The following is a 64,791-nucleotide window of genomic DNA, read 5'->3' as shown; positions in this document are numbered from 1 at the left end:
CCTCGTGGCGGTCTCCTGCGTGACCCTGCTGTTCTGCGTCAAGGTGAGTGTGGCCTTGTGGAGAGCGTGCAGGCAGAAGGGACCGGAGAGCCAGAGGCACCGCAGCACCCCGGGGCAACCCCAGCCACGGCCCAGGGCTTCGGGGCGAGTTGGCCCCTCCCCCACCCTCACCAGCTTCGTTTGAGGGGGGAACCTTTAAGGTCTTCCTGGTTTTGTCCCCACCTCCCCCGCCGTGGCCTGCCCCGCCCGTGTGACCACCGGGACGCCCGCGCAGGTGAAGAAGGATGTGGCTGTGCTCACTCACAGCGACCCCTCACTGGTGCTGGTCTTCCTGCTGTGCTTTGCCACCTCATCCGTCTCTTTCAGCTTCATGGTCAGCACCTTCTTCAGCAAAGGTGAGCCGGCCCGCCCCCAGGACCATGGGTGCCCCAGCCACCCCGGCTCAGGAAACCTGGCAGGTCCCTTCTGGGTGTCCAAGTTGCCCACAAGCTGGAGGGGGCTGTGTTCTGCACCGGCCTTTGGACTCGATCCTCGGGGTGGCGCACGCCTGAGTCGTTCCTCTCCCAGAGTTCCCTTCCCCTGTGTGTGCAGCAGAGCCGTCCTAGTGTCGCTTTCCCACCTGCATAGTATCCCCGCCTCAGGGAAGGCTGCCCGAGGGTGGGTGTGTCCCTGCGGGTGGTGGTGGGGGGGTCCCGTGGGCATGTCCCCGTGGGCGGGCGTGTCTCTGCGAGTGGGCGTGTCCCCGTGGGCGGGCGTGTCTCTGCTGGTGGATGTGTCCCCGCGGTGGGCGTGTCCCTGCAGGCGGGAGTGTCCCTGCAAGTGGGCGTGTCTCTGCGAGTGGGCGTGTTTCTGCGGGTGGGCGTGTCCCGCGGGCGGGTGTGTCCCCCGTGGTGGGCGTGTCCCTCAGAGTGGGCTGGCTTGTCCCCGTCGATGGGTGTGTCTCGTGGGGCGGGGCTTGTCCCCCGCGGTGGGTGTGTCCCTACAGTGGGCGTGTCCCCCTGAGCAGGCGTGTCCCCCTGAGCAGGTGTGTCCCCGCGGGGCTTGGACACTCTAGCCACAGGTGCGTGCAGCCCCCATCAGAGGTGTGGTTTTTCTTTTTTAGCAGCAATGTGGTCTGAGGACTCATGTCTTCTTTCAGTCCTACATGATTTTGCTCTCACGTTCACCAGGTTTGCGTTCCACAATCTCTGGCACTGTCTTCTGCTAGACCTCTGCTGGGGACTCTCGCTTTGTCCTGTGTCTTCTTTTTCCGTTGCGGCAGAGTACACCTGACACTTGGCCATCGTCGCCATTCCTGAGCACAGTCAGGTGTCAGCAAGCCCATGCACACGGTGGTGTGACCGTCCCCACCCCCACTCCAGAACTCTTCCGTCTTCCCACACTGAAGCTCTGCCCCCCTATGCACCAACTGGCCATCCCTCCCCGGCCCTCGTACCCACTGTCCACTGTCTGTCTCTGGGGCTGTGGCCACGCTAAGTAGCCCACATGAGTGGAATCACACAGCGTACATCCCTTTGTGGCTAGCTTATCTCGCTGAGCCCACTGCCCTCGGGGTTCATCCCAATCCTAGTGGGTGTTCTAAGCCTGCGTGATATTCTGCTGTGTGGATGGGGCATATTCTGCTCGTCCACCCACCCGTCCATGCACACATGGGCTGCTTCCACATTTCAGCGCCTGTGAGTCGTGCTGCTGTGAACTTGAGCGTGCAAGCACATCCTTGTACCCAGAAGTGGAATTGCTGGGCCATGCTCTGGTTCTGTGCCTATCATTTGAGGAGCTGCCAGGCTGTTTCCCACAGCAACGCCACCACTTTCCATTCCTGCCCAGAGTGCTCGGGGCTCCACATCCTCACCCACGTTCCTCACGTTCTGGTTTGGGTCAGTGTTTGGGTAGTAGCCATCCTGGTGGGCGTAAGGTGGTGTTCCTTGTGTCTCTCAGCTTCTTTTTCATATTTACGGAAATCTTAGTGCTGAGTCTGTGTGACCTCCTCACGGTTGTCTTCCAGTTCCCTGGTTGTCTTTTTGTGTATGTTCTACAATGTTCTAGAATCTACCAAGACTTCATTTCTCCTACCCTATTTCTCTTTTGTCAAGTATTCAGCTGATTCTTGTACACATCCACTTACTCTTCTTTCCTCATCCATTTTTATGGGAAAACATCCCCCCCCTTTTTTTAGAAGGAAGTACTTCTTCACGTGCTCCTATGTCCACGACTCCCTGATCCTGAAGTCCCGTGTTTCCTATCACACGCCTTCCCTCGGAGGACTCCCTGGACATGTGGCTCATCCCCAGATTTTGAGCTCCAGCTGAGGCTTCTCTCCTGACATTCAGACTCACACACAACTTCCCTGAGATGCTCAGCATGCATCTCCACCCGAGCATGTCCATCACCACCTCCTGACCTTGTCCTCAGAAGCCCGTTCCCTGTCTCTGCTGGGAGCACCCTGTCCTTCCTGCCACTCACCAAAACACCTTGGGAATCATCCCTGACATCCTTCTCTCTCTCAAGTTCTGCACCACATCCGAGCAGAATGGCAGCTCATGTCCCTGTCCCCGCTGCCTCCACTGCCCCACCCATCAGCCGGGTTCACGGAGGTGGCCTTGAGCTGTCTTCCTGCTTCTGCCCTGGCCACCCTTCAGCTCTGGACACGGCCAGTAGTGTGAGCCTCCAGAGCCTGGCACTCTTCCACTCAATCCTTCCTGTGACCGTCAGCCTCACTCAGAGGGAAAGCCAAAGGTTTTGCCAAGGCTGCAAGGCCCTGCCCAGCCCCTTTGCTCTAGGCTGGCCACACCGCCTTCAAACACTCTTGCCTCCGCCAGGTCAGAGGTTTTCAAAGTGCAGTCCACAGACTCCTGGGGACCTGCGAGGTCCTTAGGGGGATTCACAAAGTCAGAACTATTTTTATGAGAATACCCAGATGTCGTTTGCCTTTTCCTACCATGTTGATGTGTGCGCTGACAGGCAAAGAAGCAAAGGAAGGTAAAACCATGGGCTCTGAGTGCCAGTCAGGACAGGCCCCAAGCTGTACTGGGCGCCATCTCCGCACATGCTCCAGTAAGCAAACGACAAACAAAAAGTGTTGATTTCACTCAGAAGTCTCCTTGATGAGGGGCAAAATTTATTAATTTTATTAAACCTTGACTCTTAAGTATACTTTTTAAACATTCCATGGGATGAAATGGGATGTTCGCATAAAGTGCTTGTTGCATACTCAAGGGTGATGACTGTCTTGAGGAAAAGCTTGTGGGCAGTGGCCTGAGTTGTCAACTAAACGAGCCCCTTCCTTCCTTCCTTCCTTCCTGGAACAACATTTTTGCTCAAAAGAACCACCCCCAGACTATAATTACTCAGGTCACCTGGGTGTTTGGCAGGCATTTTTCTCAAATTTGCGGTGTCTTTTAAGAACAACTGACAGCATCTGACAGCTTTCAAGCGAAAAATAGGATTTTATGAACTTGAATCTGACACCCAGAGCTTGACGGTGTCCGGCACTTAGCGTCTTAGGAGACTGGCGATCATTAATCAGCCAATGTGATTTTTCTGTATGTTGTACAATAAAACAATAAAACATGTCCACACTTTGAAGATCTGCATAGCTCAACAAACAGTATGTTCTGCACAACCAACACATCACATTACGAAATCATGCCCGAGGAATAACCCCTCCAAAGTGCAAGGCAGACCAGCAGATTCTCACATAACCGAGCATGAGAGGCTCATCAGTCAGTCTGGGTCCATGTAGCACCCGACCTTTGAGACGAGTGGCTATGGAGTGGTACTTGAGTGACTCTGTATCTAGGAAGAAGAGCCGTGAGTATCTGAGAAGGCTGTCCACATACCCTCCCTTGTCCAGCTGCCAGCCTGTGTGAAGCTGGTTCTCTTCGGGGGCTTCGTCCCCAACAGTGTAGTACGACAGGGTGACCGCAGAACAGCCGTAATCCCTTAAGTTGGACGCTACAGAGGCTTGCAGATATGGAACACAATGCCACTTTCCTCGCTCAATTGTGGGAAATACAGCTGACTTTCATGAAAATACTTATGTTCAGTTATAGTGGGTTTGTTACCGTTCTGAAAAATCTTTAAATTTTCTTAGTACTAATTCGCGATCCCGCAAGAACTGGTAGGTGTATACGTGCGTCCATGACCCACATGAGCACGCGTTCTCTGATGTCCTCAGTCACTTTTAAGACTATAGAGGGGTCTTACAACCAGAGCGTCTGAGGGCTGTCAGCGTGGACTGCAGCCACACTATTCTACCCATGACTCTCCCATCACACTTTTCCCACGCACCACCTTCCCCTCACAGCTGTCCTTGGCCCACTGGCTACCATCGCTGCCCCAGCCCAGGGGACGCCTGGTCCCCATCTGTGCCTTGCTGCTCTGCACGGGGCTGTCCCCACCCAGCACACTCTGCTCTGCTCCGTTACCCTCTGTGTCCCCAGTGGGTTACAAGCTCCAGGAGGGGAGGGGCTTGTGTGTGTGGTTGTGGCAGGCTCCCCGGTGCCCGGCATAGGGCCTGTCTGTAGAACAGATGAGTGAATGACGGGGGACGGACCAGGTGAGAAGCAGGACTGGGCTGGGCTGTGTCCACTGTGCAACGTCAGGGTGAAGTCTGCAGGAGAGGGCTGGGGACATCCATGTGGGGGTCCCCAGGATGGGGAGGGTGTGCGGCCCCAGGTGGGGTCACGGTCCCTGCAGAGCATGCACCGTGACAAGAGGAGAGGCTGTGGGCCAAGCCTGGGGTCCCCCAAGCCTGGTGCCCACGTCCCTGCGCAATGGCCGATGCCGGGCAGGGTGGGTGGCCCGTGCTCTCCCCTGCGTTCGGCACACTTGTCTTCTCTCCGTCCATAGCCAACATGGCAGCCGCCATAGGGGGCTTCCTCTACTTCTTCACCTACATCCCGTACTTCTTTGTTGCTCCCCGATACAACTGGATGACTCTCAGCCAGAAGCTGCTCTCCTGTCTCCTGTCCAATGTTGCCATGGCGATGGGAGCCCAGCTCATAGGAAAATTTGAAGCAAAAGGTGAGTCTCTTCCTTCTGATGAGCGGCCCTTGCTGACTGAGTTACTAAAAGAGTGTGCTCAGGGCCGCCTCCAGCATGAAGCTCCAGCTCCAAGCAGGACAGCTCAGCAAGTGGGGCAGGGGACGGCAGGTGCTCCGCGGTGGGGAGGCTCTCGCCTGGGCAGGAGCCCCGGGGGAGGCGGGCCAGACCCGGAAGCTCAGAGGACAGAGCGCTAACATGCCCAGCGCAGCGATGGCCACCACTCACCTGGAGCTCCTGTCCGGGAGCAGCTGGGGCTGTGAGAGAGCAGACCTCTGAGCCTCTGCCTGCACCTGGGGTGCTGAGAATAGTGAGGCCCTGGCCTCAGAGTCTGTGGGTGGTGACCAGCCTCCAGCTCTTGGTCAGGTGGCGGAACGGGCGCCTCCCTGCGCAGTGAGTGGGGATGAGGGAGAAACAAGTCACAGGCCAGAACTGTTTTTGTGATTTTCCTGTAAACATCACAGGGGTTGAATAAAACACGTCTTTGGGCACAGGAGCTGCCTGCTCGGGTTTCAAGGGTGGGGTCCAGCCTGCTCCTCTGAAAGTGGGAGAGGCCCCCATTTACCCTTAAAGCCCACCTGCTGGGGGGTGTCCTCCTGGGAGGACCTTGGAGGGGCGGAGGGGGCTGTCGCCACCAAGGGGAGGCAGGAGGGTGAGCGTGAGCTTCTGCATGGCTGCGGCATTATGCTGGCCTGTCCCGTCTGGGGACAGAACTGCGCGTCTGCGGGCGCTGGACCCTGTGCTGCCCAGTGTCTCTGTCTCGGGCTTACGTGGTCTTGTGGTCTCGTGTCTCATGGTCCTGGCTGTTGTGGTTTTCTAGCGTGGGTCTGTGGCAGGTGGGAGGCCATGGATCATCCGTGTGGCCTTAGCTTTCATTAGAGTTGTTTTCTTCTGTGGCAGTGTCTTCTCGCACTTCAGCCTTTAAACGTCTGTGTTTCTGTGTTTAACTATGTGTGGTAAATGTAGACTTTTTCAGTGCATTGCCCCTTCCGGGGTTCAAATACTTTCTTAAAAGCCATTAACCAAGAAGAACCTAACTGTAGGGCAACTCTTGGTTTTCAAAGTTCTACGCCGATTTTACTTAAAACAAACTTCTGGTTGCTTGAAAGTGACCAAAAGCAGAGCACAGCCACTTGGAGCCGACAGAAGGTAGCTGGCCATGCGGAGGCTGCAGGCACCGTTTGTGCTGCAATGTTTCAAACCAGATGGAAGGCAAGACCTGTGGGCACCACAGTCGAGCTTTATACATGTCTCGAGTGCTTCTATTTTTTGAAAAGACTTGTACTAAACATACACTATTCATGTGGGCCTTCCCTGAATCATACACATGTGTCTGTGTATTTGCGCGTGTGCACCTGCGGATGGTGCGTGTGCATACACGTACCATGTACGTGGACACACATGGATGAGCATGGAGGTCATGCTCTGTCTTCCAGGTGTGGGTGTCCAGTGGCGAGACCTCCTGAGTCCTGTCAATGTGGATGATGACTTCTCCTTCGGGCAAGTGCTAGGCATGCTGCTGCTGGACTCTGTCCTGTACGGCCTGGTGACCTGGTACGTGGAGGCCGTGCTCCCAGGGCAGTTCGGCGTGCCCCAGCCCTGGTACTTCTTCGTCATGGTGAGTTCTGCATGCTGGCCGCCTGCGTGGGGGTAGAGGTGCCCTCCACACACACCCCGGGCCCCTCCAGTCCCTGGCACGCAACCCTGCCCCGTGTGCGGTCAGTGAGGCGTGTGTCCCCAAGGCCCTGAGACCCTCCACTGGCCGAGATGAGCCCTGCACTCCAGGGTCTGCAGGATCCCACCCCCAGAGATGAACCAGGCTGACCCCGTGCTGTGTAGCCCTTTGGACTGTTTTTCTATGCACATGCATATCACGTACACATGCTTGTGTTTATAGAAAGGGGATCATGCTGGAAAAATGCCTGAAACTTGTTTTTTTTTTAACCTGATTTAGCTATCTTAAATATAAACGTGTGGATCTGTTTATAAATATACTTTTAGGTTTTTACATGTACACATTTGTAAGTTTTGTTTTACTTCTCTGGACTATGTTGTGTGCACTCTGGGTAAGCCTGCCAGGGACCAAGTGCCCAGACGGCAGGCCAGGAAGGGGCTCTGAGCCTCCCCAGGATAGAGGAGGGAGGAGACACGTTCCCCCGGGCGGAGGGCTGTGTGCTGTGTGTATTCAGCGTGTCGGTAAACATGTTGCCGTTCATCACACACAAAATGAACCGACGCGGGTCAGTTATTTGAGACCCGTCTGATTTCCATCCTAGCCCTCGTACTGGTGTGGGCACCCACGGACGGTTTTGGGAAAAGAAGAGGAAGATGATGACCCAGAGAAAGCGCTCAGAACGGAGTACTTTGAGGCTGAGCCGGAGGACCTGGTGGCCGGGATCAAGATCAAGCATGTGACCAAGGTGCCACACCCCATGGGCTGGGCGGGTGTGGGGACCTTGTGAGCCACAGGGCGTGACACCTGCCACCTTCCCCAGGGCTCTCTCCAAGCCAGTAACCGTCCCCCAGACCGGGACCCCCATGGCTGCCTTCTGACCAGCTCTCTGTGCCCCAACCACTCCCCAGGCTCCTCCCCAGGCTTGAGTCAGCACCACCTGGACTTAACCTACCATCAGCTTTGCAGCAAACACTTGCTGTGCTCACTGCACGGGGACAGATATCGGGGACCTGCCCGGTGAGGGTGGGGGGAGCGGTGGGGAGCATCATGGCCTCCAGTCAGCCTCTGCCCGAAACTTCCCACCTTTGCACTGACTGGTGGTGCTGGGCATGGGCTCCCAAGACCCTCTGGGTGGGCATTCCGGAGGGCATGCTGGAAGCAGTCGGGGGTGGGGCCTGCAGTTCAGGGCGCCCTCTGCCTTTGCTGCAGGTGTTCAGAGTGGGGAACAAGGGCAAGGCGGCAGTCAGAGATTTGAACCTGAACTTGTATGAGGGGCAGATCACGGTGCTACTGGGCCACAACGGCGCAGGGAAGACTACCACCCTCTCCATGCTCACAGGTAAGGGACCGTGGCCTGTGCTCTGGCAGCCCTGCCACAGGCCCGCTCACCCACTGAGGCGGGAGCAGGCTTGCCCGCAAACTCACGGCCTGGGTGCTCGTTAGAATGAAGCAAAGCCACGTGAACAGGACCCGGGCCACCCTCATGCCGAGCAGAGGGTGTCAGTGCTGAACTCACACCTCTGGGTCCTCTGCTTGGCCCTAGGTCTCTTTCCCCCAACGAGCGGACGGGCGTATATCAACGGGTATGAGATTTCACAAGACATGGTTCAGATCCGCAAGAGCCTGGGCCTCTGCCCACAGCACGATGTGCTGTTTGACAACCTGACCGTTGCAGAACACCTGTATTTCTATGCACAGGTGAGCCGGCGTCTCAGTGGACTCAGGTCGCGTGCTGGTTCCATGGCCTGTGTGCTTGCGCCCCAGGGCGTGAGCCCTCAGCCCCCCAGCAAACAGAACGCACTCTGAGCAGCCTTTGCAGATCTGCAGTGGGAGGCAGGGAGGGACATCAGGGCACCAGGTGTGGCTCACAGAGAGAAGGGGATGACACCGAGGCCAGGCTCCTCGAGGACTGGACGGGCCAGCCTCCCAGCGGGAGCCCCTGCCGGACCTCTCCGTCCCCCGCTGTTGCAGCTGAAGGGCTTGTCCCGTCAGAAGTGCCCTGAAGAAGTCCAGCGGATGCTGCACGTCCTCGGTCTGGAGGACAAGCAGGACTCCCTGAGCCGGTTCCTGAGTGGGGGCATGAAGCGCAAGCTCTCCATCGGCATCGCCCTCATAGCGGGCTCCAAGGTAGGCGGGCGGGAGGCCCCGGGGCAGGGCCCCGTGCACGCAGACGGCCGCTCGGGATGGCGGCACGGAGGCGTCGGGCTCCAGGCCCCACGCGGCACGGGGTGGCTGCGGCCCCTGGACGCCTGCAGAGCAGCCTGGCCAGGGCGGGACAGCCATGTCTTCACAAACTGGAGCCTCACGGGGCCTCCCGACAGCCAGCCCGGGCCCGCCACGCAGCTCTGCCACCACCTCCAGCAGCCACTGCTCTGCCTGCAGGTGCTGATGCTGGACGAGCCCACCTCGGGCATGGACGCCATCTCCAGGAGGGCCATCTGGGACCTCCTGCAGCAGCACAAGAGTGACCGCACCGTGCTGCTGACCACGCACTTCATGGACGAGGCTGACCTGCTGGGGGACCGCGTGGCCATCATGGCCAAGGGGGAGCTGCAGTGCTGCGGGTCCTCGCTCTTCCTCAAGCAGAAGTATGGTGAGTGGCGCGGGCGGGTGGGTGGGCGGGCGGCGGGGCAGGCCTGCCTCCCTTCCCTACGGGCCCCGTCCCTGGCCTGGAGGGTCCCTGAGGCTAGGAGAGGGGCGGTGATAGGAGCAGGGAGCTAAGGAGCAGACAGTCTTGAGTTGGTTAGGATGGAGTCCAGCTGTGACCAGGGAAGAGAAGAGCAGCCAGCACCAGCCCAGGCCACAGAGGCCAACAGTGCCCTTGGAGAGGCCACGCTCGGTAGCATAGAGGCTCTCAAGCTGGCAGCCCATGGCACGGTCCAGGACCGGTGGTGGTGCGTGGTTTGCCACGTGAGCGTGGCTTCCTTTCTCGAGGGCAGCTCATGGTCCGACACAGTCTAGTGTGGCGGGTCCACCCAGGTCCTGCCCACGGGGGAAGCAAAGACAGAAGCCGAGCTCCCCTCCTCAGACGCTCTGGGAGGTGCACCCCTCTTTCCCGCAGCTACCCCCTCAGGCTGGAGGGAGGCTGGAGAGAGGCTGGAGAGGGCGGCTGCCGTCCCCAGGGCTCCCTTGTGGAGAAAGCAGGTAGCACAGATCTTGGGGACAGTTCCTGCTGCAGCCTCTGAGACTTGGAGTCTGGAGTCTGGAGTCCTACTTGGGCCTCGTGTCCTTACCATGCAGCAGATCACCCCCCACCACCGAGTCCTCTGGCATCTCTGCCCAGCAGTGGGCAGGGAGACCAGGCCCTCAGGACGGCGGGCGCCCAGGGGCTCCGAGGTGCATTCCCGCGGCTCTCTGGCCCCTTCCCCATGAGCCTGCCCTCATTGGGAGCCCAGGGCCAGGAGAGACAGCCTCCACGGGAAACAGCGTCACGTGGGGCTCCTTGCTGTTCAGGTGCAGGCTACCACATGACGCTGGTGAAGGAGCCTCACTGCGACCCTGAGGCCATCTCCCGGCTGGTGCAGCACCACGTTCCCAGTGCCACGCTGGAGAGCAGAGCTGGCTCAGAGCTGTCCTTCATCCTCCCCAAGGAGAGCACGCACAGGTGTGTATCCCAGGGCTGCATAGGCACACGCCGGAGGAGGGGGCTCCATGGTCCTCAGGGTCTCCCAGCTTAGAGGACCTACCTTGTCCCTGTTGGGCTCAGCCAGCGGGCCTGTGACGGCACAGGGTGAACCAGCTTGCTAGATCTGGCAGGCAGGCCTCCCAGGGCCTCAGAGCTGGCAAACCTTCCCATACCTGGAGGCAGAGTGTCTGTGACCCCAACCCCGGGTCAGGCCTGCACAGCAGCTGCTCTGAGTTCCTGTGGGATCCTGCATTTGTGTATCTTCTTGGTGTCAGGCTTGGAGTCTTGGAGACCCCTGGTGTGGGGGGGCAAGAACCAAACCCTCGATTCACATTCAGAAACTGCGGGTATAAATCTGGAAAGTACATTTAATCTTTTGAAGAGCCCAATTGACGTGTGGTTTTACTAAATTCGTACGGTTCCCTGACCTGGTCACGCCGTGACTTCATCAACATCTGCGCTGTGACCACACGCTCATGGCGTTCCCCCCAAAATATGCTAGTGAACCTTCTAGAAAACTCTTTGTCTGAACCTCCAGTGACACCCCCCCCTTTAGGATAGAGTCCCGATAGCAGGGTAAATGGTACCAAGTTCCCTCCTAGAAAGGAGGTGTGTTGACTTCCCCATCAGCAGGATGGGAGAGACTCCATTTTACCCCATGGCTGCCAGCCTCCAGTAAGGTTTTCTTAACATCTGTGTATCCAGTGGGTGAAGTGGCATTTTGTGTTTTTCCGTTCCTGCCGGCAGGAGGTGGAGCCTGGCCCACTGTGCGTGCTCTGGACAGTGTGCGTTCCTGTCCCTTGCTTGGTTGTCCGTCAGTGTTTTATATCTTAGTATCAGCCATTTTTTGCTGCGTTTTTTTTTCCAGTTGGTCATTGACTAATTTTGTGGGATTTGTTTCCCACGAGGATACTTTACGTGTAATGGGTCATACCGTTTCCCTTGTGATTTTTTTCCTGTGAAGCGCTACCCCAGAGTCAGATGAATATTCACCAGTTTCTTTGGGTTTGTTCTGTGATTTCATGTGGACGAATACTACGGAACGCCCCACGGGCCCAAGTACTCAGGGCAGAAGCTCCCGTCGGGACAGAAAAGGGGGAAACCAAGCCCGACCTCGGGGTTTCTTTGCAGTGGCTTTTCAAGGACGGAGGTCCCTTTGCTCCCCCAGACTGCCCAGAGAAACAGGCTGCCTCGAAAGTCACTGAGACGCAGCTCTTCACTTGGGGTCTTGTTTCCAGGTTCGAAAGTCTATTTGCTAAGTTGGAGAAGCAGCAGAAGGAGCTGGGGATCGCCAGCTTCGGGGCCTCGGTCACCACCATGGAGGAGGTCTTCCTCCGGTCAGTAGACACATGTTTCCAACAGTCTGGGCGCACATGCCTGTTTAACGCAAGACAGTGAGGCAGCCCCTCACCCCACACCCCCTGAGGGCAGCCGGACAGCCAGCTGTGGGCAGGGCCCCACGAGCCCCATGGCATTCACCACGCAGAGGGCCACTGAGCTCAGGTCTCTGGAAACTTCCACCCCTCCCTCATGGGGAGTGTGCAGGCGTCCCGGGGGCCCCTTCCCAGAGCAGGTGTCTGTCCATGATGAAGGTGGGGACTGGACAGGCAGACCCCCAGACCTGCGGGCATGCGGCGGGGCGGGGACAACAAACATATTTACCGGACTTGTCTTGAGTGCTTATTTGACAGACAGAGTGCCAAGAACTAGAAGTACAAAGCTAGTGCAAGGTAAAGGTCAGTGCTTGAGGATCCCGGGTCCTAGGGGAGGCAACAGAGTAGCAAGTGCACGGCTCAGGTCACTCCCTGGCATCGGGGCGGCCCAGCACCTGGGGGCCTGCTGGCCTCCCTGCCTACGCTCTCCACAAACGCCCAGCCCATCTCCCAGGGAGGTCCTCATGGGCAGGGCCGTTGTCTGGATGTCTCTGCCAGACTCTGCTTGGCTGCGGTGCCTGGAGTCTGGGGCATCCATTGATGAGCGAGTGAGGAAATGAACCGCCAGCAGGCAAAGCCAATGGTGTGCTCCTCCTCCCAGTGGGATGGCGTCCGTGAGGAGCCGAGCGCTGACCAGCCTCTCGTTTCTTGGCGCAGGGTCGGCAAGCTGGTGGACACAAGCATGGACATCCAAGCCATCCAGCTCCCTGCCCTGCAGTACCAGCACGAGAGGCGGGCAAGCGACTGGGCCGTGGACAGCCACCTGTGCGGGGCCATGGACCCGACCAACGGCGTGGGCTCCCTGATCGAGGACGAGTGCACCACCGCCAAGCTCAACACTGGGGTGAGCACAGAGGGCTGGGGGGCCCCTGAACCCCACGTGTTGGCATCCACGGGGGCCGATGAGGGCTTGCGGAGGCTCAGCTCCCTGGGAAGAGGGTAGATTGCAGGTCACACGGTCATGGCAGGGAGAAGGAAAACCCGGAGCATTTTAATTGACAACTGTCATTTCCTCTTGTCACTGGGCTGCTCACGAATGAGCAAACATTGCACATCATGCTCACGGTGCTCCGTGTACCGAGGGCTAGCCATAGGCCTCCTGCTCACTCAGTGAGGTAGAGGGCAGCATCGGCCCCATTTGGCAGACAGAACACGGGGGGCCTGGGCCCAGGGGCACAGCTGGCGTGTGGCCAAGCAGGCCTTTGACCCCGGCGCCCATGCTGGGAGGACAGCAAAGGGCAGCCCTCTGCTCCCATGTGAGTGCAGGCCGGGTCCTCCCACCAGGATCAGGGGAAGGGCAGAGGTTTGGCTCCCCTATGGGACCGCAGCTGGTCCCCCAGCGCCCAGCGCCCACCTGGCCTCCATGGCGGTGAAACCACCGCCCCCAAGGCCACGTCATGTTACTGAAGGAGCTTTGCGAGCCGCCCTAGGGCCTTGGGGCACGTGGGTCAGCCTAAGGCCCCAGGCTTGCATTTGGACCGGCCTGCTGCTGCTGGGTGGGGGTCCCACGCTGGCCTGCGTGGCAGCCGTGGCAGCCATGGCAGCTCATCCCCTCTGCCACAGCTCGCCCTGCACTGCCAGCAGTTCTGGGCCATGTTCCTGAAGAAGGCCACATACAGCTTGCGCGAGTGGAAGATGGTGGTGGCCCAGGTCCTGGTCCCGCTGACATGCGTCACGCTGGCCCTCCTGGCTGTCAACTACTCCTCAGAGACCTTCGACGACCCCAGGCTGGAGCTGACCCTGGGCGCGTACGGCCGAACTGTTGTGCCCTTCGCCGTTCCAGGGGCCTCCCGGCTGGACCAGCTGCTGGCGGAGCGTCTGAAAGACATGCTGCAGGCTGAGGGCCAGGAGCCGCGGGAGGTGCTGGGTAAGGGGCGGCCATGGGGCTCAGGCCAAGTTGTCCAAGCCTTGCTGCTCAGTCCAGGCGCCATGGGCATCTGGGCCGGTTGGTTCCTTGCGGTCCCACGTACCGTGGCATGTCCAGAAGCACCCCCCTTCCCTGGCTCCGTCATGACATCCAAAAACGCCTCCAGACGTTGCCACTGGGGGAGAAGGCCATCACCCGAGTCAGAGAAAGACATTGGGCAGCGTCTAGGGCTAAGGTTTGCCCGGGTGGCCGTGGACCAAGGTTGTCTGTTTTGGGGCTGTTGTAGGTGAAATGCTAAAGAAACCTCCATGGCCTGTTTGCCGGGCTGGTCACAACATGCACGGAGGAAACTCAGTGCTTTCTTCCATCACATCAAGCCCGAACCATCCACGTCCCTGGTCGTGGCAGCTGGACACTGCCCTGGGCTGAGAGGCCTCGCGCTCGGGTTAAAGGGGTCGTGTGGGAAGGCTGGCTCGGTTCACCACTCCCCTCCCACGTCCCGGTACACTGGGTGGCCAGCAAATCTTGGCAGGAATCGGGTTCTTATTTAGGAAAAGGCTGAATGCCCCTGGCGTAGGCCAGCCCTGCAGTGGGCACTGCTGCTAGGGAGGAATGTGGGCAGCCATGCCCACCACTGTCACCGGGTTAGCCCCGCTGATTCCGCAGTGGGCACTCCTGTCACCTCCATGCCCCCCAGCCTTGTTCGCTGGCTGCCACCCAGCCTGGCCTCAGGAATTTGGGGCTCTCATAGCACACGGTGGCTCTGGGGCATTCAGGACATAGCCTCAGGTGCCCCTGGCCTGAGTCCTCCTGGATGGCCAAAGTGTCCGTTCTGTCATCAAGCGTATGAGCCCACGGTTTTGACCACCTCGCTGTGTGGTCTTGTTACGCTGTATTTAAGGACTTCTGATTCTTTTCCTTGAGTAATGACAGCTGTGCAGGCCGGGGCGGACCGAGCCGTCATAACTCTTGAAGTTAGGGCTCACAGACATGTCCCTGTCCCCTCAGTGACCCTGGGTCCCGTAGGGCAGGTGTCCTTGTTGGACCCATTTACAGCTGAGCGAGAGGCAGGGCCAGGGCAGCGAGGGTGTGAGCGGGTGCATGGGATGCTGGACCATGCAGCCAGCAGCGAGCATAGGCAGACCCCGGCACCACTCGTCAGACCCCCTTCTCCCCAGGCGTCCGCCAGGAAGCCAAGTGAGAGCCAGCAGGACTACCCAGAACCTGAATGCCCGAACGGTCCAAGACCTGAAGTGGGAGTTGGCTGGGGTTCTTCCAGGTGACGAGGGAATGCTCCTCCTTCCTACGCCCTCCTCCCCCAGGCCACTCTTTTTTTTAAAGATTTTATACATTTATTTGAGAGATAGAGCGCGCGCCTGCATAGAAGGAGAGGTAGAGAGAGAAGCAGGCTTCCCACTGAGCAGGGAGCCCAATGCTGGGCTCGATCCCAGGACCCTGGGATCATGCATGACCTGAGCCGAAGGCAGACGCCCAATGACTGAGCCACCCGGGCATCCCAGGCCATTCTTTTGAAAAACCATCTTATTTTTTTCTGAAAAGGTACTTATTCATTCCATAAAAACTGGAACACCAGAAAAACAGGCAGAGGTCCTGTCTAGTTGCACCCCCACCAAGGGCAGCCCCTCCCTGTCCCCTGGCAGCCCCTCCCTGCACCTCTGGCCCGCCCAGCACCTATCGGCTGAGACAGCTCTGCCTTCTCCTGAGTGGCCTCCTCCCTGCCACGCCGGCCCTGGTCCACGGCTGCTCCCTTTAGTGTCCCCTCCACAGGGGGCATTTGTGGGGCAGAAGGAGGAGCTTGCTCTGCCCACATGGCCTCCTGTGGCTACAGTGTGCCTGCTCACCAGAGTCCTGCAGCCTCAGGCCCTGCTGCTCCCATGACGTGGCTCCTCAGCCCGTGTCCTTCCTGCGGTTCCTCCAGAGCCTCAGGCACGCGCCTCAGAGGGCTGTCCTCCGCCGCTCACCCTGCCATTGTCCCCCCAGGTGATCTGGAGGAGTTCCTGATTTTCAGGGCCTCGGTGGAGGGAGGCGGCTTTAACGAGCGGTGCTTGGTGGCGGTGTCCTTCAGAGACGTTGGTGAGCGGACGGTGGTCACTGCCCTGTTCAACAACCAGGCATACCACTCCCCGGCCACTGCGCTGGCCGTCGTGGACAACCTTCTGTTCAAGCAGCTGTGTGGCCCCCGGGCCTCCATCATGGTCTCCAACTACCCCCAGCCCCGGAGCACCCTGCAGGCTGCCAAGGACCAGTTCAATGAGTATGTGCGCCGCCCCTGCCCCCTGCCCCTCTGCCAGAGCCCCACCCCCGACCGTCAGGACCTCTCATCAGGACCGACCCCCCGGGGCAGTACCAGGGACCACCAACGGCCATGCAGGTGGATATGGCACTGTGTCTGCCTTTAGGAAGCTTCTGGGTTCTGGCCAGGGAACCCCTGACCTACATCTTTCTCAGCCTTCCATACTCTTTCCTTGGGTAGCTGGTGAGATCCTGTCCTCCATCCACTGAGGTCTCCGAGGGGGGACTCCTGAGGGTTTGGAGGGCGGCTGTGCCCTCTTCCCAAGTCTGTACCTGGCTCCTGCTGACCGCTGTACCCAGGGGTCCCAGCACACGACCAGGATGCAGAACACAGCGAGGTCAGGGGTCGCTGCCCGAAGCAGCCGCAAGTCAGGAAGCCCCATGGACATCTCTGTTCTCAGGCCTCGTCCTGCCCTGGTGTGTGGGGGACTCTCCCCTACACTGGTTACAGAGCCCCTCAAACCCTGGGACCATACAGAGGAAGCCCGAGAAAATCAGTTAATTTCAGAACCATCACCCCACATAGGGCAATTAATGGGGGGGGCAGTTTCATCTTCACGCCCTGCCCCATACTGGACTGCACTCCAGGCCCTACGCAGACCCTACGAGGTCTTCCCCTCCATGACCTCCACGACCTGAAAGCAGAGACACAGTGGCCGTTGTCTGCCCCTCCAGGAGCAGATGAGCACACTGCAGGGTCGGAACCACATCACTCTGGGACCTCCACTCTGACTGGGCCCCAGGGAGACAGGCCTGCGGGGCCCTCAGACCTGGGCGGGGCGGGGGCCGAACCAGAACAAGGGGCAGCTCCCTCCTGGTGGGCTCAGTGTGGTGGACGGGGCGGTTGGACTCTGTTTTGTTTTTGCAGCGTGAGCAGATAGAACTCTGTACCCGTTTGTAACGTACGGTCAAATTGTCGTTAGCATGTTCGGAGCATGGGGCCCTTGGCACGCTTGCTGTCACTGACACACGAGGTCAGATTAGTTCCAAATGTGTGGTGAACCCTCACCACCTGGATCTGGTCGCATCCCTGGTCACACAAGTTCCAGAGTCTTTTCTCCTGTGATGAGCAGTTTTAAGGTCGTCTCTCTGAGCGACTGCAACACGCGATCTGGGATCGTTAACCTTCACCGTAGTCCCCATGTTGTATGTGACAGCCCCAGGACACATTTATCTTATGACGGGAAAGCCGTACATGTTGACCCCTCACCTGCTGTGCCCACCCCCTGCCCCCCACCTCTGTCAACCACACAATCTGTTCTCTGTCATTCTCTACGACTTCCATTTGGGTTTAGGTTTTTTCAGATTCCATACGTAAGGAAGTCATAGGGTATTTGTCTTTCTTTGTGTGACGTACTTAATTTAGCTCAGTGCCCTCAAGAACCATTCACATTATCACAAATGGCAGGATGTCCTTCTTTGTTGTGGCTGGAAAATGTTCCCTTGTGATCAGACCCTGGTTTCTTGATCCTGCTGACAGGTTGTTTCTGTCTCGGCCGTTGTAAAGCAATGCTGCCATGAACATGTGGCGCCCACATCGCTCAAGTCAGCGATTCATTTTCCGAAAGTGCAATTTCTGGAGCATATAGTGGCTCTGGGTTTAACTTTCTGCTGGCCCTCCACACTGTCCTCCGGTGTGGTGGCCGCCCCCATGTGCATTCCCACCGACAGCACACAAGGGCAGCCCTCTCTCCGCGTCCTTGCCCGCACATACCGGACGTGAGATCTCTGTGAGGTGGTCTCTCCCTGCGGCTTTGACTGGCGTTTCCCTGGTGCTTTGTGGTGCCCAACACGTTCTCATGTGCCTCTTGGACCACAGCGGGATTTTACTGAGCGAGCCGTCACGCCCATGGGAGGCCCCAGGACACAGCAGTCACTGCCCGATCCTCCTTCCCCTTCTCCAGGCGGCCTCCGCGCTGTCCCGTCTGGGGACATACCTGCTCAGGACATCTACTACCGATGGAATCGTTTTGTGACTGGCTTCTTTCACTTCCAAGGCCCATCCATGTTGTAGTGTGTATCCATAATTCTCTGTTTCCAGCCAAATAGCATCCAGGTGTCGAAGTGCCATTTTTGAGACAGACAGGAAGTCTTTAAGCAGCAGAGTAACACCCCCTGTGCTGGTTTCTGACAACCGATTGCAGAATGTGGGATGAGCTGCTGAGGGGGGTAGCCAGCCACAGGGGGTTTCTCAGGAGATGTGGAAAGGCGGATCGGTGGTGGCCCGTCACCTGCGTGTCTGTGGGGGGTGGGGGGCTGGGAGAGTGGTGCCGCCATCACTGGGGACCGGAAGCCCAGAGGAGGAATTCCTGGGATGAGATTTTCCCTGCTCTGAGACCCCCCCCCCCCGACACACACACACAGCTCTGGCATTCTCTCTTAACCCCTGTTAGCAGCTGGGCCACTCCACCGCATGCTTTGGTTGGTGACCAGGGACTTGATGAATGTCCCCTGCTGCCTGGTCCCCGCTCAGTCCCTGACTTGCCCTGTCCCCCTAATACCCCGCAGGGGCCGGAAGGGATTCAACATCGCTCTCAACTTGCTGTTCGCCATGGCGTTCCTGGCTAGCACCTTCTCCATCCTGGCAGTCAGCGAGAGGGCCGTCCAGGCCAAGCATGTCCAGTTTGTGAGTGGGGTCCATGTGGCTACTTTCTGGCTCTCCGCGCTGCTGTGGGACCTCATGTCCTTCCTCGTCCCCAGTCTGCTGCTGCTGGTGAGGGCTGTGAGGTGCTGGGACACCCCCCCGCACGTCACGGGGGGCTTGCTCTGGGGCCCCTGCACTGACTGCAGCCAGCCTGGGGTACATGCCAGCTGCTCAGCCCCATCTGGGAGGGTGGCTGGGAACACCCCTCATCTGTGTCTGCACCCCCAGCCTCCGCCCCACGGTGGCAGGCAGGGCCCCGGAGCGGCATGCCCCGTGACGGCTCCAAGTACAGGGGGGCGGAGGGCAGGTCATCAGGGGGAGTCCCAGGGCTGAAAGCCACCGGGGAGACAGGGCCCCCGAGCCGCCTGCCTCTGTGCCACCACAGGTGGTGTTCAAAGCCTTCGACGTGCACGCCTTCACACGCGACGGCCACATGGCAGATGCCCTGTTGCTGCTCATGCTCTATGGCTGGGCCATCATCCCCCTCATGTACCTGATGAACTTCTTCTTCTCGGGAGCAGCCACTGCCTACACGAGGCTGACCATATTCAACATCCTGTCAGGCATAGCCACCTTCCTCATGGTCACCATCATGCGCATCCCAGGTGGGGGCCTGCGGATCCCCCCCTGCCCCTCACCCCGGGTGCCTGCGGAGCCACTCTGCCCCGAACCTGGGCGGCACCAGCGGGCACTGGACCAGGCCCCTCTGCCGAATGTGGCCCTGCTGGGCCCGCAGCACTTCCGCCTCACGGTTTCAGCCAGGAGGGGGCGCGGGGGGGTTGTCCTGCAGGTGCCGTCCCGGGAGGGCCTGGCTCCCCATGTGGGGGTAACACTCGGCTGGGCGCCTGGCCCCCACACACCGCGCTTGTGTGTCCTCCAGCGTCCACTGGTCTGTGCCCCTCTCCACAGCGGTCAAGTTAGAAGAGCTTTCCAGAACCCTGGACCACGTGTTCCTGGTGCTGCCCAACCACTGTCTGGGGATGGCGGTCAGCAGCTTCCACGAGAACTTCGAGATGCGGAGGTACTGCACCTCCTCGGAGGTCGCGGCCCACTACTGCAGGAAGTACAGTGAGTGTCCCTGCGGCCGCCCCTCTCACCACCCCGCACCCCGCGGCCGTGCTCTCCTGGGGGAGACCCTTGTTCTGCTCTGTGAGGGGGTGCCCCTTCCCCCCAGGCCGCCCCCAGGCTGACCCCCTGGGTCCCTCCGCCACCCAGGCATCTCTGTATCTCCAACCTCCCTCATCTTTCTCCTGCAAGGACATCTGTGGTTGGATTCAGGGCCCATCCCAAATGCGGGATCTCACCTCAAGACCCTTAGCTTTTTACATCTGCAAAGATCCTTTTTTAAGTGGGGTTGCTCATGGGTTCTGGGGGTTAGGACGTGTTGTGTCGTTCTGGGGGCCACCTTTCAGCCCACCACATGCCCTTCCCATGCCTGGACCAGTCTTCAGCTGTGGTCAGCTATCACCTCTGTGACCATGGGGGTGGGGTGGGGGGGTCACATCTTCACGTCTCAGTGAACCCCCTCCGCCGAGCGGGGAAGGAGCCTGGGAGTGAGCAAGCGAGGGCATGACTCGGTCAGTTGTCACAGGCACCCCTTGCAAAGTAAAACTGCTCACAGATGTCGGCAGTTCTTGGGGCTTCTGTGAGGCAGTGACAAGCACAGGGTGCAGCCTTGGAAGACGAGTGGACCCTGTGCCCTCACGGCCTCTGTCGGGGGCCGGTGTGCAGGCACCTGTAGGCCTAGAGAGGGGCTCAGGCTGGGACGCAGGGTGAGAGGGTGCGTAGGGCGGGGGGGCGCACAGGGTGGGGGCACATGGGATGGCGCGGGGCAGGAGGGTGCGGGGCAGGAGGGCGTGGGGCAGGAGGGCGTGGTGCTCACTCCCTTGCCCACACAGACATCCAGTACCAGCAGAACTTCTATGCGTGGAGCGCCCCGGGGGTCGGCAGGTTCGTGACCTCCATGGCAGCTTCTGGATTTGCCTACCTCAGCCTGCTCTTCCTCATCGAGACCGACACGCTGTGGAGGCTGAAGACCTGCCTCTGTGCCTTCCGGAGGAGGCGGGCGCTGGTGAGTGGCCTCCGGCGCTCCCCACACCTCCACCTCCCTCTGGCCTGGGCAGGTGCACGCACGGGAAGGCCACCGTGCTCACCAGCCCCCAGGCTCTCCAGTCCCAGACTCTGGGGTCCCCACAGGCTCTGTCTTGGTAGAGGCTGTTGGGCCGATGGCCCTCGTGTTTGTCACCTACGTCCTGTCCCACAAACGCAGCCTGGGGAGGAGACTGCACTGGACGGACACAGGAACCCAGGGCAGGGGGTCTGCTCTGACCTGTGAAGACCGCTCCGACAAGGAGCTTCTGTCCACATAGTACAGCCTCCATGCCCTCACCCGAGGTTCTTGGCTTTCTCAGTGTGTCCTGCACCATCCTTGCTCCTTGGCAGTCTGCATCTCCTCGGTGCTCATGTCAGCCCTTAAGTCCACCAGCTGTCCTTGTGAAAGCCCCGAGTCAGCACACCAGCGGTGTCAGAGGCCCCCGCCCTTTGTCCCATGGAAGAGGACCCCCTGAGCTGGAGGTCACCTGCGTGGTCTTTTTCTGGAACAATTAGATGGAAGCGTATGCTCGGACGTCAGCACCTCCTGAGGACCAGGACGTGGTGGATGAAAGGAACCGGGTCCTGGCCCCCAGCATGGATTCCCTGCTGGACACACCTCTGGTTATCAAGGAGCTCTCCAAGGTAAGGTGGGCCTCCCCACACCGGCCCTGGGCAACCCCTTTGGCTGCCTGCAGGCCCCAACACCCGGTGTCCCGCAGGTGTATGAGCAGACGATGCCCCTGCTTGCCGTGGACAAGATCTCCCTTGCAGTCCATAAAGGGGAGTGTTTTGGCTTGCTGGGTTTCAACGGAGCCGGGAAAACCACAACTTTCAAAATGCTGACGGGGGAGGAGACCATCACGTCTGGGGATGCCTTTGTCGGGGGCTACAGCATCAGCTCTGAAATTGGGAAGGTGGGTGCAGCCAGAGAGGCGGGAAGAGGGGGCCCCGTGGAGGCAGGGATGGGGCTCGTTCCTGGCTCACAGTGCGTGAACAGGAGGACGAGGTGGTGACTGGGGCCAGAGCGAAGCAATGGGGAGGGCAGAGGGGACGGGAAGATAAGAGCCCCCTAGGCCCGAAGGGCCCAGGCCACAGCCTCTCTCTGGGAAGCCGCTCCTCTGGACCCGGGGCCGTGGTGCTCACAGCACTGTGCAGTCCATGTGCACAGATTGATCATAACGGTGCCCTGAGCCGCTCAGACCAGGCATTCCACCAAGAATCAAAGCTGGGTAAAATGCCAGTGACAAAGCTCATTGTTAAGAGCATTGTAGAGCCTGCTGCACAGTGAGGAGCCCCGGCCAAAATTCTTGTGCCCCGAGAGGCACGGCAGGTTCCACCTCTGCAGAGAGCACATGGTGCTCCTGGCCCCCCGGGCACAGGTTTCAGGGCCTCATTGAGTGAAGGGGAGAAACCGAAGCCCGGGGCCCCCATGGTAGGGTGAGAAATGAGACTTTCTCCACGTGGGGCCAGGTAAGGATGAACCAGGCTGCCCTCCCACTCTCTGTGCCCCTGGGGATTGGGTGGGGGGTCCTCTGTGTGCCGAGGGGAGGAGCAGAGCCTGGGCCAGGGCCTGGGGGCAACCGTGTGTCCCGCCTGGCAGTGGGGACTTCTAGTCTGCCATGCCCGCAGAGTGCCGCCCACATTGTCTGGAGGAAGGCCTTCCTCTGAGGCCCCCAAGAAGCCCCAGACAGTGTTCCAGGGCCTGTGGGCAGTTCATGCACACCGAGAAACAAAGGAAGCATGGCCCCATGTCAAGAACCTGCGGGAGAAAAAAGCCCAGCACTATAGATTTGCCACCGCCAGACCCGGATTCTAAAACACCTGTGTTTACAGTGTTTAGAGAAACAAACAAGTTTAGACACACAGGCAGAAAAGAGAAAACCATAAACACGTCTTAGAAGCTGGAGAGGGAGGGGACTCGTCCATTTGTCTGGTCTGAGCTCCAGCGGATGGGAGAGCACGGGGACCAGTACTGAGTGATGGGGCAGCGGCAGAGAGAGAGTGTTCCCAGGTGGGCCGAAGCCTAGGAGCCCTCAGGAGAGTAAGGAGAGAGAAAACCCTGCCTGGAATCCACAGACCAACCCCAGGCTCACCGGCCCTTTGCCTGCTGCTGCAATAGCCAGGGAGACGGTGCGGCTGCGGGGGGTCCACGTGACCCCCGCCCCAGAGGCGCCGCCTGCAAACCCCTCCTTGATCAGCGGGAGCAGAGGGCAAGGGCTTACACGCCCCGCGCCTGTTTAATATCTGACAGGTACAGGAGCAGTGACGCAAATGTCACAGCGATGGTGGCCTTGTGCTCCTGCCCACCCTGCATGCCGTGGCCACGTTGGCTCCTGCAGTCACTGGCACCTAGGGGTGGGGCGGGATGTGCGCCCGGGCATCCACGAGCTGGCGAGGACCCTCCGGTGTCCCTGACAAAGTGCAGTGTGGGGGCCGCCAGGGCCTGTCCACCGCCAGGCTGCCCCACACGGATCCGCTGGGAGAAACCTGGAGGAGCCCCCCCCCTGACCCGCTGCACCCCCTGCACCCCACCTCCAGGTGCGGCAGCGGATCGGCTACTGCCCCCAGTTTGACGCCCTGCTGGACCACATGACGGGCCGGGAGACGCTGGTCATGTACGCCCGGCTTCGGGGCATCCCCGAGCGCCACATCGGCGCCTGCGTGGAGAACACACTCCGGGGCCTGCTTCTGGAGCCGCACGCCAACAAGCTGGTCAGGACGTACAGGTGCGGCTGCACTCCGGCCCCCTAACCACCCCGTGCCACAGTGACTCCCGCGCCCCTGGGGTGGAGTCTGAGTCTCCCTTACCGTAAAGCTGGTGGCAGCCGAACAGGTCTGGGGCCAGAGCTGCCACCCGTCGTTCCAGGATCAGATGGGGATCTGGCGGCATGACCCAGGCAGTGGAGGGGGGGCCTGCCCTGCCGGTTCCTACCAGTTCCTGCCACTGGGGAGGCACGGCCAGGCCAGGGGGAGGTCAGGCCTGTCAGGCCCCGGTCAGCAGAGACAGACGGTGTTACTGTCCTCTGGGTGTGGACTGACACCCCAGCACAGCTTTCCTTGGGGCCCCCAAAACCACAAGGTGGGCTTTCCAGGCACGCTCCCCTCATTCCTGTTCACCCGGGGCGCTCTGCGATCACTGGGCCCAGTCTGATGCTAGGACACAGGGAGCCTGTGCTAATCATGAGCCTTGCCACCCACACACCCCTGCTCCCAGCGGTGGCAACAAGCGAAAGCTGAGCACAGGGATCGCCCTGCTTGGAGAGCCTTCGGTCATCTTCCTGGATGAGCCATCCACTGGCATGGACCCCGTGGCCCGGCGCCTGCTCTGGGACACTGTGGCACGGGCCCGAGAGTCCGGCAAGGCCATCATCATCACCTCCCACAGGTAGAGCCGGGGTCTCGGGGTCAGTGGAAGAGCCGAGACGAGGGCTGGCCGGGTGGGGCCGGGTGGACAGAAGACCTGTCAGCAGCTGGCTCAGAGTCTGTGAGGAAAGTCGCCAGCTAGCCATGTGGGCCACCCTCTGAACATGGGAATCAGGAACAGTGCGATCCGGCCGTCGACACCGGCCCCTCTGCCTGAGCCTTTGACACGGAAGGCAGGCGTCGGCATCCCCCGGCCCCGTGTCAGGCCTCTGCCCCTCTCCCCAGCATGGAGGAATGCGAGGCCTTGTGCACCCGGCTGGCCATCATGGTGCAGGGTCAGTTCAAGTGCCTGGGCAGCCCACAGCACCTCAAGAGCAAGTTTGGCAGCGGCTACTCCCTGCGGGCCAAGGTCCGGAGCGACGGGCAGCAGGGGGCGCTGGAGGAGTTCAAGGCGTTTGTGAACCTGACCTTCCCAGGTGAGGGCCTCTGCGCAGAGGGCATCTGTGCCTCACCCCTGCCGAGTCCCCCATCCCTGACCCCTGGGAGGAGGGCCATGATTGCATGGTCCCCTGCCCTCCAGCCTGGCCCTCACGGGGACACGGTGTCTTCTTCATGCAGGCAGCGTCCTGGAAGATGAGCACCAAGGGATGGTCCATTACCACCTGCCCGGGGATGACCTCAGCTGGGCCAAGGTGAGTGTGGGCCCTGCCAGCCTAGCTGGGGCTGGGGAAGGCCCTTGCAGCTGTGACTCCTTCTGTGGGGCTTCTAGGCTCCTTCCATAGAGGAGTCTCTTATGGTTTCTGCTCTAGCACTCATCCTAAAATCTGCCAGGTTCAGAGGCTCATTTGAGTCAGAAAAAAATGGGTGCAAAAAAGGGAACTGGCCCAGAGAGCGTGCCCAAGTTTGCACCCCGAGCTGGGAAGATTCGGGGGAAGCCTGGCCCCAGGGCCTGCTTATCCTGCACAGCCCCCCTCCTCTGCCGGGGAGCAGGGGCTCTGGCTGGGTCAGGGTAGGACCTCTGGGAGCCTTAGCCCCCCCACCCCTTGGGGCCAGAGCACTCCCAGACCAGCCAAGGTGCCCCCGCTCCTGGGCTTGTTAACAGCCGCTTTTCTGCTCCCACAAGGTGTTTGGTGTTCTGGAGAAGGCCAAGGAGAAGTACGCCATGGACGACTACTCCGTGAGCCAGATCTCACTGGAGCAGGTCTTCCTGAGCTTCGCCCACCTGCAGCCACCTGCCGAGGACGAGGGGCCATGAGGAGCCCACAGGCGTGGGGCAAGTGGCCGCACAGGCAGGCGTCCTCCCTCTCCGAGCTCATCTTATCCTGCACCTTTATTTCCAATCACCGTTTTCTATAATGGACGCGAGAATCAAGGCACAGTGGGGACCAGGATGTCAGAGCCCTCGCGCTGGGAATCAGCATGCGAACATCCATGTCCAAGGCAGTGGCCAGAGCCCCTCTCTGGAACTCGGGACCCAGCAAAAGCAGCCCCGCAGCCCGTGCGGGTGAGCCTTGGGGTCTCTGGGCAGAGAGCCCCTCGGGAAGGGGCTGCAGCCGACCTGGGGGTTGCATTTCCTCAAGTGCTCACGAGACGAGCACCAGTAACACCCCCACGTCTGCACACAGCATGGAGCCTCCCTGGGGCGACACGGGGAGCCAGCAGGACAGCGGGCAGCAGGGCTCGCCAGGCTGCCCGGAATGGAGAGAATGTCGCCTGTGGCCGTCCACGAGGGAGGTGCTGGCTGTGACCACACTCTGTGATCTTGGCTTCCGGGGGCCTGGGAGTCGCTGCTCCACGGAGCGTGCTCTCGATGCCGGGTAGGGCTGACCCCGCGCCTGGCACCATCACACAAGCGTCTCCCAGGGTCGGCAGGCTCGGGGAGAGAAGGCAGTCCTTAATGCCCAAGGCTGGCTTCTGGAGAAGCCACCAGCGGGAGGCCAGTTGGGGACCACTGCGGGACCAAGGGACCGTCTATGGAGGATGCACCTGACACGCGGTGACTCTATCCAGAAAATAAAGTCCAGGAGGGAACATGACCTCGGTCTGTATGGAGTGACTTCCAGTGCTCACTGCCAGGAGGTGAAGCAGCCAGGCTGGCAGGCGCCAGAGCGGGTTAGACAGACCCCTGGCAGGTCCACCGTCCCCACCGGGAGGCACGAGCGCAGGGTCAGGGTGGGGGGTGCAGACCCCCGTGGGGCGGGAGGCCTTGGACACCAGGCCCACTCGGGGCTTTAGGCAGAAGATTCTTCTTCCGTATCAGCTTCCTTTTAATTTATATGCTCTTATTTCTGACAGTTTTCTTTTTAAGATTTTTAAATTTATTTGAGAGATAGAGTGAGTGTGCGCACAGAGGGAGAAGGAGAAGCAGGCCTCCCACAGAGAAGGGAGACCCATGCGGGGCTCAATCCCAGGACCCTGGGACCATGACATGAGCCGAAGGCAGACACTTAACGACTGAGCCACCCAGGCGCCCCATTTCTTAGTTTCCTAAATTTCCACGGTTTGAATCTCTTTCTGTATTCCTTTAGAATTCATAGTTTTAGAGACTTGTTGCATCACTTTGATCCTTTAGGACAATCTCGTGCATTTTTATCAACCTCCCCACGCTTAGGAACGCTGCAAAGTCTCCAGTAGCTTTCTCTTCCCCTTAGAATTCCTTACACCCTCATCCTTTAGTTCCACGTTATAAAACGTAAACTCGGGTGGTTGTGGCCCTAAATGTGCCCCCACGGGAAGCGGCTTCTGGGAGGCGGGCTTGGGCTGATGCAGGGTTGCTGGGGTTGGCCGGGCGGTTGGAGGAGGGGTAGAGCCAGTGGCCCTACTGCTCCATGGCCTGAGCTCTCTTTTCAGCCTATGTGTTACAGATTTAGAAATCTGGCTTTTTCTTTCCTTTGAGGGCGTGAGGAAAGGCATTCAAGACTGAAGGAACAGCATATGCGAGGCACACCCACCCTGAAATCAGATTGCACTGATCCAGAGAGAGGTGCTTCATGTGACAGGACAAGGAGGAGAGAGGGCTGTGGAGACAGGCAGGATGAAAGTGGCCGTGGTCCTGCTCAGACCCTTCTTCAGAAGACCACCAGTGGCTGGAGAGAGGGCAGGGCAGGGCTGAGCTACTGCAGTGGGGACCAGAGGGGCCGGTGTGCCGCACAGTCCGTGAGAGCCCGCAGGGCCCAGGGTGTCTGTGGGATGAGCGTGGAGCACTGCAGCCAGGCAGGAGGGACCCCAGGAGTCCTGCTGGAAGGGGCATCGCCAGATCATCTGCAAGGCTGCTGGACACCCAGCACAGGAGCTGAGAATCCTTGAGGAGCCAGGAGTGCGGCCTGAACCCTCTTCTCCCCGAGCCTAGCTGGTTTCGTTTGAGCTGAGACAGCTCCGGGCCCCAAGATGGGGAAGGAACCACAGACAGACACCCCAACAGGAGAGCTGACCTGCTTCATCCCCCATCCCCAGCCCATCCCTCTCCTCCAGGCCCTGGGGCCTTGGGGGCAGGGGGATGGTGACGACACTCCCAAGGGGCCTGACACCCACGCGAGGGCTGAGGAGGTCTGTGTAAAATCTGGCCCCATCCAATGGTGTGGCTCAACCGAAACACAGTGGCCTGTCCCTAAGCATGACAGTGCCACTCAGAACGTGGCCTGACAAGAGAGGAAGGGGCAGATCCTGCTGGGCCCAGGCCTGGGCCTCAGGCCGAGCCCCTCCACTGCTCCCCCCTGGGGAAGAATGCCAGGCAGCAGTACACAGGTCCGCTGCCGCGGGTCCAGGGGACCCCACCCCCGGCCACAGAAACAGCTCCTGTGGAGGGAAGGCTCCAGCCGGCTAACCGCACACACCAGAAGGCCCAGCCCCAGCAGTTTACAGACAGGCGTTTATTTCTCTGCCAAGTACAAAGTCCAGAGAAGGAGGGTCTGGGCGTTGTGTCACCATCAAGGCCTCAGGGAGTCAGATTCCATCTGCCTGCTGTGTCCAGGTGGAGGCTCCCTCTCAAGGTCCTTTCCTGGGGTCAAGGTGTCCCTGAGGCTCCGGATGGAATGGCAGGAAGCAGGAACAGCAGGAGGACCCAGCCCCTGGAAGTCGTGTGTGCGTCTCTGCATCACTGCCCAGCACACAGGCAGGGCTGCACCAGGCACAGGGAGCTGGGACACCAGCTAGGTACCCCAGATAAAAGCCAGGCTCCAGGACACAATCCCAGCCTCCACCACAACTGCAGTGTGCAGACTGGCATCCTCGAGGGAGGCCCTACCAGGCATGCTCTTGTTGCCCGTCTGAGCTGCTCAGACCCCACCTCACTTAGGAAGGCCCACAGCCCAGCAGAAGTGGCCCACCTCCCCACCATGGAGTGTCCTGGCCCTTTGGTTGCAATGACACAGAAAGGCAAACTGGAGTTTTTTGCTGGGCAAATGCCAATCCCAGATATTCAGTCCAGGACCCCAGGGGGAGCTGAGGTCAGCTGCGTCTCAGGGACCCTCAGCCCAGTCTCAGGAAGCAGCTGACGGACTAAGGCTGATGGAGGAGTGAGCCAAGGCCAGCACCTGGAAGGAAGGCTGGAAGGCGCTGGTCCAAGGGTGGCCACAAGCTGCCTGGGGATGACCATACCCCCAGGGTGAAGGACAACCTGGCCCAGCCCACCTGGCCTGGACCCACGTGAGCCCAATTCTTTGGCCACATAGAGACAGCAATGTCCCAACCCCAGACATGATACCTGCAGGGCCAGAGCCTGGAGATGAGGGGCGAGGGTTCCCAGAGACCGGGGACCAGACGAGCAGGCAGGCTGACTGATTTGGCTGCTCCATCTACAGGATACCCCAGGCCAGCTGCTGTCCAGCTCCCTTCTGGGGACCAGCAGGATACTGATGGTGTAAGCCAGCCGCGTCCTCTGAGACCCCCACTCCCATGCAGACTCGTCAGTGTGAAGGGCGGGCCACCTGTGCTCAGCCAGACCCTGTGGCCACACCAAAAGGCCGAGCCTTACCTGCACACAGAGGGACTTCCCTGGGTAGACAGCCTGGGCTCCACTTGAGACCAGAGGGGCGAACCCCACCCGCTCCTGCATCAAGGAGCTGGCCCACAGAGGTTCTAAGAGGTCCCCCCAAACACCAAGATCAGGATTAGGCTGCTCACCCCACCCCGCAGCTGAGGCCAGCAGGCCATGTGTGATACCCCACTCTCCAGACACGAGGCCCCTTTCCTGAACCCCGGCTCAGGTCCAACTCCAAACCCTGGAAGATTCAACTCCCTTTCCCAAAGGAGGGAGAGTCACTGGCATCCCTGCACAAGGGGGCTTAGGGCAGGTGGGCCGAGAGGCTACCCGCGAAGGGGCAACGAGGCAGAGAACTCGGTCCCCACAGCCCCTCAGGAGAGCACCAGAAAGCAGGGTGTTTGGCCCTGGAGTCCCTTCCCCACCCGACAGGCCCACATAGCCTGGGCCTCAAGCAGGCACAAGGAGAAGCTGAAGCTACAGGGTCAGGCCCGAGGAGCGGGGGCCCTGCCTTCCTTCCTCAACACACAGGGCTGCCCAGGCCCCGCTCCTGGGGCCTGGCCTATACCCCACAGATGCTGGTGTCAGATGCCTCCAAGACTGGAGAAGCTCCAAGTTAACTGGCTGTGGATGGCACAACATAGGCCCTGGGAGCAGGGCCACGGGCCAAGACGCCTTGGTCGCAGTCAACACTCCACATGGCCCTCAGCGCACCCAGGGCTGCAGCACACCAGCTTCACTTCTCTGTATCCAGCTCTGGCTGGACCCCACCCTGCCTCCTGTGGGCCCCCCCCCCCCCAGCTCTAGTGTCACTATCCTTGACTTCCCTGGGGCAGAAATGAACACAGGGCTTTGGGCATGAAAACCAGCACAAGCCCCCAAGCTCACTGCTCAGCAGCCCCTAGGAGAGTCCACAGTTGCCTGCTGGCAGGAGGAGTGGGGGGAGGTCTCAGGACCGGACACCCCACACCTTGGAGACCCCAAGCCTGGAGCTGGAGAGGCCTCCCCACAACTCCAGATCCTCACTGGTGGTCTGGCCCTTTAAGACCCAGCCTGGGGGCGCCTGGGTGGCACAGTCAGTTAGGGGAGTTAAGCGTCTTCGTTAAGCCTCTGCCTTCGGCTCAGGTCATGATCCCAGAGTCCTGAATCGAGCCCCGAATCAGGCTCCCTGCTCTGCGGGAAGCCTGCTTCTCCCTGTTTGCTGTTCCCTCTGCTTGTGCTCTCTCTCTCACTGTGTCTCTTTCTGTCAAAGTAAGTAAATAAAATCTTTAAATAAAAAAAAAAGAAAAGACCCAGCCTGGCCACCCAGAAGGACCAGCCAGAGCCTCTTCCTGGGCTCCTTCAGGGGCTACAGGCACTCAGGAGCCCAGGCCTGTAGGACCCAGGCCTTGGCAATCCAGCTCTTCTAATGTCTCCCTCAAGGTCACCAAGCCATCACCAGCTCCCTGACCCCACCCAAACCCCTCTGTTGCACCTGGCCAGGCCACCCCTGCCCTTAGCGTAGGCACTATTATCGATAGGTAGTAGTGCTTTCTTGACATGGTTTACAAGGGAATGCGATGTGTACTTGAAGCTCCTGGATGGCCCACCGTGACCTCCAGCACAATCCAGGCTACCACTAAACCATGTCCCAGGTCACCAGCCTCCAAGGACAGGCACTGCAGAGGCCATCAGGCCCACAGAGAATGAAGGCAGAGGGAACATTCTGATTCCAAAGGGAGAGCAGCCCCACATGCCAACAGGTTGCCCTCGACCCCGGGAAGGAAGGGAGGGGCTCAGGACACTGAGAGAACCAGGCGTGGGGCTGGCTGCCAGTCGCCCCGTCTGCAGGAGCCCTGCCCCACCCCCACCATCAAACCGGGACCAAAGACCTTCAAAGGTCCACGGAGGACCCAGCATCCCAGCCCTCAGCCCCCAGAGCCTTAGTCGGTTGGCACAGGGGTGTAAGAAGGGGAAACCAGAACTCCTGGAAGGCGGGGTCGGGGGCCTCCAGTTTTAATTTCTTACGTTTCTTCTGAACACATTCTGTTGATCTTCAAAATGGCAAAAAGACAAGATGCTCAAATTTTAAAGCTCAACAGCTGATAACACACTTGATAACAAAAATCTGTAATATTTAGAAACAAATGCGATTAAATTTATGTGTCTGATTAAATCATGCTTTAGATATAATATAAAACTTGTTAAAATTTATATGCGTGCCAAATTATATCACTTTAGCACATTTTTTAAAAGCACAGGCGGTTGTCAGCCCAGCTGCTTGTGTCCCTACCCCCCTCTCGCCATGGTGGAGTCACTGGCCTGCTCCCTCCCCACCCCAGGGTGTTGGTGCCGCCCTGGGCAAAGGCTCTGCTGAGTCAAGGCCCTTCAAGCACGCAGAGAGCAATGACTTCCCGACAGAGTCTGCAGCACCGTCCAGCCCTCCCTGGGTACTAGCTGCAACCTGGACTCTGCTGTCCTTGCCTGGCAGCTAATCCATCTCCAAGTCACCGAGGTTCCTTCCTCCAAAAGAGATCCGCTCGCCATCTGTTGCCTTCTCTTCCTTGATGCACCTACCTGTTCAGACCACGTCTGCGGCAGGGTGCACCCTCTTTCCTCCCACTGAGTCATGGAGTACTGACCGCTTGCCAGACACGGGCCGGGAACGCCGGAGGCACCTCGGTGAACAAAATCCGAAAGCTCTGGCCCGCTGGGCACCGGGATTTACTCTTTCCAGCCTCCTGCCTGGGTTCGAGGCCACTACTGTGCCAGAAGAGTCAGCCTCCCTGCCTGCACTGTCCACCGGCCAGAAGGGTGACGGCTCGGCGCGGGATGCTGCACATGCTCCATGTCGCCCCAGCACCGCTGAACCCCACATTCCTAGCCCCGGCCTGCGAGCCGCCACCCCGGCCTCCCCCCGCTTCCTCCGACGAGCCTCCGCGCCGCTGCACCTGCTAGTCCCTCTGCCGAGCGCCCGCTCTTACTCCGGTCCCAGCTGCAGCGTCACCTCCTCGGAGGCGCTTCCCGCTTCGCATCTTGTCTTCTACCCTGCCTTTCGCTCCCAGTTGGCGATGGCCGCACTGGCCCCTATCTAGGCTGGGGACCCTGCCGAGCCCCGCTGGCGCAGAAGCGGGGTCTGCACCGTCACTCCGTACACCTCGCGTCGTTTTTAATCTCACCAGCCAGTCCCTGCACCTGCCCGTCCCCCTGCGCCCTGCGGGCCCCACGGTCTGCCGCCCCCACGGTCTGCAGCCAGAGGCCGCCGCGCCCGCACTGCCCGCACTGCCCGCACTGCCCGCACTGCCCGCACTGCCCGCACTGCCCGCACTGCCCGCACTGCCCGCACTGCCCGCCGCCCCACGAGCGCAGCAGCGTGGGTCAGAGGCTGCGAGCCCAGTGCGCACGCGCAATGGGCGGGGCGGGGCCGCGGCTGCGTTAACTCCCTCCGCGCCGGCCCGGGAGCTACCCGCGCGGCGCGGCCCCCAGCCAACAATCTACCGGCCTCATGTGGGACGCACCCAGCCCCGGGTAGCCCCAGATACCTCCCCAGGGAGGGAAATAGAAGAAGAGTCCCCGACGCGGCTAACCAGAAACGGCCGTGGCCCTTTAACACTCCCCTCGCTCGCTCCCATTGGCTGAGGCGCTTTACGTCATCGCTGCGCGCCCGACAGCGGCGCCTTCCCGCTCCCTAGTCCTGACGCCAGAGCGGCGCCGGCTTTAGCGGCTGAGGAGAGCGGGAGGAGGTTGCGGCGGCGGGAAGATGTAAGTTGGGGGAATCCGACCCCATCCGAGCTTCGGGGGCCGCCCGCAAAGCTCGGCGGGGCGAGTGGTTGGAGCCGGCCCGCCGCTCGGCCTCTCGGTAGGCACGGCAGCCTGGCGGCGCGGCAGCGGGTGTGAGAAGAAAGAGTGTGGCTCGGGGCGGGCGGAGTGGGAGGCGCCGAGGCCGCGGCCCGGAAGTGGTCGGGGCCGTGGCGGGCGGAAGGGCGCCTCAGATCGTCCCCCCTTTGCGGCGCGCCCGGCTAGGCCCGCGGGACTCGGAGCAGTCGGGAGCGCGGCTTCCGCCTTCGGGGCTCTGCCGTCGGCGTGGAGACCCAGGCCCGCCACGCCAGGCCCTGCCCTGGAAGCGCTCGCGGCCCGGCGCCTGGACTGGGGAGTTGTGAGTGAACGCGGACGGGGAGGGACGGCGGGGGCGGAGATGCTTTGTGGGGTGCCCTGCAGGACCGGCGGGCCCTCCCCTCGGGGCCACTAGCTGAGTGGGCCGTGCCCTGGTTGGTGCGAGCCCCTCGGGGACGCGGCCCCCGCTGTCCCGCAGTGCGGCCGCACGGGCTGCCCCAGAAGGGAGGATACGGGAGAGCAAAGTCGTGGCCTTTTCTTCTTAATTTCGCATGATTTGTGCCGAAAATGCACTTTTCAATGGGGAAGGTGCTCTGAAGATGGGAGCCGAAACGCCATCTGCTCGAGGTTTAACTAACTGTTCTTTCTCTCTCTGGCTGTTGGACGCGCACCTTTCCGGAGGATGGGGGAGGTAACCGAGGTCCTGTGCTGTGACCCCAACTTGTGTGAACAGAGAGCCTCAGTCTCTGCTGTCTAGCACTCGGCCACGCCCGGCAAAGTCCGCTCGCCCTGTGGTTCTTGATGTGTAGAGCTTGAGAATCCCGGTGGTGCTCGTTGTCGCGGGGTACCTTGGGGCAGACCTTTGGGACTGGGGTGGGGCCCGGGAGTGTGCCCTGCAGGTCCGTGCTGCTCAGGCAGGCAGCCCGGGGCCACACCGAGGGGTTTGACGGGCTTAGTGCGGGGCGGGGGAGTGTTTTATGAATGAATTTTTACACCAGTTGAACGTGGAAAAGATGATATTTGGGGCATGGGCTCTCAGATGCTTTACTGAACGTCAGTTTCATCTGTTAACCTCTTTTTGCTTGGTGGCTACTGGAACATTTTAGGATGTGCTTGTAGCTCACACTCTGTTTCCGTTGGACAGTGCTGCGCTTGGTGATCCCCTAATGGGGTGGCCCAGGGACCCCTGTTGAGCATTCAAGAGGTCATGTGAGACTTTGGGACACCAGAGTTTATGTGGGGGGGAAAGTCTCCAAACACGGAGAAACATCCCTTTCTTCTAACATAAGCCAACCTTTACTGAGCCTTAACTAGGTGCCAAGTTTGTTTAACTATGGAGGTGTAGGAGCTGTAATTGTCACCGTAATGCTCATGTGAAGCAGAGGCTCAGAAAGGGTATGTGACTTATCCAAGGTCACACAGCAAAGCTTCGAATCAAACAGGCAGGCTGAGTCCACAGATTCTTACCCACTGAACTATAATTCCTGATTGGTGGCCACTGACCGTGTCTATCCAGTGTTGCTTGCTCAGTACCTGTAGTACCTTATTGTTTTAAGGCAAAACATCTTAAACGATTTTACCAGCCTGGAGAAGAGCAGCAGAAGTGACAGACGTTCTGCTTTCTTCTGCTCTAATTTGATTGTCCAAAGCTGGCCTTCTTTCTTGAGTCACGACATTTATTCAGCATTTTGGGCAGCCCTACACGTGTGAAATCAGGATACCAAGTGGTTGCCTTGTCCGGGTTACTCAGAGGCTGTTGAGGAAGATGAGTTAGAAGTAGGTGACACCAACATCCTGAGATCTTTGCCTGCATCTCAAGCAAATTGTAGAAAACGTCCCTGGAAATACTGAAGGTCGAAGATCCCCCAGGAGACAAGTCACATAACAGATCGGTAGTTTGTTCCAAGTCATATTTACTGAGCACATGCTGCAGTGCGGGCACTTTGTTAGACCCTTATGATCAGTGTCCTCCAATTCCAGTGCCTCCCCCCACATACACACACACACACACACACACACACACACTTTATTTTGGGGGGAAAATGTAAACATACAGAAAGGTTGAAAGAATTGCCCAGTGAATACCTGCATAACCACCATCTAGATCCTACAAGTCACATTTCTGCCATATTTGCTTTATCATATACCAAACCACTCATCAACATTTTCTGTTGCATTTTGAAGTAAATAGCAGACTTTGGGGTACTTTCCCATAACACTTTCATTTGTATTTCATTAACTAAAGGTCAGCATTTGCAAGGACTGCTTTCTAATTTAACTATCTTACTGCTTTTTCAATGTTCACATGGGACAGTTTATGTGTTTGCATTTGGGTGTTAAATGTTTTGATGCTGGTACCTGTCACTTTTGAAATGATTTTTGCCTCCAGTCATCATATATCCAATGTGTCCTACAAGGAAATTGCAACAGTAAAACAAGATCTAATCACACCAATAATCCTATCAGAAGAGCCACACTTGGCTTTTTTTCTGTTCTGCCTGCAAATGTGGTGGTGTAGTATTTCTAAGGGGATGGTAGAGGGCTTATCATCAAACTAAGGAGTGAAACACAGGTACTGTACCAACTGTAAAATAACAGTGACAGGCACCACCACCGTTTCCTTATGGAAAAGACGACAAGGTGAGGTGAGGGTCTGCCTGTGGGGCGGGACTGTCCCTGAGGAAATGGAAGAGGTCCCTGGATGTTCCTGGCTTTGTGGGCGCTCGCTGCTTACTGTGTTCCTTGCCACCACCTCGTGTGCTCACCTTTTGACTGCAAAGTAGATTTGTTGCCTTGCCAACTCGTTCACTCTGTAAATCCTTTTATCTTGTTATTAGGCTGCACTTTGGCGTAAATTGCAATCGATTAGGGATCGTTTCTCAGACTCGAGTTAGAAGTGAGAGTTCAGATAAGTGAGGCCACCATTGCTGCTTTGAACACCTCAGAAGGGGAGAATGGATTTATCAGGAGTGAAAAAGAAGAGCTTGCTAGGAGTCAAAGAAAATAATAAAAAGTCCAGCACTAGGTAATCCTTCTGTCAGATTTTTCTAGTGCTACTTTGGGGGTGCTCGTTACTAGGGACCCTCAGAAAGGGGAAGATTGGAAATGTCTTACATATTACAGTGACGTGTCCTAAGCCACAGATCGTTTTGCTCTGGGATCGCCTGGGATCTCATGTAGCCCTTTGGATCCCCTCTTTTGGGTAGTGTTGTTTCCGGGTTTGGTTAGAGGGGCATGCGATCTCACAGTCTTCCTCACCATCCAGGGCTCCTTCTCCTACCAAACGCAAAGACCGCTCTGATGAGAAGTCCAAGGATCGTTCTAAAGATAAAGGGGCCACCAAGGAGTCAAGTGAGAAGGACCGTGGCAGGGATAAAACTCGGAAGAGGCGCAGTGCTTCCAGTGGTAGCAGCAGCACCAGGTAGGACCCCGCCGGGCAGAGCATGGAGCCAGCCTCTCTTCTGTGGCCACGCCCCTTTCCCTACGGGGAAGAGCCCACAGAGTCCTCATTATTTACACACAAAACACTTTGAGCTCGTTAATCAAGGCCCTAATTATGGCAGACTGGTTTGGGTCTGCTCTGGTTATATATGGAGAATGGCCTTTGGGTGTTTTCTAGAGATGTTAACGAATGGGACATTTTGGGGTATGTGTTTCTCTCAGGTGCTTTTTTCTTCAGAGTCATGATTGGGTTGCCCTAGCCTAAAGCTTATTTTTTCTCCAGTTGAAACCAGCCTGAGTCCCTCGGTAGCCACCTTCCAGGCTGGGTTGGTGCTTCCGACTTGCTAGACTCTATCTGTACCTCCCAGTAGGCGAGGCTTGTGTATAGCTAGGAAGTGCGCCCTTGCTTCCCTGTGGCTGCACAGTGTGGATGCTGTTTTCTGTCCCCACCTAGGGCTTTGGCCAGGCAGGGGTGGGCTAAATACCATCCCCACTCCCTGAGGCAGGGAGACATGGAGGCTTGAAAACAGGAGGACAGTGGTTTCCTCTTGGGAGCATGAGCACGTGGAGGCTCATCTGTTCGGAAGAAATGCTCCCACCCACTGTTGCCCATGACATCTCTGTCTCATTTATCAGGTCCCGGTCCAGCTCTACCTCCAGCTCGGGCTCCAGCACCAGCACGGGCTCCAGCAGCGGCTCAAGCTCTTCTTCAGCGTCGAGCCGCTCGGGAAGCTCTAGCACATCCCGCAGTTCCAGCTCCAGCAGCTCCTCTGGCTCGCCGAGTCCTTCTAGGCGCAGGCATGATAACAGGAGGCGCTCCCGCTCCAAGTAAGGTCCCTTCCAGCACCGCTTCTCTGCTCGGGAGTGCCCCTAAAACTTGTGGGTTATCTGGGAACTTAAGTTTACAAACTGGGGTCTATAAAGTTACGGTACTTAGTATAGAAGTAGACCTAAAAAGGAGTCTTTCTATTTTAGTAGGATTTCTGAAGCAGAGATAATATGAATATACATGAACTGGTAGGGAAAGCTTCCCTATAAAAAACTGTCATCGTGGCAGTTAGCAGCCCGACTAAAAGAAATTTTGACTTGACAGAAATTGTTTCTGGTGTTTTATTTTTTCAATCAGATCCAAACCACCCAAAAGAGATGAAAAGGAAAGGAAAAGGCGGAGTCCTTCCCCTAAGCCCACCAAAGTCCACATTGGGAGGCTCACCAGGAATGTGACCAAGGTGAGGGATCCTGGATCCATCCAATGGACAGTAGGGTGTGCCTCTTCTGCATATATTTTAAATGGAAAACTAGAGAAGCAGTTCTCAGAACTGAGAACATAGGCTCTCAGAGGACTGGCAAGATGGTGCGTCGAGTGGGGTTATTCTGTGTGAGAGACTTACCCCAGGTGCCGAGGCATAGTCGTTGTGTGGTGACTTCTCCGCTCCCACATGGGTAATTGGGTATGCATCAGTGACCGTTCTTTTCTCTAGGACCACATCATGGAAATATTCTCCACTTATGGGAAAATTAAAATGATTGACATGCCTGTAGAAAGGATGCACCCCCATCTGTCTAAAGGCTATGCATACGTGGAGTTTGAGAACCCAGATGAAGCCGAGAAGGCACTGAAGCACATGGATGGAGGTGGGTGACCCTGCCAGCCCTGCACTGAGCTCCCTTCTTTGTTCCCTGTGCAAGACCAGCTACCTGCCACACGTAGGGACCTTAGAACTGATTTCCAATCTGGCTGCACATCACAATCCCCCTGGAGCTCTCTCGGGGTTCCGGTTCTTAACCAGGGGGTGGGGTGTGTGTTTACTGAACACAAGTTTTATGGGACATTATTCTTGGAAAAAGATCAGTAAATATGAATACATTCGCATTTTTAGAATTTTCCAGTCTGAAAGCTTAAGGATTAAACGAAGGGATTTTTTTTTTTTTAATAAAGACTACATTAGGAGTATGAATAATGAAGTATTTGGCTTTTATATGGGAGTGTTTCCTTTAATGATCTCTGAGAGTCATTTTCTGTTGTGCTAACATTTCAGCATTTTTAGCATTTTAGCATTTCAACTTTGCTGAATTCACACATTTTACCCATTTTCCTAAAATTTGTGTCTTAACTGTGACATTTATAGCTGTTCTGTATGGAGCAGAATGGTTTTAACAACAGTTGAACACTTGGGAATAGTTTTGGATGGCCAGTTTTCATTTTGTCTTCGAGTCAGTGTTTTAAGGAGCTTGGAATTTGTCTCTGCCCCAGCTCGATGCTGCTGTAATCTAGACAGCCAGGGCCAAGAACCAGGACTGCCCGTAGCACACTGTGGGCTGCCAGGCCACCTAGGGAGGAGAGTCTGAACACCCCAGAACCTTGGAGGCCCCATTATACATACACAAAAAAAACAGTGCAGCAGTTTGATGGGTAGTTGCCCTTGAGCCCTGGTAGAGCTTGGATACTAGGAAATTTTCCTTACCACCAAGCTCTCTTTCAGTCTACTTAAATTGTGGCCCATCGAGCTATACACAGCAGCTCTTGATCTTATGAATCACACCTTCATTTTAGAGATCCTCAGTCATGCATCCTTGAGAGTTTGAGCACTTGCTAAAAATCCAAGGACACTTGGCCATATCCAGGGTGTGTCCCCCATGTTTTAAGATTCTGGTAGGACTTGAGTGTGTGTCCGCATATTGTGCTGCGCACCATGCATGGGGGAGCTGGCCAGAAGATTTGTCCGCGTTGCTGTATGGTCAGTGCCTGTGAAAATTCCTAATTTGGGCTGGCTTTGGCAGTGGGCCAGGGCGGGACCTTAGGCTGCATTTAGTTAAGTCTTTTGAGTATGCTCTGAACACAGGTCTGCATGCCCTAGTTATTCCCTCAGTAGCTTTGCTATTTCCTTGAGGGTAGGAATTGAGAAGATAAAAGAACCCTCCACCCTTCCGGGGCATACAGGGGCTGTGCTTGGTCCCCTGTGCAGTCCCTGGACTGGGGTCAGGGTGTGTGCTCCCCTGGAGTTCCTAGGTCGATGCCTTGCCTTTCTTTGCTTTTTCTGAGGCCCTAAAGATTCCTCAGGCCTCCACCCTTCACTATTCTTATTCAGTTGCATTCACATGCCTGGTTTTTTGGCCTGAGGCACTGTTTCCAAACTGACAGACTTGACTGCTCAACTTTATTTTGTTCCCTTTCCCCCAAGTCTTTTCTTCCTCCTGAACTATGATGCAATCATAGATCATCCGGAAATGTGGGTGCTGATCATCTCTCCCACCTCCACCACCGCCAAGCTCTAGTGGCTTGGTCCAGTTATAATGGACACTGCCCTCATGGGGACCCAGCACCCTGAGGCCACCTTCTGGCCACCTGGGAGGTATTGGGTGGTGTGTGCCTTTTACAGCAGGAGAGAAGACTGGGCTACCTGGTTGGAGGCCACCTGTTCAAGGGCGGTCCCTCTTTAGTTCTTACACTTTACCCCCATCTCAGTCCTGCGGAGCCCCCAAAATGTCCCCACTCCTTTTGCTTGCCTCCTCCCACTGTTCTAGAGGAGGAAATTCAGGCTCAGGGCACAAACCTTACCCTCATTGAGTGGATTCAGGTGTCGCTTCCTCTTGGAGGTGGTTGTGCATCAGGTGCCCCCGTGCATCAAGATTGAGTTCCCCATGAGGTTCCGTGCTCCCCTACAGATTTCCTGATAAAACTTCCAGTAGTAGTAGCTGTGTCAGTATTCCTGTGACAAGCTTAGTTCCCCTGTCCTTGCTTACCAGCCTAGGTCGTGGGGGCTTGTCAGATATTTTGGGACTTGATCCTTTTTTCAACAGGACAAATTGACGGCCAGGAGATCACTGCCACCGCTGTGCTGGCCCCCTGGCCTCGGCCGCCCCCCAGGCGATTCAGCCCTCCGAGGAGGATGCTGCCACCACCTCCCATGTGGCGTCGGTCGCCCCCACGAATGAGAAGAAGGTAGGGCGATTTGGAGTCTTAGAGGGGACTGCTTGGGGCCGGTGTGGATTTGTTTCATTTACAGACACAGTGCCACGGTGATGACTTTGGAACCTTATTCAGCCCTGCCCACCCGCATGCTGCATGGGGATCAGGGTGGCTGCTGCTGGAGGGAGGGGCGGGCAGAAGATGCAGCCCTCCAGGTTGCACCAGGATTCCCTGGAGTGCAGTCCCTTTCCCCTTCCTAGCTAAGAAGACAGGAAGGGTAGGGTGTGTGGCTGGCTCAGTGGGAGGAGCGTGGGACCCTTGATTTCAGGGTTGTGGGTTCAAGCCCCACCTTGGGTATAGAGATTACTTAAATATTAAAACACACACACACACACACACACACACACGAAGGGTCAGGAGAGGTGAGTCTGAGTCCCTTGGCAGAGGCCAGAGCCTGGCCCTCCTCTGATAATTAAAACACACACACACACACACGAAGGGTCAGGAGAGGTGAGTCCGAGTCCCTTGGCAGAGGCCAGAGCCTGGCCCTCCTCTGATATTAAAACACACACACAAACACACACGAAGGGTCAGGAGAGGTGAGTCCGAGTCCCTTGGCAGAGGCCAGAGCCTGGCCCTCCTCTGCTAGTGGTGTTGAGCTACCCTTTCCATAGCCCTCAGGAAAGGGGGTCTCCCCAACATCCCCTTTTCCTTCCCAAGGGCTCTGTGTCCATGCCATCACTGGAGCCATCCTGACTGAAAGCATTGACTGTGAAACTGTACAGCATTGTTCCTTCTAGAAGCCAGCTTTGCCCCTGCTGTCTGTGACGCGGAGCGATGTCTGGGATGTTGACCTCCATGTGTGATGTGGTCTTTTCTCTTCCTGTAGGTCACGCTCCCCAAGGCGCAGGTCCCCCGTGCGCCGGCGATCTCGCTCCCCTGGCCGCCGCCGCCACAGGAGCCGCTCCAGCTCCAACTCCTCCCGATAAGCAGGGCCCCCGGAGCTCTGCGCCCTGTGACTTCGATCCCATCCAATTCAGCTTTGTCACTTCTCTAGCCAAAGGAGGGTTGGTTGGAAAGAAATTCCTCACTCAGGGCAGGCTTTGAGGACAGCAACTGAGACATTTCCTCTGAAGGCAGAGTTCCAGAGGAGTGTCCATGGTTTGGGGTTGTGCCTGTAAGCATGCCCTCCAGTTTTCTGGCTAGAAAGCTCCCACATTTCCAGGTCCTAAGAGAGTCCATCCAGTGGCAAAGCCAGCAGGGACAAAGCAGGGCTCCAGGTGGTAGTGTGGCCCCAGCCTGGGGGTGGGGTGCCTGTTTCATTTCCACAAATGACTGGGGGCCGGTCGAGGGTCCCGGTCCTGCCCTCGGTGGTCTGCAGGGTCCCTCAGGAAAGGGTGCACCTGGGTGCAGCTGCCGTTCCTACTCGCCTGGCCCTGCTCCCCTGATCGGCTCCTCTTCCAGCACCTGTGGTCAAACGGCCCATGTTAGTTCCGGGAAATGGTTCTGTTTCTACGTGTACTCACGTCTCCCTTCCTCTGAAATTGGTGAGCATAAGGAGAGCCAGCTCTGCAGGGTCATCACGGACCACCCCCCTGCCGCAGCTGCTGCTCAGGGTGGTCTTGCAGGTTACCTGGGCAACATGTACATTGCTTCTCTTGGCTTTTATTGTACAGTCAGTACTATAAATTTGTTGTTTTGAGTTTTGTTACTTGTAGCATTTTAGGCGCCGTTGTGTTTGTACTTTGTTGTGTAGAGTGAAGGGATTGTGTTGAATAAAGAGGATTAGAATACAGTGAGTACTGGCTTCACTGCCTCTTTCCTGTCCTTGGCCACAAACTGTGAGGGAATTAAAAACACAGGACTGCATTCTAGTTCCTTTCCAGAGTCTCTGAGCCAGGAGAGCTGCTGGCTGGCTCCGCAGAGCGCCCGCTCACTGCTGCTGGAGACACGCAGAAGAGATTTTACCACCCATGTGCTCCCTGTTGGGCAGCCGAGGCTGTTCGGCCACTCAGCCATGCTTTTGTGTTGAAGGAAGATGTGGAAACACATCAGACATTAAAAACTAAAGTCTCAGTCACTCACTGTGCAGACTGGACAGTCAGCGCCAGGCAGCGTCCTGCCAGGTAGCACACAGGCTTCCTGCTCCCCCCAGCTCATCCAGCTGCCGGACGGGGGCTCCTGCCAGGAGTGTGGGCACCTGCTGCCCAGCTGCAGAAGGGGAAGGTGAATGGGCTGCTCTTAGTCCGCTATGCCTGCCTCAACTACCCGCTTGATTCCTGTTCCCCTCCGCACCCGCGGCCGAGGCGGAGCTCACGCGGGAGGCAGCTGCCGGTAGCCCCCGATCCTAGTACTGCAGTCTGCGGGTGCAGTTGGAGAGACAGCCCTGCTGTCATCTGGTTGCCTTTGCTGCTCACATGCCGGAGTAGCGGGGACTTCCGCCACAGTCCCTTGTCACCGCCTGAGCTCGCAACCCTCTGGGACTCGGTGCAGCCAGCTCGGTCCTCAGCAGTCCTGCCCGAGTGACTCGAGCTTAGCTTTGGCCGGTGGACGGCAGGGGAAGCGGGCAAACTTCCCATTGCGGCGCACGGGGTTCGCCGGCGGGTCACGCGGCCTTGATACCCTGCGACCCAAGTGGGCGGGGCTGCCGGAGCAGGGCCGCGGGGCGGGGCGTGGACCTGGGCTAGCAGCGGACTCCGGCGGGTCAAGATGGCGCTGGCTGTGGGAATGCGCGTCCTGACGCGTCCCCTGCACCGACCCTGTGCGTGACTCGAGGGGCTGGGGGGGGGTTCGGGGGCCGCGGCCGGCGGGTGGGCGAGGCTAACAGGCCTCGCGCTGTCGTTCGCAGGGGCCCGGAGCTTCCGCGTGGCCCCCGGGCGGACAGGGCCGGCGGCCGGCGGCGGGGACGGCGTGCGCTGCTTTGGGAGCCCGCGGGTGCTGGTGGAGCCGGACCCGGCGGCAGGTAAGCGCGCCCGGGGCCACAGGTCCGGGCCAGCGCGAGGCAGCCTCCCACGGTTTCCCGCCGTGCAGGAAGGGCGCAGTCTCGGGGAGCCGCGCAGTGCCCGGACTCTCGTCCCCGGCTCCCGGGAGCCTCTGGACGCCGACAGGCGTTAGTCTCATCCAGGGAGGCAGACAAGTCAGATTTTGTCTATCCGGGTGCTTGAATCCCCACACATCCTCACCCCCCAGCTCCCCACACACACACACTCCTGCACACTCTCAAAAAAAAAAAAAAAAAATCCAGTCAGCCTCAGAAACTTGAGTCTGAAACAAGTTCAGAAGCTCGCTTCTGGAAAATGTTTGTTGTGCACACAAACATGCCGCTAGCCAGTTAATAAGTACTTCTTTCTTGGAAATCAGAGGTCTCCAAAGAGCCCATTTGCCTTCAGGACTTAGTTGTCACCCCTAGAGAATTGTGTTGACCATCCGGAGATTTGTAAGGTTCTGCCCAGAGAATGTACCCTCAGTGAACGGGGGGCATTTCTGCAGCCCTTGGGGTCTGTCCTTGGGCAGGCAGTGAGCACCCATGGCCCCAGCTGCCCTGCCCCAGGCGCTGGCAGGACTCATGAGCACACCGGGGAGAGTTGGAGAACCTCAGGCCGCCAATGTCTGTAGCCTCTGTCCTTAAACAAGCGTGAACCAGAGCACCCAAAGGGAGTTCCTCCTTGCACATCTGGTCTTAAGAGTTTGCTCACTCACTCCTCAAGAAACGGAAGCCATTTCCTCATCCCCTGGGGACGGAGCATTTGCATCTGGGAGAAAAGGATCGACAAAACTTTGCGCACGAACGTTCACAACAGCGTGATTCACAAGAGCCAAAGGTGAAACCAACCCAGGTGTCCCCCAGCATGTGCGTGGGTGCACAGAACGTGGTCCCCACACAGCAGCTTGGCTCAGCCTTGAGAACACGGGGCTCGGTGAAAGAAGCCACAGGAAAGGTCGCAGATTGGATGCTTCCTTTCATGTGAAATGTCCAGCGTAGACAAGTCCGTAGAGACGAAAGTAGACAATCGCTTGCAGGGGTTGGGGCGGGGTGGTGACCGCTGATGGGCACAGGGCCCTCTTTTGGATTAGACATGCTCTGCAAGTAGATCATGGTGGTTGTGCGACACTGTGGGTACCTAACAGTCCTGAACTGTCCACTTTTAAATGGTGATTTTACATTAGGTGGGTCTCACCTGCACTGAAAACAAAAGAACCTTGTCGCTGGCCTTGGCCAGGCTGAGGGTGCAGGCTGGCTGGGTGTGCTTTCCCGGAACTGACTGTGAGCCCTCCCCTCTTCTTGTTCACACTAGGGGTCGCTGTGGTGAAGATGAGGAACCCCCCAGTGAACAGCTTCAGCCTAGAGTTTCTGACCGAGCTGCTCATCAGCCTGGAGAAACTGGAGAACGACAAGACCTTCCGTGGCATCATCCTCACGTCGGTGGGTACTCGTTAGCTCCCCGAGTTCAAGGTCCAAACTCAGGCGCCGTCTGCCTGTCACATGCGTGTCCCCCGATAGATGTGCCTCCATATTACAGAGACCAGTGAGAAGGTCTCGGTTCTGCCATTATCAAAGGCAGATGGTCCCAGCTTCTTGCAGACGAGGTTCGGAACGCCCACTGGGCATGCACCTGCTTTCCTTAAACCCTTGGGTTGTCCTGGGTGTGGCCCGGTGTTGTCACAGCTCTGAGCTGTGGGGCTGTCAGGTAGGCCCGATGCACATGGCCAGTGGGTGCTGGGGGGCTGGGCTTTGCAGAGCAGAGCCTTGCCCTGTGGAGGAGGGGGTTCTTTGGTGCAGCTCCGAGGGTAGGATGCTCCTGGGTGTGGGTGCTTGTGACAGTTACCGCTGATCTGCCTGGACGGGTTGTAACTGCCTGGGAACTTTGTGCTCCAGATAATTTCTGAAAATGCTCCATTTAGGATGTTGTTTCGGAGCATGCCCTTTTCTCTCTTGTGCTCTGAAACCAAGAGAGCCGCAAGGATGAACTTCCGTCCCTCAGCAACGAAGAGAGGGCCCCTCTGCCTCCCTGGCTTCCGGGTGGCGCCGTCAGCCTCCATCCCTCGGAAGCCCACATTCTCCCCGGGGCTGTGTCATCTCCCCATAAACGGGCCTGCACTGTGGTCCTGGCTGTGTGCCTGCCGTGTCCAGAGCAGAGGCCTGCCCGGCGGGCCCGCGGCAAATGACAGTGGGCAGGGTGACATTGGGGTGATGTGAGGACACGTGGCACAGGACCACGAACAGGGCTCCCAGCACCAGCGGGGCCTTCTCTCGTGGGGCTCCCTCTTTACTTCCTCCACTCCGGAGGGTCCTGGCCTCTACTCCCGCCTCTTCTGCCCTGTGTGTCCAAACGCCCTCCTCCTTAGAAGGGTGCCTTGCTCTCCTGTGATCTCGTGTTGATCACATCGGCAAAGACCCTGTTTCCAAACACAGTCACGTTTGTAGGTTCCGGTGGGGGGCAGGGGTAAAGGTGGGTCTGCGTCTTTTTCCAAGACACAGTTTGTCCTCCTCCAGACCTGTTGCTGAATAGCAGAAATTTCACCCTTTCTAGTCAGTGCGGAGCACGTCCCCCACTAGGATGACAGCAGCTTCTGTCACAGCATTCTTTGCCTTTGCTTTCCTCAAACGCTAGGACTGTGGACAAGCCTCTGTGCGGACAGGCTGGGGGTGGGGTACAGGGGGAGGGGTCTTCAGCAGGCAGGGAAGGATCAGGAAAAAGGCAGAAATGCTGGCTGTGCTCAGAGCAGGAGGAGCTCGGCCCCCGCGGCTGCCATCCCCGCTGCAGCTCAGGGGCATCCGTGAGAGACAGCCGCACCTGTGTGGCCTTCCAAGGCCACGGCGGGACACGGGCGGGGACACGAGAGGTCAGCCTCCAGGGGCGGCGCACGCGCAGCTACACGGGGGGCCCCAAGGAACCGCGTCTTGCACCCTGCATGCAACCTGCTCCTGTCGCTTGATAGGAGGATGTGGGGACGTCACCCGTACTCCGCACATCCCCCCACCGCACAGAGATACGGGCTGTTGGCCCTGGTTCATGGGTCAGTAACAGGGCGTGCCGGCCCCCAGCACCCCAGCCCCGGGCGCGTCTCATTCTCATTTGCTTAGGGACATCGTGACACCACTCGGGAGCCCCACGTGCAGGCTTTTCCCATCATGGCCGCTCGGTCACCCTCCTGCTCCCCCACCCACACCCCGGTTTGCCGTCTGGGCTAGCAGTTCCTGGCTGGAAAGCCGTCCTCTGTCCCAGCTGTACCTGCCCACCTGTGTTCGCTTTCCTCTCCCCTCTGGTGGCTATGTCATGATCCGGGGCATCTGCGCAGGACACACGCCTTCTCGGCCACTCCCCAGGGCAGGGGTCTCGCTTCTCGGCTCATTGCGGTCCCCTCCTTGGCTTGCTGTGTTCTGACAGCAACACCTCCCAGCCTGGCCTGGCGTCTGCAGCTGGCTTGACCTTGGGGGGAGATCAGAACGTGTGCCCCAAAGCCCCAGCTCTGGCTCCCCACCACCTCTGGAGCATCCCTGGGGACCTCTGGCAGGCCGGGGATGGACTCTGACAGGGCCCCTGGCTCCTTCGCCCCCAGGACCGCCCCGGGATCTTCTCCGCCGGCCTGGACCTGACGGAGATGTGCGGGAGGAAGCCCGAGCACTACGTGGAGTACTGGAAGGCTGTGCAGGAAATGTGGCTTCGGTTCTACCTGTCCAACCTGGTGGTGATTGCTGCTATCAACGTGAGTGTGCCCGCGCCTCAACCGCCCCGCTGACTCACTGCAGCGGGACAGACGGGGCCCTGCCCTCGGGAAGGGTTGGGGAGGCCCTCAGAGGTGCAGAGGTCAGTATGACCAGGTGACAAGGGTGGAGGCAGGGCCCAGCAAGAGGGCTGCATGGGAAGGGGGCACAAGGAGGGGGTCAGATTCACCCCCGGAAACCTTGATTTGGCCTGGCCTGGGAAGGCAGGGGCTGCTAAGGCTCAGGAAGCCGTGTGCCTGACGACATGGCAGGGGCCCCCCAGTGAGGTGCCAGAGGGTCTGAACCAGGGGACAGGAGGCTGGCGAGAGTCAGGGAGACTCCACAGGCCGCCTCTGAGGCTGTGGGATGGGTGTGGTGAGGGCAGTGTGAGTCTGGGGTTCCTGGGATGTCCTGCTGGGGATGGAGATGGGTCCTGGGGGGCGCTTTGTGACCCCGACAGAAGGGTTCCGGGCACAGCCAAGCCCGAGTCCCCATCGTACACACCCAGCCCAGCCAGTGTGGGTGCAGCACCATGGGGACGGGGAGGGGGGCTCTTCCTTGGGACCTGGCTCTCTGGAATACAGTCAGGAACACCCCCCCGCCCCGCCCGCCCACGGCAGCACACAAAGCCATGTGGTGTCTCTTCCCCTGCAGGGCGTCAGCCCAGCTGGAGGCTGCCTGTTGTCCCTCACCTGTGACTACCGGGTCCTGGCTAACAACCCCAAGTACACCATAGGGCTGAACGAGACTCGGCTGGGCATTGTGGCCCCCTTCTGGTAAGGCTGGGGGCTGCACCCGCACTCACCTCACACTGGCGCAAGCCTGTCCACCTGGGAGCCCCCAACAAGTGGATGTGTCCCAGGTTCAAAGACACGATGGTGAACACAGTCGGGCACCGCACCGCAGAGCGTGCCCTGCAGCTGGGCTTGCTCTTCCCGCCAGCAGAGGCCCTCCGGGTGGGCGTGGTAGACCAGGTTGTGCCTGAAGACCAGGTGCAGAGCACGGCGCAGTCGGTGATGGCCCAGTGGCTGGCCATTCCAGGTGAGGAGCACGGGGAGGGGCCAGGCCCAGCAGCCAGCACCCCCCACAGCCTGTTACTCCTGGTGAGAGCATGGGGTTCTCCTGGGAGGGGGCCTTGTGCACATCAGGAACGTGCCGTTTTATAACAGCAGACTGGCTTAGTCCTGGGGCCACTGCAACAGATTACCACATGGCGGGGGTAGGGGGGAGGGGTGGTCCTTAAAACCACAAAAGTGCATTCTCTCCAAGTCTGCAGGCCAGGAGTCCAAAATCAAGGTTTGGGCAGAGCCGTGCTCTCTCCAGAGGCTCTAGGGGAGGCTCCTTCCTGCCTCATCCAGCCTTTGGCGGCTCCAGACGATCCTTGGCCTCTAGATGCTTCGCGCCAGTCTTTCCCTCCACGTGGCCTCCCTGCGTGTCTGTGTTTCCAGGCTCCCGTCTTCCTTTCTCTGGTCAGGACACTCGTTGGATTTGGGGTCTACCCTAAATCCAAGAGGATCTCATCCTAACTTCATCCGCAGAAACCCTTTTCCAAATAAGGCCACATGCAGATTCTAAGGCTGTGGTTAGGTCCACTCCCAACCCACCGCACAGACTATTATCTGTTTATAGAAATTGGGCTGCTTATATCTACTCTGATGGAGACCAGGGATCAGCGGACTGTCTCTCAAGAGCCAGGGAGATGGTCAGCCTTGTGGGTCACTTGGTCTCGGCCACACGGTGGCGCTGGAGCATGAGGGCAGCCAGAGCATTTGTGACCCAGTGAGTGTGCCGGTGCTGATACTTAAATTGCATATAATCTTCACGGGTCACAGAACGTCCTTTTTTCAACTCCATGACAGTGTAAAAACCATTCTTAGCTCCCAGGCCGTGGGGGGGCCAGGTTCACTGACCTAACTGTGCTGTGAACGAGTACTTAGTGATGTGGAAAGTACCCCCCGTAATATTGGGTAATGAAAGGGACGGGGTAAGAGGCAGTTTTCACAGTGTCACCTTCTCTGCTTCTGGGTAGGCAATGGGGAAGGGGTGGTTTTCATTTTGCTTGTTTACTTGTATGTCCTAAGTTTCCTGCCAGAGTTTCTCCTGGAACTCTCTTGGAAAGGTTGGGAGTGATGCCACGGTGTCAGAATGGGTTTTCACACTTGGGCCCTTTTCTGTAGACCACGCCCGACAGCTGACCAAGACCCTAATGCGCAAGCCCACAGCTGACCGCCTGCTCACAGAGCGCGATGCGGACATCCAGGCTTTTGTCCGCTTCATCTGCAGAGACTCCATCCAGAAGTCTCTGCATGCGTACTTAGAAAAGCTCAAACAGAAGAAAGGCTAAGGGGCTGGGCTGCTTCCATGGGGCTTGGAGCCGGATGCACCCCTCCGGGGACCCTCTGATTCCGAGGTTTTAAACAAGCTATTTTCCAATGTAAAAGTACTTGCAGCTCTTCATTTTGCTGATGTTCTTAGAAGGCCCTGTTCCCTGTAGCCAGTGTCCCAAGGGCCCACCACCCCCCACGAGCACCTCTTCTGCTGGCAGGTAGGCCGGGCCATGCTGGACCTTGGTGACAGCCGCTGCTGAGCGTCCCCTTTGCCAGAGCAGAAGTGGGAACAAAGTCCTTGTGTGGTCCCATCCCTAGCTACCCAGCTGCCTGACTGCTGGGGGCTCATCCCCAGGTTGTGGGCCAGTGACCCACACAGGATCCCCCCAGAGGAAAGCTCTTTGGCCACTACATCCGCCCACTGAGACAGAGGGGGCGCAATGGTCCAGAGACTGGGGTGGGGAGCTTAGCGAGGGGCACGGGAGGCAGTACTGGTGGGTCTGTGCTGCAGGAGCCCCAGTCTTAGAAAGATCACACCAGAAAACTCGTCCAGACTTTTGAAACAAAGGTTTTTCCTCCATATGGTTCAGGCCACTTCCCAGACCCAAGTGGAGTTGTTTCCAAAACCAGAAACCTCACTGGGCCCCTGTACCCCAGTTCTGCACATTCCCAATCCTTGGTTGACAGGCTTCTCCAGGACACAGGCTGCGGTTCTCCCTGATAAGCCTCTGCCCGGCCCAGGGCTTCTGAGAAGGAGCCAACCCAGGGTGGCCCCATGGAAGGGGCTATGTGTGCACAAGGGGTGTGTGGGTCCCACCTGCCTGGGCTGTGTGAGGAATCCAGCCTGCTCACCACTGAAGGGCTCCCCAGATGTCCCAGGGCAGCCCACGGACTTGGCGGGGGGGCTCCTGACTGCCTGCTCCCTGCATTGCTGGGCAGGACAGGACCCCTGATACAAGTGTCTGCGAGGTCTGCAGGACCTGGGAATCGGGGGGCAGGAGGGACATCAGGGACGGGGAGGTTGGCCTTGCGTGTCAACGCCGAAGCTGTGTGTTTATGCCCAGCTGCACTCAGCACGGGTTCTTGGAAGCATGTATGGTTTGCACAAAGAAAGCAACAAGCTCCCACTAGCAAGCATGGGAGCAGCGTTCTGGAGCCAGCCTGGTCTGGAGGGCATCTGTCCCGAGCAGGGAGTGAATGGGCAGGCCAGGCCATCCCTGTCCCCTAGGGGGTGGGGACCCGGGACCCACTGGGCTGCAGGACCAAAGTTTGGGCCTCAGAGGGGTTGAGTCCTAAGAAAGGACACGGAGGCCTTGAAGCTGACCAGCGTGGTCCTGGCTGAGCACTCGCTCGTGTTTATTGAGCACAGCCGTGTGCCCAGCACTCTGCAAGCTGCTCCTCACAACCCTATGAGGTAGATAGCCCATTTCACAGATGGGCAAACAGACTGAGTGGTCCTGTGATGTTTCGTAGCCGCTTGTCCAGCCAACCCTGCCCTGCGGCCTTGCTGGGGGCTGGCCAGCCACCCAGAAGGAGCCCTGTAGGGCTGTTCTCCTGGCCTGAGTCTGGCCTTGAGGGCTTTCAGTGCGACTTCAGGGTCACCTCCACAGGAAAATGGTCGCTGATGGCAAGGGCCTGGAGGGAGAGGAGGTGGAGCCTCAGCGGCTCCGCTGGTCATCCTGTCCTCCCTCGGGCCCCACCTGGGAAAACGACCACCCCCTCACCGCCTCCACCACCCGCACCCCCCCACCCCTGCTCCCCCACGCCGGCCAGGGATGGCGCCCACTGTGCAGCCTGCAGGTGGTTTGGGGCCCGGACTGGAGACCCCACGCGAGAAGAGGCCAAGGGCATCTTCTGCCATCCCAGATGATCCTTTCAGCCAGAACCGAGCCGCTAAGGGCGCTGTGTTCAGAAGCGGGGGCGCGCGCACTCGCCTGAGCCTGGTCCAGGCCAAACTCCTCCTGGAAGTTGTGCACAGCGGCAGATTGGGGCTTGAGACTCCTGCGCAGGCGGGCGCCGCACGCCACGATGCGGTCGTAGGCGCAGTCCGAGTTGCCCACGGTGGTGTCGGCGCTGTCGGGGATGAGCCACTTGAAGACCTCGCTGCTGCGCAGGCGGACGGACGGCCAGTCGCGCTCCCGCACGTAGTTGCAGTCCGCGTTGAAGTCGCCCAGGAACAGCAAGTCCTGCGGGGGCCGAGGCGCCGGGGCTCAGCCCGCGCGCGCGCGCGCGCGCACACACACACACACACACACACACCCCCGCATGCGCGAGCACCGCGAACCCCGCGCACGCGCGAAGCCCCCCCCGCCCAGCCCCGCACGCGCTCACAGGACCCCGGGGCGGGGGTGGGGCTTACGTCCGTGCCCCACTTGTCGATCACGTCCAGGTACACGTCGTAGAGAGCGTCGATCTCCGCCACGGCCTGGTGCGGCGCTGCGTGCAGCGGGATGAGCACTAACTCCCCGGCAGCTGCGGGAGGCGCGGGTCAGAGGCGGGGCCGGGGGCGGCGGGAGGCGGGCGGGTGGGGCCTGCGGGAGAGGGGGGGCGGGGCGCCTCACCCGAGCGGGGGGACGAGAACTTGACCACGAAAGGTTCACGGCTGAAAGCGTCCTCCGGGTCCGGGTACTGGTACGTGTCCACGACCGACACCGCGTCCTTCCTGGGGGAAGGAGGCGGGCGGGCACGCTGAGCCGGCCCCATCCCGCCGCGCGCGCCCGGGCCCCGCGGCCCCGCCCCTCACCTGTAGACGAACAGGTACATTTCTTTGTACTGGTCCCGACCCAGGGGCTCGCTGCTCACGAAGCCGTACTCGTGCCTGGACACGCTGCGGAGACACGGGCCAGGCCCGGGGTCAAGGCACGGGACCAAGCCCCGCGATCCGGGCCTGGGCTCCGAACGCTGGGCCCTGTCCCCCGCCCCCCTCCCCGCACCTGTTGATCTGCTCCATGAGCGCGGACACGGCGCTCAAGTCCGGGTCTCGCACCTCCTGCACCAGCGTGATGTCATAGCCAGCCAGGATCTGGGGGAGGGGCCGGCAGGTGCGGGGTCACGCGCGGCGGATCCACCCGGGAAGCCCAGCTGCGGCCCCGCCCCCGGTGCCCGGCCTCACTTGCGCAATGACGCCGCCGCAGGCCGGGTCCAACACTTTACTGTCGCCAAAGCTCTGGATGTTGAAGGCTCCGATGCGCAGCGCTGCTGCTCCGGCGGCCCCCAGGGCCCAGAGCGCGGCCAGCAGGACCCGGGGCCCACCCATGGCGCAGAGGGGGCGGGCTGGGAGGGACAGACACGCTCCTGAGCGCGGACCTGGCGTCAGACACAGAGCCACCCCTCTCCGCCCCAGCCCCAGGGGCCGGGCAGGGACCTTTGATTCGGAGGTCCAAGGCGCATCCTTCCCCTGCGTCTCCACGTCTCCCCAATGGTGCACTAGGCTTACCGTGGCCATTCTACTCTTTGGGGAAACTGAGGCCCAAATAGAGGGACCACATCCCCATCCAGGCCCCTGGTCAGCCCTGTCCCTGGACTCACCTGGGATGTGGATGGGGCGGTATCTGAGGCTCAGGACTGAGGTTGGAGATCCAGGCTGGGGGTGTGTCTGTGGCACAAGACCGGCTCCCCGGGTTTGGCCAAAGCAGCTGTGGCGCCAGGGCCCAGGAGGGTATTTGAGGCCCTTGTCCAGGGAGGGGCTGGACTGCTCCGGCCCCACCCCCTCTGCGGAGATGGACGCTGGAACTGCTGGTTCCGGTTCCCAGGGAGAGCCCTGGGGGCAAGGTGGCAGGGGCAGCCACCCTGAGCTTGCTCCCGCACCCATCAGAACCAGGGCTCCCATGACCCTGCCAGCCCCCCCAAAACTATGTCAGGACTGGACAAAAGGGTCAGCCACCCAAGGTCCAGGACTTGTTCTTGTCCTCACACCCCCACTCTCCCAAACTAGGTCATCCAGAATCTCCCTCCATCAGGGGTGCCCCCTGAGAAAAGGCAGGCGGTGCATTCAGTAAATACCTTCCCGGCAGCTCTCCCCCTGCTGCTCTCCCCCTGCTGCTCCATTGTCCCCTCCCAGCCTGGGTGCCCTGCCCTCCCCCCTTCCTGGACAGCCCCAGGGTTGGAGGCCATGAAGCAGCACCCCCTCCCACCCGCCTCCGTGGGGCTGGGGAAGCTGGGGTCACGACTCCATCTGGGCAGGGCGGCAGCAGCAGGCTGCCTGTCCACATGCCAGGGATGCCCACGCACTGCCACGGCGCTGCCAGCCCCAGCAGGAGGCGCGTGAGTCTGCAGGGGGGCCGGGTGGGCGGGGGCCGGGCAGGCAGGGGGCTGCCACAGGGGAACCTGCCGGGGCAGTGGCATCACAAGTAGTGGATTTTCATGTTTTATTGTAAAGCAACAAAAAACTATTTACACTCCCACACTCCCTCTGAACATCTGCATTGTGTGTCCCTTCTGTGGGTCCTCGCCCCTGCCCAGCCCCACCCCGAGAGCCTGCGGGCGGCCAGGCTAGACGATGACCGTCTGCACCTCAAGCTGGCCCTCCGGTGAGGCAATAACCAGCTCGCCCGCGTGCTCCAGGATTTCAATGTCCTCCGATGAAACCATGGTCACAGTGGCCTGCTCGGCGCCGTTTGCACCCGCACGGGCCGTGAGTACAGTGCCCTCACTGATGGCCGAGGCCAGCGTCATGGCCACCTGCTCTGTCAGGCTCTCCGGCGTAGCGATGGTGATGGTGTCGGCCGCAGCCGCCTCTGGGCCCAGCCCCGCCTCCTGGTCCATGGTCACATTCTGCACGATGATCTGGTGTCCAGCGCTGGCCTGGTGCACGATCTGCTGTACCACCTTCATGATGTGGCTATCCACCTGCAGGCGGCTCGCGGCTCAGCCGGGGGCTGTGGGGGAGGGCACCAGGCCACCCCCTCCTCCCCCCAGCCCTCTCCCGGCCCCTCACCTCCGTCTGGGTGCCCTCAATGATCTCTGCGGCTTCGCTAGTCTCTGCGTCATCCGCAGTGGCCTGGGCAGGGGTCAGACGTCAGCCTGGCCGCTCCAAGGCCCCGGCCCCGCCCCAGTGGCCCCGCACCCACCTCGATGATGTACTCCTGGGTGTCAGCCACGACCGACGAGAACTCCACCAGCACGGTGTGCGGGTCCTCAGTGAGTACGGTGGCGGCTGCCGTGGGACTCTCCTCAGACACCAGCAACTCCTCCACCTCCAGCAGGCAGCCCCCTGTGGGCGGGGAGGGGGAGGAGGGGGGCTCAATCAGCAGGGCCGACTTCCCGGCCCTCCCCCCCGGCACCCCCGCTGCCCACGGCCCTGACCTTTGGTGCGCAGGTGCCGGTTGAGTGTGCCGTGCTCGGCGAAGCCACGGCCGCACCTGTAACACTTGAAGGGCTTCTCACCCGTGTGGTGCCGCACGTGCCGCACCAGGGAGCCCTTCTCCCGGAAGCCTCGGCTGCAAAACGGGCACACATGCGGCTTCTCCTCCAGGTGTGTCCGGAAGTGCACCTGCTGGGCATTCTGTGGGGCCCCACCATCAGCGTCCACCTGGCCTCGGCCACGGCTCAGCCCACACTCTCTTGCCCCCACCCCCCCCGTGGGCCAAGGGAAAGGGCCCAGGAGCCAGGCAGGAGGGATGAGAGGCCTCGTGGTCAGGAGAGACTGGGCAGGGAGGGCAGCGACTGGGAGGCAGGGAACACGGCATGGATCTGGCCTGGCGCAGGGGAGCTGGTGGACTGGAGGGCGGGGGGGGGGGTCAGGTGCCAGGGTCCAGGACCTGAGGGCCCACCTTGGTCTTGTAGCACTTGCCACACTCGGGACATGGGTAGGGCCGCTCATCGGAGTGGACACGCCGGTGGCCGCGGACGTGGGCGATGGTCTTGTAGAGCTTCCCGCAGTCTCCACAGCGGAAGCGGCGCTCATGCACGTGCACCTCCTGATGCTTCTTGAGCAGGTAGGCCTTGGGGAAGGCCTTGCCACACTGCACGCATGTGAACGGCCTTGGCCCTGGGGCCGCACACGAGGTCAGGCCAGGTCCACCCCTTGAGGGCCCCCTGCCTGTTGCCCACCCGGGGGACCAATCTAGCCACCCACCGCACACCCAAGGCCCATCCTGGCCTTCTGCTGCTCTGTGCCCCACCCCCCCACCCTCCCCTGCCACCCACCTGCATGGCCCCTTTTGTGGGCCTCCAGGGTGGCCGCTGTCGGGAAGGTCTCACTGCACTGAGGGCACGGGTGGGTCCTGGGCACAGCGGAGGCCCCACTGGCCACCTGCTGGGGCGGGGAGGGGCACAGCACGCCTCCAGCACCTACTGCAGGCTGGACCCTAGCAGTCCCAAGAACAGACCCATGGCACCCCCCTAACCCCACAAGCTCCATCATAAGCCCCAAAAAGGCAGTAAACAGCACAGCAAGGAGGATGGCTGCCAGGCTGGGGTGGTGCCTTTGTAGCTGAGGTCCAGCCCCGCCTCGAAGGAGCACGTCGCAGCGCAGGCACCTACTGTCTCCACGGGTTCCACCTCCAGCAGTGGCAGCTCTGGGGGACCATCTCCCAGGGTCTGGGGACTGGGTGCGGCAGGAGGGGCTGGCTCCAGGGCTCCCTCCTCGCCGCTGACACGCTCAAGGACAATGCCGGAGTTCTGCATGGCCTGGTGTAGCAGGTTCTCACGGCCACCCTCGCTGGAGCAGGGAAGCTCCTCGGGGCCCGGGGGCTGTGGGCAGGCAGAAGGGGGGAAGCTGGCCAGGCAGCCTGGCACACAGCACCCACTTGTACCCACTGCACAGGGCAGACCCCAGGGGGGGCACCGAGCACACCCAGAGGAATGCTTCGGGGAACCCCACAGCCCGCTCTTCCCACCCTCACTCTCCCCCTCCCCCCCAGCTCCCCGTCCCTCGCTGCCCTCTGGCGTGCCACTGGCATCCCACCCCCCCTGCAACCAGACCGAGCACCAGGAAGGTGGACCAGGTCAGTCCTGCTCCCACCGGAGCCAGCGACCAGAACAGAGCCTGGCACTGGGCAGACAGAGGCCACCCCCCCGGCTGGCCCGCACCTCTGGGGCCAGGGCTTTCATGCCCAAGGGAAGCTCTTGCATCTGGACATGGACTTCATGGATGACAGTGCCCTTGGCATCTGTCACCAGGTGAATCACGGGTGAGGTCTCCATAGGTTCGCCTGTCGCCGATGAAGATGGGACCGTCCCCACAGGGGAGGTGCCAGACCCTTTAAGGCAGAACCAAGAGAATGCGTAAAGAAACCCACCTAACCAGGGTGGTGGCCCCCAGGGCCAGGGCCAGGGCAGGAAGCCCCTACCTCGCTGACCTGCAGGCGCGTCTTCTTTGCCGACAACCACGTCCTTGCTCATGCTGAAGCGGATTTTTTCTGTGCACGGGGTGAGGGACTTCAGGTGTCGGGTCAACGCACCTGACTCCCGGAAGCTCTTCCCACACTTGGCACACTTGTAGGGGCGCTCATCTGTGGAGAAAACAGAGTCGGCCCCGGGCAGGGCCAACAGCCTAAGGCCCCGGGGAAGACAGGCCCGGAGCCACAGTCTCACGGCCAGCCAGAGGCCGGGGCACCAGCAGGGCCCGTGGCAGTGTGCCGGGCGGCCCCCAGTCCCCGCCTGGCTCACCTGTGTGCCGCCGGTGATGCCGGATGAGTGAACCCTTGGTCCGGAAGGAGGCCCCACACAGCTTGCACTCGTGGTCCTTGCGGCTGCTGTGGGTGACCATGTGGGCCTTGAGGATGCTGCCCTGGGGGGAGGGGACAAGTGGGGCTCAGGCGCCTCCCAGGGCAGGAGGGGAAGGAGGCCCGGCCCCAGCAGCCAGCTCAGCCCCACACGCGGCCCCCGGGCTCACCGTCTTGAAGGTTTTGTGGCACAGCACGCAGACGTAGCGGCCATCCTCGTTCACCAGCAGCTTGACCTGAGCCTGCTCGCCATCCCTGCTGAGCCCAGGGCCCTGACGGCTGGGGCTGCCTGGGGCTTCTGCCATCTCACCGTCCCCCCGCTCTGCCTCAGCAGCCACAATGACCTCTTTGATGTGTCCGCCGCCTGAGGAAAGAGGGGTCAGCCGAGCCTCGGGAGGCTGCGGGCCCTGCCGCTGCCTCGGATCCCTAGCGGGGAACACTGTGAGGGGGGCAGGGAGGGGGCAGCGGAGCTGTCCCAACCACCCTCCAGCCCCGGTGCCTGGCACCTGCTCCACAAGTGGGAGGCAGCTCCTCTGAGTCTGCAGAGCTGCCTAGAGGAGCTCCAAGACCCCAGACCATTCCCAGCGGGGAGACCCAGCATGAGCACCAGTGCCCCCTCCTAAGCCAAGGAGCACAGGACTAGATGTGGGCAGGAGTCCTGCCACCTCAAGGGACAAGCGAGTGCCAGCACGGAGACGGGGGGTGGACTGTCTGCCCTGCTCACGGCACCGGCTCCCCTGACAGTAAGGCGGCTGCCTCTGGGGATCACCCGCTGTGTCTCGAGGCAGGGAGGCTGGGGATGCATCTAGGAGCATGAATGAGTGCTCCCGAGACACCTGGGACTGCCTGAGGAAGGAGGCCGGGCTTTAGTACCTCTCACGGGTGATGAAGAGATCTGACAACGTGCAAAGTTAAGCTGTAAACACACTTCACGAGTTCTGCTCCGAAATATGATGTGTGGGGGATGGTTGTAAAGCCGCCTCTTAGAAACCATCTCGATCGGACGGGTAGAGTGTTTTGACAAGCCATTCTCCCAAACAGAAGGGAAGCACCATGACTCAGAAATAATTAAGGACATCTCTAGCCCATGCCCTGGCTGCTGTGCTTGATGTTCTATCTTTCCTCCACCCCCAGAAGCAAACTTCCAAAAAGACAGGGATTTCTGCCAAGCAAGAACTTGAGATAGAGTGTGGCGTAACACAGAGCGGACGGAGGGGTCAAGGAAGGAGGAACATGGCTGCCCTGAGTCCAGAGATGAAATGCAAGTTTGTTTGCAGGGAAGAGGCAAGAGGGCCTGGTACGGGTACCCCCTACACAGCCCCCGCCCCCTGAGGCCCCTGGCCCGGCAAGGAATAAGATTCTCCAGTCCTAGGATGCCAGGAACTGGCAGTTTAGGACTCTAGCCAACCTGGACCAATGAGCAGCTAACACCAAGGGGACATTTGGGGCACCCAAGGGGGCAAGAGAGACAGGAGGTGCTGGAAAGGAGCCCCCGGAGCTCAGGGCGGAGCTGCCGAGCAGCAGGTGTGGGCTGGCTGGAGGCTGCGGTGCTGGGAAGGGGCCTGGCTGGCCAGGGGTGTGGAACCTGTGGGTACCGCCTGAGCCCAGGGAACTTGTTTTCCCATATGACACTGTTCACCCCAGAAACCAAACTCCATGCCAGGGCCGGAGTGCGGCCCCACCTCCCCCATGACAACATTCCTGTCCCGGAGTGGCACGGGCGAATGTCCCCATCCACAGGAATGTCAGATAGCACAGAGATGGGGACAGGTGTCCTGCCACCTCCCTGAGGTGGGACCTTGGCAGAAAGGCGTGCTCTGACGTTCCCCTCCCTGAGGTCTCCATCTCCCTTCCTGCCCCAGCTGGTCCCCAGCACTTCGTAAGGCCAAGTTCTACCTGTTGCCCAAGCCTGTATCCTGTCAGGCCGCCCACTCTCGCACCTGCCAAGACTCCTGCCCAGCAGACCGCCAGGTAACAACCATGGCCTTCCCAACTTGGCAGCAGGCCCCGCCCAGCCTCCCTCCTGCAGGGCACACACCCAGCCCCTGGCGGCCCTTTGAGGGTTCCCCCTCCCCTACATCAGTAGAGCACTTTGACTTAAAAAGAGCCATCAAAGAGGCTGACTTGGCTCTATATGCTCATAAAAGCCAAGTGAGAATCAGGGCTGGAGTTGCCACCCCCACATGGGAGGGGACAGCCAAGGTCAGACAGCAGGTCAGGACAGAGCTGGAGCGGCAAGTGCGTCCCATGCATACCCCAACCTGATCCATCGGAGCCGACCGTGAGGTAAGGAGCAGGAACCGGGGGTGGTAGAAAAACAGGGAAGATTTCAGAAGGACCAGGGAAAAAACCATCTGCAGAAGCAACCGGAGGAAACAGCCAGCTCATGACTACGCACAAAGTGAGGACTCTGAGTGCAGGCGCCATGCTTCCCCTTTCCTGGCAGGGCAGGGCCTGGTGCCTGGTGGTCAGCCCTGAAGGCCTCAGCCCTCCTCAGCCAGGCCTTGCTCTCAGGACAGCAGATACACGGGCAACAAGGGTCCCTAGCCTCCGGTACTGACCACTAACAGCTGATAGGTCAGCAACAGCTGTGCTGAGAGCCACACGTGGACAGCCACGGTGGGACCGTGCTGGCTTACCGACAATGTCAGGTGCATGGCTGATGTCTGCTGTTAAAGCGGCTGCCTCCACCACGATGTGGGCCACAGTGATGGGCTCCTCTGGGCCTGCCACTGCTGGCACCACCTGCCAGGGGACAGAGAGGACTCATCTGCGGGGCTCCGGAGCTCCCTTGGCTTGCAGAGGACAGGCTTGGGTTTATGTTCATGTAGGAAGGCTGTGGTGAGGCCTCTCATCACCCCCGAACATCTCTCCTGTCCCTGCTCTGAGCCTGACTCCTGCCTCGTCCCTCCATCCCAGGCCTAAGGGATCAGCCCCATCACTCAAAACGCCTCTGGCCACCATGGGCTGAATGCGGAGCCCCGAGCACCCATGTGGAGGGCTCCGGAAGGAAGTGGCCAGTGGCCTTGGCCTGCAGCTCAGCTGGCTATGCAAGGATGAAGGTCAGCACCTACACCTACCAACCCCAGCCAGGGTATCAAGGGGAAGAGCCCCAGGTATGTGGGCCCAGGGGTCTTCTTGGAGGAAAGGGCACCACTGGGAGGGGCCAGACAAGGGCACAGGGTCAGAATGAGGCAGCTGTGAGCCCTATAGCTTCTGGGTCACTCTCTGTGATGACCTGAGGCAGCTGACGTCTTTCAGAATCTCCTTTCCCACCTCCATACAATGAGGATGATGAGAATGCCATCCCGCGAGAGTACTGTGGACCCTAATGAGACCATGCGTATAGCCCAAGCATGTGCGCAACACCACAAAGTTGGCCATTTTTATGACAAGGTGGCAGGACCCCCAGAACCACCGTTTGTGGAATCCAGAGGAACTGTGTGTACAGGGCAGGAGACAAGCCCTGAGCCAGGATAGGCCCTGAGGTTCCAAGAAAGGAGGGACTTCAACTGCGCAGGCTCCAGCCAGAGGCCTCTGAGAAAGCTGACCACCCTAGAACACCACCAAGCTCTTGGGGGCCAGGCCCAGACCTTCCCTCACGCATGAGCAGACGCCGGTCTCCCGTCCAGCCCGCGAGCCACAGAACCCGCTGCACCCACCCCCCTCCGGCTGTAAGGGGGCAACGCACACATGCACAGGTATGTGCGGGGCGGGGGGGCGGGGGCTCACCTCCTGGGCCAGCAGCGTGCCAGTGGCACGGGTTGCAGGCAGGGCCTCCTGGGGGGCCCGCTGGCAGACTTTCTGGAGCTTGTGCTGAACAAAGTCTTCCAAGGCAGTGAACTCCGCCTGGCAGCGGCCACATCTGTGCACATCGTCCTCATCTGCAATGAGCCTGTGATCAGTGGGGCTCGGGAGGGCCTCCAGGCCTGAGTGCCATCAGAAGCAGAGGCAGCTTCCCCAGCCCTCCCAGAGGGGCTGAGAACACCCTGGGAGGACTAGGGTGCCAGCCCCCATCCTCTGGAGATCTGCAGAAGGGGCACCCACCCCAGGCAGAGCAGCATCCAGCAAGTGGTGGCCCCAACCATACAATTAGTTGTGTCCAAAACCCCCACTTCCGAGATGAGGGGACTGAGGCCCAGCGAGCAACTAGGAGGTGGAGGGATTCGCCCACGCCAGTTTGGGGACAGTAGAGGACCAGGGATTAAGACTACTGGGCTAGGGGCGCCTGGGTGGCTCAGATGGTTAAGCATCTGCCTTCGGCCCAGGTCATGATCCCAGGGTCATGGGATCAAGCCCCACATCGGGCTCCTGGCTCAGCGAGAAGCCTGCTTCTCCCCCTGCCTCTCTCCCTGCTCATGTTTTCTCTCTCTGTATCTCTGTGTCTCGAATAAATAAAATCTTAAAAAAAAAAGAGAGACTACTGGGCTATCTGTGTGCCCTTCGGTACCTCAGTGACCATGTCTGGGTCCATTTGCTCATCCATAAAATGGGCCAGCACAGTGCGTGTACAGTGCAGTGGGGATCAGTGGGGTAATGTCCACAGGGCTCTGGCTGAGAGGCCAGCCCTCGGCAAAGACAGAAGAGGCAGGATACCCTGACCCATAACCCTTTTTCCTCACTGACTTGCTGCTTTGCTGTTTCTGAACAGGCAGGAGCTCCCTGTTCTCCTGAAGACACTCAGGGTGGAACTTCCCACAGGGGCTTCACACCCCAGGAACGTCACACCTGAGCCCCTCACCATCTAGGCTGACCAGCCAGTGCTTGCCCCAGGTCCTACAGAAGAGACTTCCCACTCACTGAGTCTCTACTGGGTGCCAGGCACCTCCCTGGGGATGTCACCAAATCCAGCCAGCACCCTGGGGAAATAAGGATGACTATTCTCATTCCAGAAAAATGACTTGAGATTCAAGGCCACCCAGCTGGTGAGTGTTAGAACCAGAACCTGAAGCTGAGGATCTACTCCAGATGGCCTGCCATTTGCACAAAGGGATGGGAGGATGTTCCTTGTGCTTCCATAAAAGTCCACCAGTTCCCAGCACCTCACTTGCAGCCCCACATCAAGGTCAAACCCAGGCCTGGCACAGAGAAGGAGCCTGGTCAACGTCTTCTGAATTAATGAGCAAACAAAAGCCTAAACCACAGCCATGACTGACCCACAGAAGACCACAGCCCCCTCCAGATGGCTCACAGTCACAAGCCAAGCACTGAGGTGTCCACCAGCCTCTTAACCTACCCACCTCGCTGGCCAAGTCTGACTCAATGCTGCCGATGAAGGGACATGCCCCGCCCACACAACACTGACAGGGCAGGGAGCGAGCCTAGCAGGGCACAGCAACCTCCAAAGAGATCCCTCTCCAGGTTGGCACTGCCCCTAATGGTCCTGCCCTTGCCCAGCTGGAATAAGAAGGAGCAAGAAAAAAATGTACTGACAATATGAGCTCTGTGGAGAGAGGGACCACCACCCCAGTAGCACCAGCCAGCCCCCTCCTCTCGGGCCAACCTCAAGAGCTGAGGATAGAGGCCCTGCTTCAGTCTGAAAAGCTATCAGTGCACCTGTGAGCCAGCCCTGGGTGTGCCCGCGGCACTGCTCTCAGCAGGTCACCACCACTGGAAGGCCGCAGAGCCCAGAAGTTAGGGGACCTGGCTGAGGAGTCACACAATCCAGTCCTTGCTACTTACTAGCTGAGTGACCTGGTCACTTTGACATCTTTGAACCTCAATTTCCCTCATCCACAAAATGGGAATAACAACAACAGTAAGAGCCTCCAGGGTTGGTTTTAGGATGAAAATGACAAGGCGCGGTAAGTGCCTAACACATTATTAGCAGCAGCAACATCCTCCCCATTTTGTAAGGGGAAAGGGAGGCTCACCTGCCCAGGATCAACTAGCCAGAAAGCGGCAGGTCTGGGATGAAGCTCGCAGGCTGGCTGCAGAGCACCGGCTCGCCACCACTGGGCTCTACTGTCTCCCCAAGGGCCAGCCCAGAGCCCTGGAGCCCCGAGGCCCCGCCTCCGCCCCCCTCAGCCTCCAGCTCCACCCCAGCCAGGGCTCTAGAGGCCCGTCAGGTGCAGTGGGAGGGGGCCCAGAGGAGAGCAGGGCCGTGCCCAGACAGGCGAAAACGGGCCGGACCGCGGGCCTAAGGGGCAAGGCTGGCCGTGGAGGCGATGGTAGAGGCCTATACGGGTAGCCCCTGAGGCTTGACTACCTGTGAGCATCCGTGAGTGGGCACCGAGGTCCACGGGGTGATGGGCGCCCCGTAGGAGAGGCCCGAAGGTCTGAGGAAGCCGGGGGGGGGGGCTCGTGGAGGGCTACACAGGACCCCCTTGGGGACCTGGGAGGTCCGCAAGGAACCAGGATCTGGGACGGTCTGTCGCGTCCACAGCTCAGGCCATCGGGGCCGCCTCCAGCCAGGACTGCGCCGTCCCCACCCCGGCCGCGCCCGACCCCGTCAGGCCCTGTTACCTTCCTCGCTAAAGGGCGCCGGGAGGCCTAGGAAGCCACCAGGGGCCAAGGCCGCCGCCGCCGCCGCCGCCGCCGCGACCCCGCCCTCGCCCGCCTCCCGCCCGGCTTCGGCCCGGGCTTCTGCCGTATGCGCGGCCGTCACCCGCACTGCCATCGCGCCCTCCATGTCGCAACGCGCCGCAGGAAGATGGCGGATTTACGACCGTGTCGTCATAACAACGGGCCGCGCTGAGGCGAGCCTGAGAGAACGACGAGAGGAGGACGACGGGGCGGGGCCAGGTGGGTTTGACAGACAGGCGGCGGGGCGGAGTCTGAGAGGAGGGGCCTGGAACCGCAGAGGCGGGGCCAGACTCCCGGAGAGAAGGCACGGGGCGGGGCTGCTCGGGGGCGTGGGACGGCGGAGCGGACAGACAGGCGGAGGGGCGGGGTCAGAGGCGGGCCCTCAGGGCGCGGCTTGGTGCGGCAGGGTCGTGGCCACGAGGGAGGAGCGGAGGGCTGGGTTCTCCGAGCGGCGTCAGGCCAGAGAGAGCCGCCGGACGGTCGAGGCAGGCGGGCGGCTCGCTGGGCACGGCCCCGGCTCCGACAAGTAGTGTGGTGCTCACCGCCACGGCCCCACCGCCTCGGGTCAGAACCTCCCTTGCTGGTTGCTGGGTCCCAAGGAAGACCCCGAGTTGGGGCTGGCTCTCGGTTAGCTTCACTACCCCTTTTACACTAATGCATATCTTTTAAATTGTAATAAATAACATAAGATTCACCAGTAGTGACATTTAGCGCATTCACAGTGTTGTAGGAGCATCACCACCATCTAGTTCCGGAACCTTGTCCGGAAAGGAAAGGAAAGGAAACCTGTCCCCTTAGCAGTCACTCCCATTCTCCCCTACTCCCAGCCTCTGGCAACCAGTTTCTGTCTGTGTGGCTTTGCCTTTTCTGCACATTCTCATATAAGTGGAATTACATACGTGGGCTTTCCTCTGGCTTGTTTTGCTTAGCATAATGTTTTCCAGATTCATCTATGTTGTAGCATGTGACCATACTTCATTTCTTTTTATAGCTGAAAAATCCATTATCTGGATAGACCACAATTGATTCATCCACCGCGTTTGGTTGTTCCCACCTTTTCTACTTATTATGAATAATGCTGCCATGAACACATGCAGACAAGTTCCTTTTATTCTTTCTAAGACAGTATTTAGTTAGCTCTTTGAAGCTGAGCACTGTACAGGATTTTTTCATCTAAGGTATCAATCATACCCATTTTGAAGATGAAGAAACTGGGGCACAGAACTGATAGGATGCTTGCCCCGAGAGCTCACTGGAGATTCAAAGTCAGTCCAGAGCCATGGGCTGGAAACCCACAGGCTGTGCTCTCCCAGCTCAGTTATTTTTTGTGAGCCAGGCCAGCGTTGGATGCCAGAGACTCAGATGAA

The 64,791-nt window shown here is 59.5% G+C and overlaps 5 protein-coding genes across 21 annotated transcripts in view; 3 read left to right on the top strand and 2 right to left on the bottom strand.

The window, feature by feature from the left end:
- Nucleotides 1–26,093, top strand: part of ABCA3 (ATP binding cassette subfamily A member 3) — a 33,960-nt gene extending 7,867 nt beyond the window's left edge. For 5 of the 7 annotated variants that reach the window (XM_028111815.2, XM_028111814.2, XM_028111813.2 and 2 more), the window contains 25 exons: nt 1–43; nt 275–395; nt 4,852–5,025; nt 6,480–6,661; nt 7,320–7,463; nt 7,928–8,057; nt 8,262–8,416; nt 8,690–8,845; nt 9,101–9,311; nt 10,172–10,322; nt 11,582–11,680; nt 12,434–12,620; nt 13,340–13,643; nt 15,645–15,918; nt 18,465–18,669; nt 18,986–19,205; nt 19,510–19,668; nt 20,499–20,671; nt 21,208–21,336; nt 21,414–21,608; nt 23,233–23,420; nt 23,909–24,079; nt 24,343–24,533; nt 24,676–24,749; nt 25,181–26,093. The exon at nt 1–43 is cut by the window's left edge and continues 74 nt beyond it. In XM_028111815.2, the coding sequence (XP_027967616.1) occupies nt 1–43; nt 275–395; nt 4,852–5,025; nt 6,480–6,661; nt 7,320–7,463; nt 7,928–8,057; nt 8,262–8,416; nt 8,690–8,845; nt 9,101–9,311; nt 10,172–10,322; nt 11,582–11,680; nt 12,434–12,620; nt 13,340–13,643; nt 15,645–15,918; nt 18,465–18,669; nt 18,986–19,205; nt 19,510–19,668; nt 20,499–20,671; nt 21,208–21,336; nt 21,414–21,608; nt 23,233–23,420; nt 23,909–24,079; nt 24,343–24,533; nt 24,676–24,749; nt 25,181–25,312 (4,168 nt within the window). In that variant the 3' untranslated portion in view covers nt 25,313–26,093. The remainder of the gene's footprint in view (nt 44–274; nt 396–4,851; nt 5,026–6,479; nt 6,662–7,319; nt 7,464–7,927; nt 8,058–8,261; nt 8,417–8,689; nt 8,846–9,100; nt 9,312–10,171; nt 10,323–11,581; nt 11,681–12,433; nt 12,621–13,339; nt 13,644–15,644; nt 15,919–18,464; nt 18,670–18,985; nt 19,206–19,509; nt 19,669–20,498; nt 20,672–21,207; nt 21,337–21,413; nt 21,609–23,232; nt 23,421–23,908; nt 24,080–24,342; nt 24,534–24,675; nt 24,750–25,180) is intronic. The other 2 variants (XR_015766532.1, XM_088017270.1) reach the window with 2 other exon arrangements.
- Nucleotides 26,094–32,684: 6,591 nt separating this feature from the next.
- Nucleotides 32,685–41,998, top strand: RNPS1 (RNA binding protein with serine rich domain 1). Of its 5 annotated transcripts, none has more exons than XM_028111562.1 (8): nt 32,685–32,776; nt 35,686–35,873; nt 36,114–36,269; nt 36,926–37,117; nt 37,416–37,518; nt 37,771–37,924; nt 40,091–40,232; nt 41,089–41,998. In XM_028111562.1, exons 2-8 carry the CDS (start codon nt 35,803–35,805, stop codon nt 41,186–41,188), a joined length of 918 nt encoding a protein of 305 aa, XP_027967363.1. In that variant the 5' UTR covers nt 32,685–32,776; nt 35,686–35,802; the 3' UTR covers nt 41,189–41,998. The 5 variants fall into 5 exon arrangements, with proteins under 5 accessions (XP_027967363.1, XP_027967367.1, XP_027967365.1 ...); XM_028111564.2 differs by lacking the exon at nt 32,685–32,776 and adding an exon at nt 32,794–33,170; XM_028111565.2 differs by lacking the exon at nt 32,685–32,776 and adding an exon at nt 33,194–33,692.
- An 857-nt stretch (nt 41,999–42,855) lies between these two features.
- On the top strand, nt 42,856–49,345 carry ECI1 (enoyl-CoA delta isomerase 1). Of its 3 annotated transcripts, none has more exons than XM_028111559.2 (7): nt 42,856–42,960; nt 43,048–43,161; nt 44,495–44,622; nt 46,761–46,907; nt 47,560–47,681; nt 47,768–47,946; nt 48,175–49,076. In XM_028111559.2, the coding sequence occupies exons 1-7, from the start codon at nt 42,909–42,911 to the stop codon at nt 48,429–48,431; spliced, it is 999 nt and encodes a 332-aa protein (XP_027967360.2). In that variant the 5' UTR covers nt 42,856–42,908; the 3' UTR covers nt 48,432–49,076. The 3 variants fall into 3 exon arrangements, with proteins under 3 accessions (XP_027967360.2, XP_027967361.2, XP_027967362.1); XM_028111560.2 differs by lacking the exon at nt 48,175–49,076 and adding an exon at nt 49,083–49,345 and having other exon boundaries at nt 42,857–42,960; XM_028111561.2 differs by lacking the exons at nt 42,856–42,960; nt 43,048–43,161 and adding an exon at nt 43,726–44,020.
- A 1,219-nt stretch (nt 49,346–50,564) lies between these two features.
- Nucleotides 50,565–52,491, bottom strand: DNASE1L2 (deoxyribonuclease 1 like 2). Its single transcript, XM_028111558.2, has 7 exons — nt 52,345–52,491; nt 52,166–52,254; nt 51,976–52,059; nt 51,794–51,894; nt 51,592–51,704; nt 51,167–51,418; nt 50,565–50,867 (listed from the first exon to the last, which is right to left on the bottom strand). Exons 1-7 carry the CDS (start codon nt 52,486–52,488, stop codon nt 50,814–50,816), a joined length of 837 nt encoding a protein of 278 aa, XP_027967359.2. The 5' UTR covers nt 52,489–52,491; the 3' UTR covers nt 50,565–50,813.
- A 1,094-nt stretch (nt 52,492–53,585) lies between these two features.
- Nucleotides 53,586–63,608, bottom strand: E4F1 (E4F transcription factor 1). Of its 5 annotated transcripts, none has more exons than XM_028111860.2 (14): nt 63,365–63,608; nt 60,632–60,783; nt 59,539–59,644; nt 57,070–57,263; nt 56,844–56,964; nt 56,525–56,686; nt 56,265–56,434; nt 55,716–55,925; nt 55,380–55,488; nt 55,004–55,221; nt 54,537–54,735; nt 54,302–54,444; nt 54,169–54,231; nt 53,586–54,080 (listed from the first exon to the last, which is right to left on the bottom strand). In XM_028111860.2, exons 1-14 carry the CDS (start codon nt 63,528–63,530, stop codon nt 53,724–53,726), a joined length of 2,370 nt encoding a protein of 789 aa, XP_027967661.1. In that variant the 5' UTR covers nt 63,531–63,608; the 3' UTR covers nt 53,586–53,723. The 5 variants fall into 5 exon arrangements, with proteins under 5 accessions (XP_027967661.1, XP_027967662.1, XP_027967663.1 ...); XM_028111861.2 differs by having other exon boundaries at nt 55,380–55,485; XM_028111862.2 differs by having other exon boundaries at nt 56,534–56,686.
- Nucleotides 63,609–64,791: the final 1,183 nt, after the last annotated feature.

The sequence above is a fragment of the Eumetopias jubatus genome, unplaced genomic scaffold (assembly GCF_037043125.1).
Source record: "Eumetopias jubatus isolate StellerSeaLion01/CBP00866 unplaced genomic scaffold, mEumJub1_p1.0 scaffold_12, whole genome shotgun sequence".
Classification (NCBI taxonomy): Eukaryota; Metazoa; Chordata; class Mammalia; order Carnivora; family Otariidae; genus Eumetopias; species Eumetopias jubatus.
The sequence above is the reverse complement of the archived record's forward strand: the minus strand, read 5'-3'. Positions and strand labels throughout refer to the sequence as shown.

What these genes read in the sequence shown, in the direction of transcription:
- RNPS1 (XM_028111562.1), top strand. Translation starts at nt 35,803, where the DNA reads ATGGATTTATCAGGAGTGAAAAAGAAGAGCTTGCTAGGAGTCAAAGAA. An exon ending in AATAAAAAGTCCAGCACTAG is followed by an intron (nt 35,874 to 36,113) that starts GTAATCCTTCTG and finishes CTCACCATCCAG; the next exon opens with GGCTCCTTCTCCTACCAAAC. An exon ending in ACTGAAGCACATGGATGGAG is followed by an intron (nt 37,925 to 40,090) that starts GTGGGTGACCCT and finishes TTTTTTCAACAG; the next exon opens with GACAAATTGACGGCCAGGAG.
- DNASE1L2 (XM_028111558.2), bottom strand. Translation starts at nt 52,488, where the DNA reads ATGGGTGGGCCCCGGGTCCTGCTGGCCGCGCTCTGGGCCCTGGGGGCC. An exon ending in GCGGCGGCGTCATTGCGCAA is followed by an intron (nt 52,255 to 52,344) that starts GTGAGGCCGGGC and finishes CCCCTCCCCCAG; the next exon opens with ATCCTGGCTGGCTATGACAT. An exon ending in TCGACAAGTGGGGCACGGAC is followed by an intron (nt 51,419 to 51,591) that starts GTAAGCCCCACC and finishes CGGCCCCCGCAG; the next exon opens with GACTTGCTGTTCCTGGGCGA.
- ECI1 (XM_028111559.2), top strand. Translation starts at nt 42,909, where the DNA reads ATGGCGCTGGCTGTGGGAATGCGCGTCCTGACGCGTCCCCTGCACCGA. An exon ending in GTGGCATCATCCTCACGTCG is followed by an intron (nt 44,623 to 46,760) that starts GTGGGTACTCGT and finishes CTTCGCCCCCAG; the next exon opens with GACCGCCCCGGGATCTTCTC. An exon ending in TGGTGATTGCTGCTATCAAC is followed by an intron (nt 46,908 to 47,559) that starts GTGAGTGTGCCC and finishes CTTCCCCTGCAG; the next exon opens with GGCGTCAGCCCAGCTGGAGG.
- E4F1 (XM_028111860.2), bottom strand. Translation starts at nt 63,530, where the DNA reads ATGGAGGGCGCGATGGCAGTGCGGGTGACGGCCGCGCATACGGCAGAA. An exon ending in TGAAAGCCCTGGCCCCAGAG is followed by an intron (nt 55,926 to 56,264) that starts GTGCGGGCCAGC and finishes GCCTGCCCACAG; the next exon opens with CCCCCGGGCCCCGAGGAGCT. An exon ending in GCAAGTGCTACAAGACCAAG is followed by an intron (nt 54,736 to 55,003) that starts GTGGGCCCTCAG and finishes GGGGCCCCACAG; the next exon opens with AATGCCCAGCAGGTGCACTT.